The sequence below is a fragment of the Eucalyptus grandis genome, chromosome 6 (genome assembly GCF_016545825.1).
Source record: "Eucalyptus grandis isolate ANBG69807.140 chromosome 6, ASM1654582v1, whole genome shotgun sequence".
NCBI lineage: Eukaryota > Viridiplantae > Streptophyta > Magnoliopsida > Myrtales > Myrtaceae > Eucalyptus > Eucalyptus grandis.
In genome coordinates this window covers 11,705,055-11,776,155 of record NC_052617.1, presented here as the reverse complement: position 1 = coordinate 11,776,155, position 71,101 = coordinate 11,705,055, and the positions used below count along the sequence as shown (strand labels likewise).

Sequence of the window (71,101 nt, the reverse complement as noted above, 5' to 3'; positions counted from 1 at the left end):
TTAGTAGGAATTTTTAAATTACTTACCTTGATTTCACTATTTGAGTCTGTGTCTGTCTCAGAGTTTGAATCTGAGTCCGATTGTGCCATGAGACAAATATTGTCATAATCATCATCACTTTCCTCACATTCGGTATCACTCCAAGTTTCTGCTTTAAGTGCATTTCGATATTTCTCAGCTTTTCCTTTCTTTCTCTTCAGACGGGGATAGTTGGGTCTGATGTGTCCATTTTTCTTGCATTCAAAGCAGACTATATCTTTATTGAATTCATCATCCTCAACTGATTTATTCTGTAGCTTTTGAAAACTTTGTATCTTTGGATTGAATCTTCTTCCCTTTATGTTCAGTTTTCTGAACCTTCTTAATAAGAGCAAGCTCTTCATCATCCATATCGTCTTCAGAATCTGTGACATCAGAATCATCATTAGATTTTAATGCAATGGATTTCTTACGTTTAGGATCTTCATCTCTGTTGATTTGCTCCACTTCATAAGACTGAAGAGTCCCAACCAATTCGTCAACGGAGAGTGACATGATTCTTTGTGTCTCCCTTATTGAGGTCTTTATGTGATTCCAATCCTTAGACAATCAACGCAGTAACTTGTTTACCTTCTTGACCTTGATATTCAAGACCATTTACGATTTTTATAAAACGATTAAACATGTCAGTGATAGATTCTCCTAGTTTCATCTTGAATGCTTCATATTGACCGAACAGAATGTTGATTCTGGTTTCTTTCACTAGATTAGTTCATTCATATGTGATATGTAATATATCCCAAACTTCTTTAGCTGTTTCACAAGAAGATATTCTATTATATTCAATAGGGGATAATGCACAATATAAATAATAAATTGCTTTTGCATCAAGAGCTTGTCTCTTGGTTATCTCTTCTTAAGTTATTTCATTGGACTCAACAACTTCTTTTCCTCTTTCTGAGACTGTTGCAGCTTTAGGAATGATTCCTTTGTCTACCACATCCCATTCCAGAGAATCCTTTGATCTTAGGAATGCATTCATTTTGTTTTTTTTTTTCCATATGCTGTATTCATTTCCATCAAAATAAGGCGGTCTGGTATTGTTTTGCCCTTCAACCAAACCTAGAGCCAACATACTAGCCATGGATCTTTAACTCTAAAGTAAAACACTTCAACTTAAGTGAGTACACATGCTCTGATACCAATTGTGAAAGCTAGTACGAGCACCTAGAGGGGGTGAATAGGTGCAGAAACAAATTTTCTAGAGTGAAGTGAGCAACTCTAATTAGCAATAGATTATGAAAAGGAAATTAGATTCTTGTAAATGAATTGAGTTACAATCAAAGTAAAATAGCGTAGGGAAGAGAATAAGAATACACGATTTATAGTGGTTCGGCTTAATCCAAGCCCACGTCCACTCTTCCGCACTGACAACCCACCGGCTGGATTTCACTATGAATCGAAAGAGTTGTTACAATATAGTTCTTCCTTGATTCCACAGTGTAAAGACTCTGCTACACTTTCTCAAGGTCTCACAAAGATATAAACTCTCTTTTGAATACAAGATTTCGCTCAACAATTGAATTGACTAAGAATAATGAGCTTCAGACTTTGGAATTCTTCTATCGCGCATACACTCGAATAACTGGAACGTCTTCCTTATATACCCCTTCATGCCATCACACCCGTTGGCACTTACCAAAGGAGTTCTTCCAATTTACCCGTTGGACATAATCAATTAGGGAGATTTCGAGTTATTTAAGGAATATGTCGATAGCCCACCAATCCTACTCGCCCATACAATCAGGATCTAGGTTTCTATAAGTAGAACATTCCAAGTATATTTTGCCAATCAACAGATCCAAAATCCCTAAATCAATCTCAATTTGAATAATTGATTCCGACATGCTATATCCATTCAAGAGATCTTCAGTCGATAGAATTAAATCCTTAACAAAATACTCAGTGTCGCGACCAATTTTTTGGGTTTCAACCACCTAGGGTTTGGCTAATGGATTGTTAAGCCTAAACTTAACTCGGGCTCTCCCAAGCCCATACCAATTCGTGACTTAGGTTTGAATTCTTAACATGCAAATTGATTTTATTTAGGAGTCGCCACTAATCAGTTTATGGTAGGTCGATTAGACACCTAAGTAAAATAATGTGAGAATTACTTTACTCCTACGAACCAGAGACTAAGGGTACGGGGACTTGATTACATTAGATTTCTCTAATGCCCTTTCGGTACCATTCTTTTTATTTTCAAAAATGTTTGGCAAGGAGTTTGGATTGATTTAAAACTAATTCCATAACATGTGAGGTGTTCATGCGGGTGCGCAAACCACCAATTTAACACTCAAGTAAAGCAGAAAATAAATTGCGGACTTACCTCAAAGCAACGAAAGCATCTCGCAATGTTAGTTTAGAATTCACATCAGCAGTCCTAAATATGATTTCTAATTAACACGCAATTTTTGTTTTGTTTTCACTTAATTAATGAAAATCATGCAATATGCAATGCATGCCACTAATTTAACATGAATGATATGACATGGCAACATGACTTAGCTATATGATCCAAGCAATATGACATAACTAAGCATGTGATCTATCCCAAGCATGAGATGATTTATTCTAAATAATTTTTTTTTATATTTTCTATGAGATTCGAAATTAAAGAAATGCAACATTTAAATATGCAATCTAAATTAATCTAATGACCTAATTCTAGTGACGGGCAATTTCTAATTAAATGCACCTAACAAAAATCACTAAATGATGTGCATTGTATGAAACTAATTCTATATGACGTGCACATGATTTTTATTTTCTAATAAGCATGCAATCTATTTAGGAGAAATTATCTAAACCTATAATATGCAATCTTAGCATGCAATGACGTGCAAAGAATGCCCTAATTCTACATGACATATGCATATGACATTTTTTATTTTAAAAATGCAATCTATCTTAGAAATTGCAACTAATTTATCCTAAGACAAATTTTATGAAATTTCAAATGATCTAGCTAGATTAAGATTCTATCTAATTTAAACTAAGATATTATCTTAATCTACCATGCAATTTATCTAATATGCGATGACGTGCAAAGAACGTCTTAATTCAACATGATATATGCATGATGATTTTTTGTGTTTTTTATCTTAATTTTGAAATTAAAATTTCCACATGCAATTCAAATAAAACTAACATCCTAAATGAATGTGCTTTTTCTTTTGGTTTTCTTTTCCATGATTCAAAATAAAATTCTTATTTTAAATGTAAAAGATAATAGCCAAACCTAATCTTAATTCAACATTTTTTTGGATTTTCTTATTTAAAACTCAGGATAAGATTGCAATTTTAACCCTAAAACAGCAAATCTAATCCTAACTCAAATATTTTTTTGGATTTTTCTTTTACGAAAATAAGATTGACTCAACTAACTTAACGATAGCAAATCAAACAAGATAAGATTAACATCCAAAATTAGCGAACCATATCTCGCGCATGAGATCGGGTTGGCCAATTTTAAATTAAATCGCGAATCAAATCTCGGGCTTGAGATTGGATTGTCGACTTTATAAGGGATTGCGAGTCGGATTTCGGGCGCGAAAATCGGACTGTCAATCCCTAGCTTGAGGGACTATTTCATATTGGGATATCAATAATACATTAAGGAACAATTCCACTAAAACAGAATATTAAAGAAATAACAATAAAAAAATAAAAGAGAAACTACCTAATCTGATTTTTCTTTTTCTCTTTTTCTTTTTTTTTCTTTCCACACACAGCCGTGAATCTCCAAGGGGAGAGAGTCGTCGGGCCGGCAAGAGGAACTCCGGCGAGGGTGAATCGGCGGTGGGCAAGCGCGCAGAGGTGAATTGGCGGCGGCTTCGCGGACAGGGGCGTCGGATCGCTGGGAGGTCGAGCAAAGGCAGAGCAGCGATGGGTTCGAGGCTGCCGGCGTCGAGCGGACCACCGGGTCTGCGCGCGATCGGTCACGGACCGGCGCGGAGGTGCGAGCTACGGGGACGTTGGGCCATCGGATGGGCGTATGGTGGCTCGGGCTCCAGATCTGGAGCGGTGCTGCGAGCGAGGAATTCGGATCCGAGCGGCGTCGGGAAATCCGGTGACTGCGAGGCAAAAACGGGTCGAGGCCGTGGGTCGTCGTTGGGGCTGAACAGAAGCGGATCGTGGCGCGGGCTCTGCGGGTCGCTCGGCGTCGCGGTTGAGGGAACAGTCGCGAGCGGCGAGCGGCTAGGCGCGGGCGTAGGCGAGACGGGCTGGGCCGGGCACCGGGACGGGCGGGTGACGATGCGGCAGCGCTGGTGCACGGCTACGGCGGAACGGCGGTGGCGGGAGCGAGGCGAACGGAGCGGAGCGGCGTCGGTGGTGCTCGGTGATGGCGAGCGAGAGACCTGCAGGTTGCGGGCTTCGGAGGTGCGGCGGAGGTGGGGCGTCCGGCGGGCTTCTTGGCTGCGGGTGGAAGTTACAGAGGGGCGAGCGGCGAGGGAGACGATGAACAGTGTCTCTCTGCCGCTTGTACTTTTCCCCTCTACTTTTCTTTTCTCTCTCTCACACCGTCTCTCTCACGCCACCTTCCCTCTTTTCCTCTTTTCCTTTGACTTTTCCTTCTTTTTTTCCAACACACCTCCACGGACGGCTTCCCTTTTGGCCTTTTTTCTGAATTTTTTCAAAGAAGCTCTCTCATGTCATCGTACACGGCTGCTTTTATAGGGGGGTAAGAGATAAGCTTTCGATTTCCTCTTCAAATCTATATTTGCGATACATCTTCACCAACCGATCACTATTGATAAAGATTTAGGATTATGATAAATATTTTCTCGAAATCCAAATCTCGCAAAGATAAATCGCAATATCGCAATATTTTTCATAAAATTCATCCCATATTGATAAGGATTCAAGATTAAGATGAGATTTTTTTCTAAATCCAAATCTTTCAAGGCCAAATCGCAATATTTTTTAACCATTTGTCTTATCTAAAAAAGATTCATACCTCGGAAAAATTTTAAAATATTATATTCCCATGAGATAATTTTTAATTATTAAAAACACGGGCTTGGGCCAACTGCTCGCTTCGTGGACCCGATCCATCTAATTCGAATTCATCCGCCACCGGGCCAATAGATAAAATGCAAATAACAAAATAAATGCAAATATAACTAAATGTTATGCAATTAATTAATTATTGATAAAATTAAACCCTAATTTTTTAATTGCGACTAATAATTAAAGGGTCACCAAAATTTAGGTGTCAATAAATTTGCCCCTCTTTGAAGGTGAGCTCGTAGAGGTTGCCTTCAAAGATAATTGAAATCTAAATTTTGATCATGCACATGTAATGGATGATATTTTTGTTGGAACATGAATTCCATTTTTAATGCAACTTATATGATGCATGGAAATGCTAATGCAAATGATAGATGAACCTACCTGAAATAACTTACCTTCAAGGAGGATAGAGTAATTCGAGGTAGTGGGTGTTACTTGTCCAGGACCCGTACCATTCTACGGTCGCCTAGAATAGTAACATGACTTTGTGAAGATGCTGCTTTCCCAGGACTCGTACCATTTTACGGTCGCCCAGTATGGCAGAAATGAGCTGCTTTCTCAGGACCCGTACCATTCTACGGTCGCCCAATATGGCGAAATGTTTTGTAAGGAACGCTTTCCCAGACCCGTACCATTCTACTGGTCGCCCGACAAGTAGAAATGTTTTGTAAAGAAATGCTTTCCCAGGACCCGTACCATTCTACGGTCGCCCGATGCACGGCATAAATTTTTTTGTAAGGAACTGCTTTCCCGGGACCCGTACCATTCTACGGTCGCCTAGTATGACAAGTGTTTGGTTGTGTCTAGGACCCGTACCATTCTACGGTCGCCTAAACGGGGATTTACCTTCCAGGACCCGTACCATTCTACGGTCGCCTGAATAGGGAAATAGGTTTTGTCTAGGACCCGTTCTATTCTACGGTCACCTAGACTGAGGTTTTGCTTGGCTAGGACCCGAACCATTCTTCGGTCGCCCGGCCTTGCAACGAAGTCAGCGACCGGGACCCGAACCGTTCTTCGGTCGCCTTAATCGATTGAATGGAGGAAAATATTTGGGGGACAACTCGGTCGAGTGTCGGTGTTTTCAAAAGGGATTACAGGCTATGACAAAGACGCCAGTCAATATAACTGGACATCGGGCTACAAAAGCACGCCGAGTCAATAAAGAAGGACTCTGGGCTACGAAAGCACGCCAGGTCAATATAAAGGACACCGGGCTACTGAAGCACGCCGAGTCGATAAAGAGGGACTGCGGGCTACGAAAGCACGCCGGGTCAAGAAAGAGACATCGGGCTACGGAAGCACGCCGAGTCAATGAAAATGACTCGGCTACGAAAGCACGCCCGGTCAATATGAAGGACACCGGGCTACAAAAGCACGCCGGGTCTATTAAAGGGACTCGGGCTACAAAAGCACACCAGGTCAAGAACTCCGGCTACGAAGCACGCCGGGTCTATTAAAGGCGACATCGGGCTATGGAAGCACGCCGAGTCGATGAAAATGACTCGGGCTACGAAAGCATGCCAGTCAATATAATTGGACAACTTGACCAAGTCAAGTGTCGATGTACTTGAGAGAGAATACCTGCACAATGACAAGTATTTTAGAGTATGGTAGAGATATACTTACCTGGTGATATCTCTAATTCTTGGGGATATTTAGATATCCTGTGGAGGTCTTTCACCTCCTGATGGAGGTTTCTCATCTTCTAATATCATGAAACATTTTGAAAGGAACTTGAATTACACATCGTCGACATGACTTAGAGCAAAAACGATATGCATTCATCAAAGAGATAGATAATCTAAGCTACTCTAGAATGCACATTGCATAATGACCTTTGCATCACCCAAATTTCCACTTGAGAGAATTATCATTCAAGACAATCTTCACTCATGACATGGATTTCCTGAGAATACCAAATGAGAGACCTTCAGTTAGAAAGGACTTTCACTCACTCTCATTTAGAGGCTATTTTATGAGAATCACTCCATCTCACTTTGTCATCATACTAACGAGGGTCCGAGTTTTCTATAAGCGGTACAACCTTACCAATCGAGAGGTCTTTAACGAGGGACCATAATGAGGGCTCGGTCAATGGCTTAACAAAGGGACTCTTTGAGTCAAGGCTATTGAAAGAACAACTCTTTAATCATCTCCGGGTTTACAAGTCAAGAACCCTGCAAAATGAGAAAGAAATAATCTTGCTCGCACTTTTTCGAGCGATGCATAAAACATGTGAACTCCTATGTTAATTCAAGTGCCCTAATCTGAAGAGACTTTGTAAATGATGTAACATAGGTTAGGTTCATGGGTTGAGAAATGAAAGGATCATCAGGCTCAAAATGTGTGTAAAGGGTGAAAGTTGGTGATCATCTTGGCATTGCCACCAGTTTTCTTTTTCACCATTGGGGATTGCCTTTATGAAGTCCCCCATTGATTGTAGAAACTTGACATTTGAGTTTTTGACTATTGCTCCATTGGGATTCGATACTTGTAGTTGACAGTCACCTATCTTGACTCTCTTTTTTTCATCTATGGGCATTGACTTTGCTTTTACCAAGCACACCACTTTTTATGCCCATAGCTCTCATGCATTTTTTCGCTTTTTTTTATGGGCATTGGCCTTGCTTTTACCAGGCACACTACTTTTTCATGCCCCTTAATTCTATTTTGAATTCAATTCTTGCGCACAATGCATGCGTCAAGCAATTACACTTTGAATGGCACTTGAACTTTCAAAGGTCCTCATCTCGGCTTTTGCCTTGCCCCGGTGTGGGGGATGATCACCAACTGGGTTTAATGTGAAATGAATTCATAGGCTCAAGTGGGCTATGCAAAGGATATAAGTGTATGGGATAGAGAAAGAAATGCTCTTCATCATCCTAAGGCACTTAAATTAACACATGAATTCAATGTAATAGCATGACTTGAAGCTTGATGCAAGTGAGAGCAAGAAAATTTCAATCCATTTTTCTCACCTCATGATGCCATTTGATCTCTTAGTTGCCCCGATATGGGGTGATTCTTGACAGGGGTGATTTGAAAAGAATATCCATAAGTGTATGGGCTCAAAAGGGTTAAGCAACGGATCACTTGTAGTGTTTGGGATAGAGATATGAATTGCCTCTCATCATTTCGGTTGCCGTACCTTTTGCGAGAGAACTCTTTACCTTATGGATATGAACCTTCCTACACTCATCTCACAAGTGTATGAGTATGGGACTGTGTATAGGATAGGGTTTGCCTTTCATCATCCCGACTCATCTCATTTAGTATGCTCAATCAATTCCACATCATTCATTAAATTAGTCCATCTTGATATTCTTTAGTGGAATTGATGGATAAAACATGTAAGAGTCAACATGCAAAACCTTTTTTAAAAAAAAAACTCAACAGCTTTAAGCATGTCAACTTCAAACAGTAATCTATACTGCAAAATGGTTTTAAGCATTCATTCAAGGATTCCTCTACAATGGGAATTGCCTCAGCAGTTTATGTCTTTGGATTGTCCCTATCATTCAAGACTGAAAATCCACTTTTGACCCTGCACAAGAGAATGTGCATCAGGATAATACTGTGCAACATCAAAGTAAATTCAAATTGCACATCCATTTTGGCTCGAGTTGAGACTTTATCCCAGTCGGATCACTACCGAAATTTGTCATGCCCCCAATTTATCATCTGCAAGGAAAAGAATAGAGTGTCAATTCCAGAATTAATTATATTCATGAACACAATGTATCCATGTCATCCAAGACAGATTATCCTCTTTTGATTTGTTCCATTATTTTCTCATGGAAATGAGAAACTTCATTTGGCCTTCGAGAATGACATCTCACACAAATTGTTATGAGATGTGCCACATATCACACTTTGGAATCCATATGATTTTCTTTACTCTTGGGAGATGTCATCAAGATCGGTTAGGAAATGATCATTTGCCCCCACGTCTATTTTTCCTCTCGGATGTATGTTCCCAAATCAATGAGCCCACTATCATTGGAAATTGATAAGTTATTTTCAAACGCATCTTTGTTATGCTCGAGACAAAAAGCAAATGAGTTAGACAAACAAACAGGTTTAATTTGCAACGAGCTTTGGGAAAATGTTTTTTTTTTTTTTTTTTACAATGAAATGCTTTTGTTTTTAAAAAAAAGGTTTTTGGGAGGAAACATGAGAAAGTCCAGCCCTCAGGATTTCTCCGTGGATGATATTTTCTTTCATGGTTGGATATCGTCATTGGGTGGTTTGGTGTACCTCGTCATGTCCTCAAAATTTGAAATAAAATTGTAATTTCATTGAATCGAATCAAATGAATTACATTATTGGAATGAAAATTGTGATTCCTACCCCCTAAAAAGAGAAAACATCGAAAATGATTCCTAGAGAGCAAAAACAATTCCTAAAAAGCAATAAGAATTCCCACGCAGGGGAGATGTAACCGAGCAAGTTACTCTTGCAGGCTAACGTCCATGTCTTCCGAAGGTCCTTCGTCATTGGCTCCTATGAAAAAGTCATCGAATAGACCTGTGATTCCTTCCAAGGCATCATCAGAGTTCTCTATCTTTGGAGACGTCAGATTGTCCATGTCATCCCATCCACTTGGAACCATGTTGCGGGAGTCAAAGTAAAAGCTGGGAGGAGCCGAATACTTCACCAGGTAATCAAACTTGCCACTAGGCTGCCCTAGAGTGTCCATCACTTCCATTTCATCTTGCCCCATCTTAGGAACATTGTCAAGTTTAGTTTTTTCGGCAATGACCAACAGTGGGTCATCCTCCAGGTCAGGCATGTCACCATTGCTCATTTGGGTCTTGCCTGACTGCTTCAGGACTACTGTCTCAGGGAGAACAGGTGCATGAGTCAAATCCGTTCGGAGTGATTGGATTTGAGCTATCACGAATTGCATAGAGGTGAGCAACTGTTGGAGTTGATATTCCATAGCGGAGATACGATCATGCATTTCAATTTGGTCGGCCATTCTAGCTCTCGATCGCGTTATATGTGGCAGATTCGTTATCACCTAATTCAAATGAATGAAAATATATAAGTACGAGGTGCAAATCCATGACAATGATCTATCAAATTTTTCATTTTTTTTTATTTATGAAAAGCTCTTACCGGAGGGAATTTCCTAAAGAGAGCTAGAAAAATAGACATCCTAGTAAAATCAAATTTCCTAGGCATGAATTGAAAACAAATTCTCTAAAGTTTTTTTTATTTTCCAAATGATTTATTGCATGGCAATTTCCTCATTTCATTCTTGAAAGGAATTAAATCAAATGACTATCTTAGATTGTCATGGACAGACAAAAATCATGACAAAATAAATTGCATGGTATAGGGATAGAAAACTTACTTTACCAAGAAAAATCGACGGCAATCACATAGACATGCGCATGGTAAGTGGCTCGATTTCTAATCATAAGGCTTATCAATGTGGAGTCACAAGGATGATCAGACTAGCCACGGGCTTGTGGACTATGTCGGGTCCTCATGACTCTGGCTTGGTCAAAGAGCCGACCCGGGTCGCGAGCATGCGGACCGAGGTGGGTACTCTTGACACCATGAGAGAAACTTCGGGATTGAGATGGGCGACTCGTACCGCGAGAATGCGGTCGGAGTGGTATCCATCTCAACACCATCCTAAATGATCTTGTGCGGCCCAGGTCCGGCGGCAGGTTGTGTGTGCAAAGTGTAGTGATTTATGCAAAGCATGCACATCAATTTAAATCAAACAACACTTCAAAAAAATGAAATAAACCATACATCCCTAACTCCAACCTGCAAGGCAAGGGTTAGCAATCACTTCCCCTTATACCTCCCAATCTGCAAGAACATTTAACACCTTAAATGTTAGGGACGCACCTGGAATCCTCGCTGCCAAACAAAAATATTTTTTCAAAAAGAAATTGGCCTAAGTCCACTAAGAGTTTTAACTCAAAATCCCCAGCGGAGTCGCCAAGTTTGTCGCGACCAATTTTTGGGTTTCAACCACCTAGGGTTTGGCTAATGGATTGTTAAACCTAAACTTAACTCGGGCTCTCCCAAGCCCATACCAATTCGTGACTTAGGTTTGAATTCTTAACATGCAAATTGATTTTATTTAGGAGTCGCCACTAATCAGTTTATGGTAGGTCGATTAGACACCTAAGTAAAATAATGGGATAATTACTTTACTCCTACGAACCAGAGACTAAGGGTACGGGGACTTGATTACATTAGATTTCTCTAATGCCCTTTCGGTACCATTCTTTTTATTTTCAAAAATGTTTGGCAAGGAGTTTGGATTGATTTAAAACTAATTCCATAACATGTGAGGTGTTCATGCGGTGCGCAAACCACCAATTTAACACTCAAGTAAAGCAGAAAATAAATTGCAGGACTTACCTCAAAGCAACGAAAGCATCTGCAATGTTAGTTTAGAATTCACATCAGCAGTCCTAAATATGATTTCTAATTAACACGCAATTTTTGTTTTGTTTTCACTTAATTAATGAAAATCATGCAATATGCAATGCATGCCACTAATTTAACATGAATGATATGACATGGCAACATGACTTAGCTATATGATCCAAGCAATATGACATAACTAAGCATGTGATCTATCCCAAGCATGAGATGATTTATTCTAAATAATTTTTTTTTATATTTTCTATGAGATTCGAAATTAAAGAAATGCAACATTTAAATATGCAATCTAAATTAATCTAATGACCTAATTCTAGTGACGGGCAATTTCTAATTAAATGCACCTAACAAAAATCACTAAATGATGTGCATTGTATGAAACTAATTCTATATGACGTGCACATGATTTTTATTTTCTAATAAGCATGCAATCTATTTAGGAGAAATTATCTAAACCTATAATATGCAATCTTAGCATGCAATGACGTGCAAAGAATGCCCTAATTCTACATGACATATGCATATGACATTTTTTATTTTAAAAATGCAATCTATCTTAGAAATTGCAACTAATTTATCCTAAGACAAATTTTATGAAATTTCAAATGATCTAGCTAGATTAAGATTCTATCTAATTTAAACTAGGGATTAAGTCATATTAAATTCTAATTTAAACTAAGATATTATCTTAATCTACCATGCAATTTATCTAATATGCGATGACGTGCAAAGAACGTCTTGATTCAACATGATATATGCATGATGATTTTTTGTGTTTTTTATCTTAATTTTGAAATTAAAATTTCCACATGCAATTCAAATAAAACTAACATCCTAAATGAATGTGCTTTTTCTTTTGGTTTTCTTTTCCATGATTCAAAATAAAATTCTTATTTTAAATGTAAAAGATAATAGCCAAACCTAATCTTAATTCAACATTTTTTGGATTTTCTTATTTAAAACTCAGGATAAGATTGCAATTTTAACCCTAAGACAGCAAATCTAATCCTAACTCAAATATTTTTTTGGATTTTTCTTTTACGAAAATAAGATTGACTCAACTAACTTAACGATAGCAAATCAAACAAGATAAGATTAACATCCAAAAATTAGCGAACCATATCTCGCGCATGAGATCGGGTTGGCCAATTTTAAATTAAATCGCGAATCAAATCTCGGGCTTGAGATTGGATTGTCGACTTTTATAAGGGATTGCGAGTCGGATTTCGGGCGCGAAAATCGGACTGTCAATCCCTAGCTTGAGGGACTATTTCATATTGGGATATCAATAATACATTAAGGAACAATTCCACTAAAACAGAATATTAAAGAAATAATAATAAAAAAATAAAAGAGAAACTACCTAATCTGATTTTTCTTTTTCTCTTTTTCTTTTTTTTTCTTTCCACACAGCCGTGAATCTCCAAGGGGAGAGAGTCGTCGGGCCGGCAAGAGGAACTCCGGCGAGGGTGAATCGGCGGTGGGCGAGCGCGCGGAGGTGAATTGGCGGCGGCTTCGCGGACAGGGGCGTCGGATCGCTGGGAGGTCGAGCAAAGGCGGAGCGCGATGGGTTCGAGGCTGCGGCGTCGAGCGGACCACCGGTGCAGCGGCGACCGTCACGGACCGGCGCGGAGGTGCGAGCTACGGGGACGTTGGGCCATCGGATGGGCGTATGGTGGCTCGGGCTCCCGGATCGGAGCGGTGCTTTGCGAGCGAGGGAATCGGATCCGAGCGGCGTCGGGAAATCCGGTGACCTGCGAGGCAAAAACGGGTCGAGGCCGTGGGTCGTCGTTGGGGCTGAACGAGCGGATCGTGGCGCGGGCTCTGCGGGTCGCTCGGCGTCGCTTGAGGGAAACAGTTCGCGAGCAGCGGAGCGGCTAGGCGCGGGCTGTAGGCGAGACGGGCTGGGGGCACCGGGGACGGGCGGAGTGACGATGCGGCGCGCCGGTGCACGGCTACCGGCGGAACGGCGGTGGCGGGAGCAGGCGAACGGAGCTTGAGGCGGCGTCGGTGGTGCTCGGTGATGGCGAGCGAGAGACTGCGGGTTGCGGGCTTCGGAGGTGCGGCGGAGGTGGGGCGTCCGGCGGGCTTCTTGGCTGCGGGTGGAAGTTACGAGGGCGGCGGCGAGGGAGACGATGAACAGTGTCTCTCCGCTTGTACTTTTCCCCTCTACTTTTCTTTTCTCTCTCTCTCACCTGTCTCTCTCACGCCACCTTCCCTCTTTTCCTCTTTTCCTTTGACTTTTCCTTCTTTTTTTCCAACACACCTCCACGGACGGCTTCCCTTTTGGCCTTTTTCTGAATTTTTTCAAAGAAGCTCTCTCATGTCATCGTACACGGCTTTTATAGGGGGTAAGAGATAAGCTTTCGATTTCCTCTTCAAATCTATATTTGCGATACATCTTCACCAACCGATCACTATTGATAAAGATTTAGGATTATGATAAATATTTTCTCGAAATCCAAATCTCGCAAAGATAAATCGCAATATCGCAATATTTTTTCATAAAATTCATCCCATATTGATAAGGATTCAAGATTAAGATGAGATTTTTTTCTAAATCCAAATCTTTCAAGGCCAAATCGCAATATTTTTTAACCATTTGTCTTATCTAAAAAAGATTCATACCTCGGAAAAATTTTAAAATATTATATTCCCATGAGATAATTTTTAATTATTAAAAACACGGGCTTGGGCCAACTCGCTCGCTTCGTGGACTGATCCATCTAATTCGAATTCATCCGCCACCGGGCCAATAGATAAAATGCAAATAACAAAATAAATGCAAATATAACTAAATGTTATGCAATTAATTAATTATTGATAAAATTAAACCCTAATTTTTTAATTGCGACTAATAATTAAAAGGGTCACCAAAATTTAGGTGTCAACACTCAGTTCTGGATAAGCCTTATTCAACGGTCTAGAAAACTGTCAAAGAGGATAGACTTTGAATCTTGAGTCTGGCAGTCTGGAAGTCTTCAAACTTTGATGGAAGAGTCTACAAGTCTTCAAACTAGACTGATGGAAACGTTTTGTCAACTTCAAAACACTCAAGGAAGTTTACTCCAACAGAGGACTAGTTAGCGCGAGATGAGGGCTACAACAAAGGATTCTCATTTTTGTAATTCGGTGGGTGAAGAAACTTGGAATACGCCTTTAAAAAAAAAAAATTTGAGCCAATGATTATTCATAGTGAATTGTATCGACTCTCTAACCTTTCATATGAGCAAATCGTTATATTTAGTGCTTCACTTTATCCTTATACGAAACCTGGATAAATACTCTCCCAAGGGAAGCATTTCCACATTTATGAGTAATATAAAGATTTTTTGCCATTTGTAGAGTATCTATTGTTTGGTCCTAATTGAATGAGTCCAACAACACTTTGACGGCATCAATAAAAATTATAAGGTTAATATTATGAAAAACTCTAAATTAATACTCATGTGACAAATTAATCTCAAATTAATTTTTTGATCACTAAAAATCTCAAACTAGCAAATTTATGACAAATTACCTCAAATTAATTTTTTATTACAAAAAATCCAAAACTAATATATTTGTGACACATTTACTCGTTAATTTTCATTAAATTAAAATAGCCGTCATGAGAGAACCTAAGTAAGATGAAAAGAAATTCATCATTGCGGTAATCGTAAGCAATTAGAAGCCAACATTAGCCAACCAAGTGTTTTGGCATAATTGCTTGTCTTTGAAAAGAAGCTGCAATTAGTGGCGATAAACCAATTTTTGGAAACTGAAGCGGTAAGTGTTAAAACTCAATGAACAATTATCATTAATTTATGTTGGGAAGTTCCAAATCTAAATTCGTCAAATGTGAATACCGTAAACAAAAAAAGAAAATATAAATCAACGAAAGGGTCAAAGGTACGTGTGTCGTCTTGTGACCACTATGATGCCCGGCAGAAGGGCCGTCCGTAGATTTTGACGGGTCTCGACTCTTTAAGAGCCAGAACAATTGTCCCCAAAATTTCAATTTTGGTGGGTTTTCAGTTCTGACTGCAGTGACAAATGAAAGAGCAAGGCGGTGATCTCTTTGGGATCTATCTGAGAAGTCCGCAGTTAAAAGTCAGGTGATGTTCAAACCTCAAACAGAATTGTTATACGGCTTGGTCCCTTTACATTCTTAAAGCTAAAGTACTCGCAATTTCACGTTTCACATCGCTACTCATCCAAAGGCCGTCTATGATGCCCCCGTGTTTAATGCCACGATGACATCGATAAACGCAGGGTGAACCTAATCAATTACAGTAGATTACAATCTATGTGGCATAGTTCAAATATGAAAATGCGTATTCAGGTATGTGCTAATAATCAAGCATAAGGCCAAAATAAGCACCAAGAATCTTATGACTAACGTATCCTAGAAGTAAGAAGCGTGATGCGTACGAAGTAGAATTAATCTCCGCCAGTCTTGCTGGACATGTGAGTTGGTCAGTCAACTGAAAAATTTCTATACTGACGGTTTCGTATAAGGTTGCCAGTGGTGATCACATTCCTATTTCTATCTGAATCCTAGATTTTAGCTTGCGGGGCGCAAGCACTTTGTACTTTTTCTTTTAAATCTTACACAGATTTGCGGTTCTGCATGATTTAGTTCAGGCATGGAAACACCTACTTTGTTCATCTGCCTTTACATTATTTGCCTGTCAGTCTTTGGCTTATCGACTGCGGCTGACACATTAAGTTCAGGCCAGTCTATGAAAGATGGAGAGAAACTGGTCTCTACTGGCCAAAGCTTTGAGCTCGGCTTCTTCTCTCCTGGCAACTCCAAGAACAGGTACTTCGGCATGTGGTACAAGATCTCTCCAGAAACAGTTGTTTGGGTTCCCAACAGGGACAAGCCACTTACGAATTCACATGGTTTTCTCACGTTTAGCCATGATGGAGATCTAGTTCTTGTCAACCAATCGAAGATTGTCGTCTGGTCTTCAAATTTGTCCAGGGTTGTGAAAAATCCCGTTGCTCAGCTCTTAGACACTGGAAATCTTGTCCTTAGAGAGAATTCTAGTTTGAATTGTGATGACTATAGATGGCAGCGTTTTGATCATCCGTCAGATACTCTACTAACTGGTATGAAATTAGGATGGGACGTGAAAATTGGTTTCGAAAGGTGTCTGACTTCTTGGAAAAGCAAGGATGACCCTTTCCCCTGGAGATTATACTTTCAGGTTGAACATTAACGGGTTGCCTCGATTTGAATTCGTCAACTTAGGATCTGGCAAGATATATCGGACAGGACCATGGTTTGAAATACAATATAATGGTTTTTCAATTGCATCGAATCCAGTGATCAAGCCGTTGTTCTTCTATGGTGAAAATCAAATGTATCTTCTATATGAAGTCAGTAAAAGCGAATTTATTGTAAGACTACTAACCAACCATACCGGGTGACTCCAGTTCTATGTTGCGAGTACAAGAAGCAATGCCTGGAATATCATGTACTCGATACCCAATGATAAATGTGATGCTTACGGTGCTTGTGGAGCCAACGGTGTATGTAGAATTAACAGAGATCCAATATGTGATTGCTTAAAGGGGTTTGTACCGAAGTCTCCAGAACAATGGGATCTCCTCGATTGGTCTGGTGGATGCATGAGGAGAATACCAATAAATTGTTCCGACCTGCTGGAGTTCTGGTTGAACAACAACATGAGCCTCGAGGAATGTGAGGTCGAGTGCTTAAAGAACTGTTCATGTACAGCTTAGGCTAATTCAGATGTTAGAGGAGTTAGCGGCTGTCTCCTGTGGTTTGGAAGCCTACTTGACGTTAAGGAGTACAAAGAAGATAACTATGGGCAAGCTCTGTACATCCGCCTACCAAAATCTGAACTCGGTACTAATTTTGCCGATCTTGCATTTTTCTCTAGACAATCTATCTTCTAACCAGCTTATTCAGGAACAGCACCTCAAAGTTTGCATTTAATCTTCTCGGTCTCTATCCTAGATTTCGTTCATAATTCTGCAAAGAAGAAAAGGATGGTCATCGCCATACTGATGTCGGCTATTGCTGCTTTGTTTCTCTCGGCCACGGTGTACTGTCATCAAATCCAGAATTGCAGAATAAAGAGAAAGGGTCAGTATAATTGGTTCTACGAATGTACACCTCCACAATATACAAAGAGACATTAAGGCCCCTCTGTGTTTTTAACATGGGTTGCGCCGTACATTTTTATAGTAAGTGGTCTTTCTTAGGTTCAAAAATCAAGGAGGAAGATGTTGATTTGCCACTTTTTGATCTGGCTACCATTGTTAATGCTACGAACAGTTTTTCTGAGGATAGTCTGATTGGAGCTGGTGGATTTGGTCCAGTTTACAAGGTAACAAGCCATGCATATTCCAAGGCAAGGTTAACTGCAGATAGGATGATCATATTTTATTGTTTAGCATGTATACTCTATATGCAATGTGCAGGGCAATCTTTTTACCGGACAAGAAGTAGCAGTGAAGAGACTGTCAAGAGATTCAAGACAAGGTCTTGAAGAGTTCAAGAATGAAACAATTCTCATAGCCAAACTTCAACACCGGAATCTTGTGGGGCTTCTAGGCTGTTGCATGGAGAGGGACGAAAGGATTTTGGTCTATGAGTACATGCAAAACAAGAGCTTGGATTATTTTATCTTTGGTTAGTTCTCTAGACCCTATATTCACAGAGGTTCATGATGCACTGAACTTAATTCCTCCGGTTGACTAAACTTGTCTGCATGTGCAGATCGTGAAAAATGCTTACTGTTAGACTGGGAAAAACGTTTTGACATCACCATTGGGATTGCGAGAGGTCTTCTCTAGCTACACCACAATTCTAGACTTCAAGTAATTCACCGTGATCTCAAAGCTAGCAACATTTTACTGGATGGCAGCCTAAGCCCTAGAATCTCAGATTTTGGGTTGGCAAGAATTTTTGCATGCGATGAGAAAGAAGCAAAGACGAAGAGAATCATCGGAACCTAGTAAGAACTCTTCTTTTCAGTAAATCTCTGGATAGGACTGTATATTTTTCTAAAAGACTAATACTTTGCCATTACAGTGGCTATATGTCCCCTGAGTATGCATTCAATGGAAAATTCTCTGTGAAATCCAATGTCTTTAGCATTGGTGTGCTTTTGTTGGAGATTGTAAGCGGCAAAAGAAACAGAGGATTCTGCCATCCAAATCATCACCATAACCTTCTCGGACACGTAAGAGAAAAGATCCAGAGAATATGTTGTTCTCTCTCCCTCGTGTCTCTCTTTTTGTCTTGCATTTCTGAGCCCGAGTTGCTATTTTTCAGGCATGGTTGCTTTGGATTGAAGACAGAGCCATGGAACTCGTTGATAATGCTTGCGTGATTCAGTGGAACCTCAAGTACAAAGATGTATCCATATCGGGTTGTTATGCGTGCAGAAGTTCCCCAACGATAGACCAGCGATGTCCTCTGTAGTCGCCATGTTAGGAAATGAAAGTGCAAGCTTGCCTCGACCTAAGCAGCCTGGTTTCTTTATGGAAAGAAGTTCAATGGACTTAAGCGCAACCCCAGCACATGAAGAACTCCATTCTGTTAATGGAGTCACGGTGACGATGTTGGATGGTCGGTAGTGTAACTTTGTTAGGAAATGCGAATAGATCTGAGAAATTTCATTACTCATTTATCTCATTCATTGTCCAAGACTTCTTGATTCACGATCAATGTATGCTGGTCCAAAAAACCATTGACCACAGAGGTGCGATCAAATCGGTAGAATTTTTTTTCCCTTCTTCCAAGTGACAATTTAACGTATGATTTATGGGCTTTGGAAGTTTCACATGCATGCTAGGAGTGATATCTTCTTTGGTAGTGGAAATTGCCTGACCCTTTAGCTGGTATGAAAGTTGGATGGAGCTTGAAAACCGGTTTGCGAACGGTACCTGATTTCTTGGGTAAGCATGGATTTTTTTTCCTCTGGAAACTACGCCTATGGTATAAAATAGCTGCTCGGTCCCAAGCCCCCTTCGCCTCCATCGTCGCCTCCGGAGCCTCATTGGCTGCCACGATTCATCAGACTCCTCTCTCTCTAACGCCCCCCCACGCATGCTCGTGCCGGTCTCTTGGGAACCCTGGCGGCATCTACTGTGGCCACACCATATCTCTCAGCCTCGGAAACTTATGGGCCTCGGTCCGATTGCGTCCCTCCAACGAGCTCGTTATCACGCCTCATCCCATCCACGATCTCGTCCACTTTACGTCTCTGGATCATCTGGTGACATTTCGAGTACTGGTGGCTGAAGACATCGTTGGGGTGTTTTTCTTCCTCAATCGAGCTACAAAAATCCTTGGAACATTGCAGTCAGGGAGGAAACTCTGAAATCAGAGATTCGTCTTCATCGAGATCACTGCACCTAGAGTCCCTGTAGCAATTGGATAAAAGAAGATGTCGACTGTGTATGTTAGTGCTGAACACTACGCACGGCCCACTCGACATCAAGCTCTGGCCAGAAGAAGCGCCCAAGGCCATGAGGAACTTCTTTCAGCTCTGCCTTGAATGTTACTACAACGGCACCATCTTTCACCACATCGTCGAGGACTTCCTTGTTCAAGGTGTCAATCCTTTCCTAGTGGCTCCGGCACAGGTCCCCCTTCCCTCCCCCTCTCTCGAAATGTAATATCAGAGATTTTGAGCAATTTGTTCGGTCTGTTAGCATAGAGGGTGTTGTTGATGGTTATTGTTGATGGTGATGGCTGATGTTTTAGTGATGTTCTATTGCATTTGTTCATGTGACTAGAGATTGCATTAGTTCTCGCTTCAATGTAGGATCTGCACAAGTCAATCGTGTATTCTAGGGTGGGGGGAAAAACAAAAGATTGGCTTTTGGCTGGGTTTTGCACAAATATATAAGACATTGTGCTCTAAAGATGGTTCTCTAAAAAGGAAATTATGAATATAGAAATCTGTCATGTACAAATTCTTCAATGTAGGTTAGTTCTGCCGTTTGCTCTATGTTGTCCCCGCTTTTGCTTTCTCTTAGCACTATTGATGTTGTGAGCCAGTGATGAGGTTGCTTATTGTTTTCTTCCTTGTGACAGCATATGGCAAGAGTAAATCTTCTTTTCACACATTTAGTTGTATTTAATCACTGTTTTTAGATAACTAGAGTGTGAAGGCAATCTGAAGGAAGACCATAGCAACTGGTAGGATGAGGTATCTTCGCAATGTCCCTCGCAGGTTCAAGAAACTCTTGCGTTCTGATTTATTTATCATTTGAAATTATGAAGTTTGTAACGTATCTTCAGTTTGGAGTGCACTCGCATTGAAAAGATGGTTAGATCTTTCAATTGGCTAGTGCCGAAGATAGATTTTGTTGTGCGAAGAGGAAATTTCCAACTTGTTTTGTCACTTTGGTCTTTTGGCAACAGGAATATTAAATGAGTGGTGAAGTCATGTAGAATTGAACTGTTGTATGGACAATAATTGAGCTTAATTCACATTGAGTGAAGTCCTTGATCTTAAGATTATGCATGTAGTATTATCATGCTCTTCAACATTGTTTAATTTTTGAATTTGAAGGAATTTGGTTTTCAAATTCATAACCTTGTCTGTACCTCCTGATGGTCAGTTGAGCTACTATGTTGACTATGGGCATTAATGATCGAAGCTAGCTAGATTTGTGTATTTAAGTTGGATGATCTTGTCAATATATTTCTCCTACTTAATTAAATTTTATTGGCTCTTTGCTTATAGTACTAAGGAAGCACAATAAGCTAGTTATGCCTGCTTGCAGCTAAGCATTTCAATGTAAAATACTTTTTCCACTTTGTTCTTATTCAAATGAGGTGTTGCAAGCTCTAGTGTCACATGAACTAATGCAAGCTCTAGTGTCACATGAACTAATGCAACAGAACGGCAATAACACATCAGCCATCACTAGCAACAATAACTATCAACAAAACCAATTGGTTTTGCTTGAAATCCCTGCAATTCCATTTCAATAGAGAAAGAAGGGACGTGTGCTGGGGCGCGTAGGATCGCCACCTTGAACTGCAAGTAGACAGCAAAAATCAGGGTAAAAATGAACAAGGCAGCTTATGCAGACCACGTAATAGAGGAAACTGAAACTTATTGGACACAATCACATACATTACCACAACCATTGCCATACAATCTCATCCAAAAGCTAAGCAACCACCTCATTCGAACAATAACAAAGTGGAAAAGGTATTTTACATTGAAATGCCTAACTGCGAGCAGACAGCAAATTCGACCAGCTTATCGACAAATATATTGACAATATCATCCAACTTAAATACACAAATCTAGCTAGCTTCAACCATTAATGCCCACAGTCAAGACATTAGCTCATCCGACCATCAAGAAGTACATACAAGGTTATGAATTTGAAAACCAAATTCCTTTGAATACAGAAATTAAACGATGTTGAAGAGCATGATAATACTACACATATAATCTTAAGATCAAGGACTTCACTCAAAGTGAATTAAGCTTAATTACTGTTCATACACAAGTTCAATTCTACATGACTTCACCCTCCTTCAATATTTTCGTTTCTGAAAGGCCAAACTGACAAAATAATTGGATATTTCCTCTTCTCACAACAAAATCTATCTTTAACACAAACCAAATGAAAGATCTAACCATCTTTTCAATGCGAGTGCACACCAAACTAAAGATATGTTAAAAACTCCATAGAACACAAACTCAATCCCTAAAAAGCTACTCCACCATCCATTCTTGAGCATTGAATAACCAATCTCAACCCAATTCACAATTCACTCATCTTAATTTTTGCAGGGAGGCGAGCAATTGGCTCAGCCTTGGCAGCCATTTCCGCGAAGCGAAGACGCAGAAACACGAATTGGAGGTTGGAATCGAATGCAGAAGGAGCCTGATTGATCATGTTAACGTTGCTTTCACATTAATCATAAACTCATCAGAGCGCAACTTCCAACCACGTGTCCAAAAATAAAGCATGAGGAAGAGAATCGAATCAAAACCAGATCGCGAAAAAGTAAAAAGCAGCTAGATTCATGACGCAATCACAGTAAAATAGGAGTCCACAACTTCTCAGTGCCATTCCAGAAGAATCAAACAAAAACTCAGATCACACACACATGGAGACAAACCTTCCCCTTCATCGACGGCTCCAATACGTACATGGTCGACATCTTCTTCTATCCAAATTTTACGGGGACTCGGGTGCAGGTGAACTCAGCGAAGTCGAGTCTTTTATTTCGGATAATCCTCCCCGACCGCGATGTTCCAAGGTTTTCCGTAGCTCGGTTAGGGAAAAAGAACACCCAAACCACACCGTCAGCTGCGGGTATCCAAAATGTTCCCAGATGACGAGATCATGATAACGAGCTCGTCGGAGGGACGCAATCGGACGGAGGCCAGAAGTTTTCGAGGCTAAGAGAGATGGTGCGGCCATAGTAAACGTCGCTAGGGTTCCCAAAAGATCGGCGCGATGAGGCTCCGGAGGCAATGGCGGAGGTGAAGCAGGCTCAGGACCCAGCAGCTGCGACTGAGCGGGGCTCTTGGGGAGGCGACGTGCCAAAGGCAGACCCAGGCAGCAGTAGTGACCAAAGGCGGCTTTGGGGAAGGGGAAGGCAAAGGCGGAGGGGCGTGGAAGAGAAAAGGGCGAGAAGGCTTCATCGCTTCTCTTCTCCGAGAAGGCCAAGAAGCTTGAAAATTGAAAAGAGGGGAGAGAGTTTTAAGCGGCAACTCAAATTCAAGCATTAATTACCGAGTCTCCTCAGTTCTTTCTCAAGTCAGCTGACAGAAGAGAGAAAAAAAGAAAGCCTCACATTTTAGACTTCTCTAATTTCCAGCCTTCCAAGTCCGTGGAAAGAAGAGATGAGAGGTTCAAATCTCCACATTCTCAGGAGGCTTGGGGTGAAGACAAATTTATTTCAGGAGTATGTTTCGACTTCCGCGCTCTACAAGGAGGGGGGACAAAAGTCTGAGAGTGAGCATTAGAGTAGGATTAGAGTAGAACTGACTAAAAAAATAAAAAAGTCCGTGAAACACTTGTTGACATTTCAATAGAGCCACCTAGATTGGTGACGTGATAATTGCTAACCATCAAATATTTTCTCGCTTTTGATGGAAAATTCTCAGTAAAATCCGATATTTTTAGCCTTGGTGTAATTTTGCTTGAGAAAGTAAATGGCAAAGGGAACAAGAATTTTGCCATCCTAATCATGAACACAACCTTGTTGGGCATGTAAGTCTTACAGTATGGTTTGTATAAACTCGTCTCTTATGTGATGCTTAATGACATGAATGGATTTGTCCTAGGCATGGCTGCTGTGGAGCGTAGGTAGGTCCTTGGAACTTCTACATGAATCTCTACGTGACTCCTTCATTGCATCCCAAGTAGAGAGATTCGTTCAAGTCGGTTTGGTATGTGTCCAAAAGTGTCCTAAAGATAGACCAACGATGTGTTCAGTCATTCTCATGTTAGTGAATGAGGAAGCAATCTTGCCACGGCCTAAATAGCCAAGGTTCTTTGAGGAGAGAGGTCCATTGAGCACATAAGCATCTTCCAAGGGAAGAATCATACACAAGAAATATTGTTACAATCACCATGCCAGAAGGTCGATAAATTTCCCATCGAGGAAGTTCCCTGCATGTGGAATTCAGAGAAGTTTTCTCGGTAAATGAAGGGAGAAAGGATCAGAAGATGGTCTCCGATCACTACAATCTTCGATGTGGGAAAGTTGCAGTGACCTGCACTTTGATGTTGCTTCATCAGTTTCTAAAATTTTGGAAAACATTACTAAAAACATTCTGAAAAGGTTCTGAAGGCATACATGCAGTTGCCTCTTCCATGAATATGTGATATTTGTGTTCGCAAATTTGTCGCCGCCTTGCAGATGGAGGACTGGTTAACGCGAGACAAGGGCTACAGCAAAGGATTCTCGTTTTCATAATTCAGTGGGTCAAGCAACTTGGTATGGGCCTTTTAAAAAAATAAATTGAGCCAGTGATTATTCGTAGTGAATTATATCAACTCTCTAACCTTTCATATGAGCAAATCGTTATATTTAGTGCTTCACTTTATCCTTATACGATACATAGATAAATACTCTACCAGGGAGGGAAAGTATTTCCACATTTATGAATAATACAAAGATCATTCGCCATTTGCAGAGTAACTATTGTTTGGTCCTAATTGAATGAGTCCAACAACTCTTTGACTGCATCAATAAAAATTATAGGGTTTTTTTTTTTTTTTTGTGACCCAAGGAACCTCCGCTCTGCCACTTCGCGGCGGAGAGTAAACCCCTGGAGCTCGAGGCCCCCACCGCCGGCCCCGTACGCAGGTAAGTCGCGCGTTGAGCATTGAAGCATTATAGGGTTAATATCATGAAAAATCTCAAATTTACAAAATTATCTCATATTAATTTTTTGATCACTAAATCCTTAATTTAGTAAATTTGTGATAGGTTACATCAAATTAATTTCTGACTACAAAAAAGCTCAAAAATGATATATTTGTAACAAATTTACCCTTTATTAATTTTCATTAAATTAAGATAATTGTCAAAGCACTTAGAGAACCTAAGTAAGATGAAAAGAAATTCGACATTGCGATAACCGTCAGCAATTAGAAGCCAACATTAGCAACCCAAGTATTTTGGCATAGTTGCTTGTCTTTGAAAAGAAGCTGCAATTAGTGGCGATAAACCAATTTTTGGAAATTGAAGCGGTTGAGAGCTAAGACCCAATGGATAATTGTCATTAATTTATGTTGGTATGTTCCAAGTCTAAATTCGTCAAATGCGAATGCCAGAAACAGAAAAAGAAACTAAAAATCAACGAAGGGGTCGTAGGTATATGTGTCGTGTTATGACCGCTCTGATGCCGGCAGAAGAAGGGCCTTCCATAGATTTTGACGGGTCTCGACTCTTTAAGAGCCAGAACAATTGTCCCAAAAATTTCAATTTTGGTGGGTTTTCAGTTCTGACTGAAGTGACAAATGAAAGACCAAGGCGGTGATCTCTTTCGAGGTCTATCTAGTAGCTTGATGCGACAAACTGGGAAGTCCGTAGTTAAAAGTCCGGTGATGTTCAAACATCAAATAACAATCTGTTATACGACTTGGGGTGCGTTTGGGAACCACTTTTGGGGAAAGTCTTTAGGAAAATGCAAAGACCTTTGAGTTAAAGTGTTTTCCAAAATGCAAACTGTGTTTGGTAAATTGTATTTTGAAAGCTCTTTGTGAAGTGCTTTGAGCAAAATGGTGTTTGGGAACTTACATTTACAAAGGAGTTTTGTGGTAAAAAAATTGTCAAAAGAAAAATTAAAAAAGAAATTGACCGGCAAGGGCGGTGGTCGTCGGCGACCTCCGGTGACCGCCGGCGACCTCCCGGCGACCTCGGTTCTTGGGCAGCGAGGTCGCGCGACGCCGTCGCGACCTCCGCGACCCGGATCTGGGGCGGCGAGGTCGCGCGACGCCGCCTCGACCTCCGGCGACCCCGGATCTGGGGCGGCGAGGTCGCGCGACGCCGCCTCGACCTCCGGCGACCCCGGATCTGGGGCGGCGAGGTCGCGCGACGCCGCCTCGACCTCCGGCGACCTAGATCCGGGGCGTCGAGGTCGCGGGAGGACCTCGCGACCCAGATCCGGGCGGCGAGGTCGCGCGATCCCGCTGCGACCCGATCCCGGGTGGCGAGGTCGCGCGACCCGGATCCGGTCGCCGCCTCGACCTCCGGCACCGAGATCTGGTCGCGACCACTGACCGGCGACCCGGATGGGTCGCGCGGCCCCGACGAGCTCCGTGCGGAGGTCGCAAGTGCGGCGACGGCGGTCGCCGGCAACGCCGCGACTCACGGAGGTCGCCCGACTCTCCGACGAAGATCGCCTAGGTCGCGGCGTCCTTGTAGCAGTTGTTGGCCCAGAGAAGATGAACAGTGTTACATCCAAGGGCACGCACTGGAAAAACAAAAAATTCTTGAGGACAATTTTGGAAAAGAAAAAAGTGAACAAAGGTCTTCGTGGGCATGCCGAGAAAGCTGAAAGCCCAAGGCGGTCCTCACCGCCTTGGGCTTTCAGCCTTAAAAATGCTTGCTTTGCCATTAAGTCCCTTCCAAAGTGTTTTGCCAAACACTCTTTTTTTCGCCCAAGGGGCTTTGGACTCCCAAGGGGCTTTGGGAAGTGGTTCCCAAACGCACCCTTGGTCCCTTTACATTCTTAAAGCTAAAGTACTCGCAATTTCACATTTCACATCGCTACTCAGCCAAAGGCCGTCTATGATGCCCCCGTGTTTAATGCCACGATGACATCGATAAACGCAGGGTGAACCTAATCAATTACAGCAGATTACAATGTGTGTGGTATAGTTTGAATATGAAAATGCATATTCATGCATGTGCTAATAATCTGTCATGGGCCCTATTGTGTAATATTGTCTGCTTTGGGTCACTCACCCTAGCGCGAACGAACCGCCATCCCAGCAACGGTCTTTTCCATCATAGCTTTAAAATGTGTTACACAAGTTAGACGGCCCGAGCGACGATCTTCGGATGTGCGCAAGGAAGGGGTCCCTCTCTTCTCTTATCCCACATCACCTAGGGAGGGAGGTCTTGATTAGCTTATAAGGCTGGTCCCTCTAACTTTTGTGTAATGCGTTTTAAAGCCATGAGGGAAAAGACCATAACTGGGATGGCAGTTCGTCCACGCTAGGGCGGGTGACCCTAAGTGGACAATATTACACAGTGTGTGGGGCTCCAAAGCCGTGGAAAAAGACCGTGGCTGAGATGGCGGTTCATCCGCGCTAGGGCAATATTACACAGTGTGTGGGCCACAGCCGTGAGAAAAAAGACCGTGGTTGGGATGGCGGTTCCGTCCGCGCCAGGACGAGTGACCCAAAGCGGATAAATATTACATAGTGGGGCCCAGAATGTTACAAAATCAAGCATAAGGCCAAAATAAGAACCAAGAATCTCGGTCAGTGGGGCTCGAGATGTTACATAATCAAGCATAAAGCCAAAGTAAGAACCAAGAATCTTGTGACCCACGTGTCCTAGAAGTAAGAAACGTGATGCGTACGACCTAGAAATAATGTCCGCAGGTCTTGCTGGACATGTGAGTTGATCAGTAGAGTCAACTGAAAATTTCTATCCTGACAGCTTAAGGTATACAGTACTGATCACATTTCTATTTCTATCTGAATGATAGATTTTAGCTTGCAGGGCGCAAGCAGGTGTACTTTTTCTTCTAAATCTTATACAGATTCGCGGAGGCATGGAAACTCCTACTTTGTTCATCTGCCTTTACTTTATCTGCCTGTCAGTCTTTGGCTTATCGACGGCAGCTGACACGTTCAGTTCAGGCCAGTCTATGAAAGATGGAGAGTCATTGGTCTCTTCTGACCAAAGCTTTGAGCTCGGCTTCTTCTCTCCTGGCAACTCCAAGAACAGGTACATCGGCATATGGTACAAGATTAGTCCGGGAAGAGTTGTTTGGGTTGCCAACAGGGAAAATCCCTCACTGATTCACACGGAGTTCTCGCGTTTGGTCATGATGGAGATCTAGTTCTTTTCAACCAATCGAACAGCGTCATCTGGTCTTCAAATTTCTCCAGGGTTCTGAAAAATCCGGTTGCACAGCTCTTAGACACTGGAAATCTTGTTCTCAGAGAGAATTATAGTCTGAATTCTGATGAATATTCGTGGCAGAGCTTTGATCATCCGTCAGATACACAACTACCTGGTATGAAATTAGGATGGGACTTGAAAATTGGTTTAGGAAGACATCTGACTTCTTGGAAAAGCATGGATGATCCTTCCCCCGGAGACTATATTTACAGGTTAAATATACAAGGGTTGCCTCAATTTGAACTCATCAGCTTAGGATCCGGAAAGAAATATCGAACAGGAACGTGGGATGGAATACAATTCAGTGCTGTTCCAATGGTTTTGCATGCACTGACCAAGCTGGTGTTCTTTAATGGTGATGATGAGAAATTTTTTTCATATGAAGCCATAAAAAGCGAATATAGCGCAAGTATATTTACATTAAACCATTCCGGGATTATCCAGTAATTCTTTATTCATGAATGTACACCTCCAGAATATACAAAGAGATCTTCAGGCCCTTTTGTGAGGTTAACAAATGTTTCGGCTAAGATTTTTGTTGTAACTGGTCTTTTTCAGGTAGGAAAATCAAGGAGGAAGATGCTGACTTGCCACTTTTTGATCTGGCTACCATGGTTAACGCTACAGACGGTTTTTCTGAGAATAATCTGATTGGAGCTGGTGGCTTTGGCCCAGTTTACAAGGTAATGGGCCACGCATGTTCCAAGACAAAGCTGACTGCAAGCAGTGTTATCATGTTTCTTTGTTGAACTGTCTACTCTATACGCCATACGCAGGGCAATCTTTCCACAGGACAAGAAGTAGCAGTGAAGAGACTGTCAAGAAACTCAGGACAAGGTCTTGAAGAGTTCAAGAATGAAACAATTCTGATAGCCAAACTTCAACACCGGAATCTTGTGGGGCTTCTGGGTTGTTGCTTGGAGAGGGAGGAAAAGATTTTGGTTTATGAGTACATGCAAAACAAGAGCTTGGATTATTTTATCTTTGGTTAGGCCTCTAGACCTTTATTCAAGCATGTTACTTGATCATGATACTATCTGTGGACCGAATTAATTCTTCTGGTTGACTAAACTTATCTGCATATACAGATCATGAAAGATGCTTATTGTTAGACTGGGAAAACGTTTTGATATTATCATCGGGATTGCTAGAGGTCTTCTGTATCTCCACCATGATTCTAAACTCCAAGTAATTCACCGTGATCTCAAAGCTAGCAACATTTTATTGGATGACAGCCTACGCCCTAGGATCTCTGACTTTGGGTTGGCAAGAATTTTCGCTGGTGATGAGAAAGAAGTAAAGACAAGGAGAATCATCGGAACCTAGTAAGAACTCATCTTTTCAGAAAATCTCTATATAGTACTATATATTATGTGAAAAGGCAAACACCAATCACTTTGTCATTACAGTGGCTATATGTCCCCTGAGTATGCATTCGATGGAAAATTCTCTGTGAAATCCGATATCTTTAGCTTTGGCGTGCTTTTGTTAGAGATTGTAAGTGGCAAATGAAACAGAGGATTCTGCCACCCAAGTCATCAACATAACCTTCTTGGACATGTAAGAGAAAAAAAATCCAGAGCATAGGCTGTTCTCTCTCCCTTATCTCCCTCTTTTCACTTGCAACGCTAAGCCCGCTATGCAATTTTTCAGGCATGGTTGCTTTGGAGTGCAAACAGAGCCACGGAACTCATTGATGGATGCTTGTATGATCTGGTGGAACCTCAAGTACAAAGATGTATCCATATCGGCTTGTTATGTGTGCAGAAGTTCGCCAACGATAGACCAACGATGTGCTCTATTGTTGCCATGTTAGGAAATGAAAGTGCAAGCTTGCCTCGACCTAAACAGCCCGGTTTCTTTATGGAAAGAAGTTCAATGGACTCAAGCGCAATCTCGACACATGAAGAACTCCATTCTATTAATGCAGTCTCAATGACAACGTTGGATGGTCGATAGTGTGCTATTGTGGGGAATCGCAAATGGATCCCAAAACTCTTGGTCTGTTGTTGATTATTTATTTCATCCGATGTCCAAACTTCATGATTTGTGTGAATGGTATATGAATCCGATGTATTCAGGTCCAAAAAACCATTCATGTCCGTTTGCTATGTGTCCAAAAGTTTCGTGGAGATAGGCCAATAATGTCACTAGAGGCATATTCAATAAGGACCTCTAACTCTGATATCATATAAGATTTTGTGGGTTTATCACCAAATGCTCTAAAAACTTAAGATCTAATACTATGTGAGATTTTGTGGGATTACTATCAATATTTTAAAATTTTAAGTTATCAGCGTAATTTATTGTTTAAACATTATAACATCTTGTCCATAGAATATCTTTACAATCATCATGCTAGAAAGTAGACAAACTTCCTATCGAGGATGTTCCCCAAAATCTGCAATTTAAAATTTTAGACCAGCTTTCTCAGCGCATGAAGGTAAAAGGGATCGGAAGATTATGTACACGAAACAATTGCTTCCTCGTAGATTGAGGATTATTTAGCGAGACGAGAGCTCCAATAAAGAATGATAAATTTTTATGATTCAGTGGCTCAATCAACTTGGTGGAGGCCTTTTATTGAAAGTTCATTGCCAATGATTATTCCTAGAGATAAATAATATCGACTCTCGAACCTTTTTATATGAGCAAATTGTAGGATTTACTGTTTACTTTATCTCAAGGATTTCGAAACATTGATTTTTTTTTTTTCCAACAAGAAGTCCAAATCAAAATCTGCAAAATTCTACAAATTCTTAGAGACGAGCAATCTAATTATCACCATCGAACAGCTTATCCTTGGCCGGAGCTTCATCGGCAAAACCAACACAACCAAGGCTAAAGTTTATTATTCTTATAACAAAAACTAAATTGCAAGAGGAAAAAAAAAACCCGGGAAACACTTACCTTACCAATCACATGCAATTCAATAGGCATATTTTGGCATCAGCCAACCGCCGTGATTTTTCCGTCTCTTCTTTCTCTCGGTCGTGCTCTGCTTTTGTTCTACTTTTTTCTTCTTCTCGGTCGGTTATCTCTCTTGTACTCCTTTCATTCTGCCTTTGAAGACTGAAGCTAAACTAAGGCTAAAAGTAGCCTTATGGACTTGAGTGGTTTCTTGGGCATGTGGGCTTGGCCCAACCTTTTACAACACACGTCACCAAAATCGCTCGCTGGGAGCCAAACTCGTGCGGTCACATCTTGCTTTAAATTTGCACAGCCCGAATAATTTTGGGATGAAAAATTTTTTGGGGACCAACTCCATCGTCAGTCTTGGTTGGGGAAGATTTGTTAGTCGTCACCTTGTCCCCGGATTTTATAGGCTGTAATTGAGCCGTGAAGGAGGGGGCATGACTTTCGTGCATTGCATGAATAGACATCATAAGTCGCCCAATAAAGACACCTGCTTAACTTGGTCGTCTACATTTAATGACCATTGCTCTCTTATTTCGTTGGGAGTTGTTGGTGATAGAATCTGCTACAAAACTACAGAATATCCTGTCAGGTGGGCTTCAGCTAGATATTCTTGGTGAGAACCTTTGAGTTTAAAACTTTCCATTGAGAGGGAGGAGCTAGGGAAAAACTACCGGAAGATTTCATGCCATTGGGAAAGGTTCCATATCCCCCCTTCTTTTACTCTGTTTATGTCATGTTTATGCTGCACTTGGTGGTCGCATCCGATACCTTAAGTCCAGGTCAGTCCATCAAAGATGCGGAGAGATTGGTCTCTTCAGGCCAAAGCTTTGAGTTTGGCTTCTTCTCTCCACAAAACTCCAAGTATAGGTACTTGGGGATATGGTACAAATTTAGTCCTGAAAAAGTCGTTTGGGTTGCCAACCGAAACAACCCGCTCACTGATTCAAATGGTGTTCTCACATTTAGCGATGAGAGGAATCTAGTTGTTCTCAACCGATCAAAGAGCATCATCTGGTCTTCGAATTCATCCAGGGTTTTAAGAAACCCGGTTGCTCGGTTGTTTGACTCTGGTAACCTTGTCGTTTCAGAGAATACAAGCTCGCATTCTGGTGCATGCTCATGGCAGAGCTTTGACTATCCAACCGACATCCTTTTAGCTGGTATGCGATTGGGATGGAGCCTCAAAACCGGTTTTGAATGGTCTCTGACTTCTTGGAAAAGCACGGATGATCCTTCCTCTGGAGACTATACCTTCGGAATAAATGTTAATGGATTGCCCCAACTTGAGGTTCGCAAAAGAGGCTCCACAAAAACATTTCGAGCAGGGCCATGGAATGGATTGCGTTTCATGGGAATTCCAGCAATTGAGACTACCCTTTTGAGGCCTCTCTTTGTTTACAATGACACAGATGTCCATTATGAGTTTGATAATTCCGTGGATGATATCATTACCATGCTCACATTGAATCAGTCTGGTCTTCTGCAACTTCTTCTAAGGAACAAAAAGAACTCTAGATGGGATGTCATGGCCTCATTTCCCCGCGATCCATGTGATAACTATGGGCAGTGTGGTGCTAATGGTGTCTGCAAAAGTAACAAAGACCCTAGATGCCAGTGCTTGCAGGGATTTGTGCCCAAATCCCAAGAAGAGTGGCAGTTATTTAATTCAACCAGTGGGTGCATTAGGAAAGCTCAGTTGAATTGCTCTCAAGAACCTGGCTTTCTGAAAATTTCGATGCTGAATCTGCCCGATCTGATAGACTTCTGGTTAAACAAGAACATGAGCCTCGACGAGTGCAAGGTGGAGTGTCTAAAAAACTGTTCTTGTACGGCCTATGCTAATTCAGATGTTAGAGGAGGAGGAAGTGGCTGTCTGATGTGGTTTGGCAATCTCGTTGATTTAAGAGAATTTGAACAAGACAACTATGTACAAAATATCTACATAAAATTATCTGCTTCTGAGTTAGGTAAATATGTACATAGTGATTCAGTTAGCAACCATTATACGCTGCGATGATCTTGCTTTTTTTCAAAGTGTGTACATAGTAAATGCTGGATTAATCATCATCTTGTCCCCAACTATTTAAACGTTTGCTTATCCTTTTGCTGGAATAATTGGTGACATTCATCAGCTTATGAACATATTACCGTCTGAAATTAGTTAACACACTTTTTCTTGGCAATTCTAGATTCCATCCAGAGCCCTGTCAATAAGAAAAAACTGTTGACTGTCACGGTGGCTTCAGTCATTTCTGGATTGCTCATAGCAGGTGTAGCATTGAGTATTAAGTGGAAGAGCAGAATGAAAAGAAGAGGTAAGCTTGTTTGTAATTTAGTCCCCTCTTAACTGTGAAGATTTGCATTGAAATTCTGTTGTCGGACCATAACCAAATTAAATATTGCTTTCATATGATAGATAGAGTTCATCCTTGTAGGCTTACTAAGGCAGAAGGAAGACATTGATTTACCATTATATGATTTTTCTACCATTGCTGTTGCTACTGGACATTTCTCACAGACCAACATGATTGGAGCGGGTGGCTTTGGTTCAGTCTACAAGGTAATGAGCTATGGATTTGCAAGTTTACAGAACACGATAAGCTTATTCAATTGAAAAAATAATGCAGGGAAATCTCTCCATGGGTCAAGAAATAGCGGTGAAGAGGCTGTCGAAAGGTTCAAGACAAGGCCTTGAAGAATTTATGAATGAAGTTCTCCTAATTGCCAAACTTCAGCATAGGAATCTTGTTGGACTTCTTGGCTGTTGCATTGAGGGAGAAGAAAGAATGTTAATATATGAGTATATGCCAAATAAAAGCTTGAATTATTTCATTTTCGGTTCGTCCTCCTCGATCCTTTTCATTTCCATTTCGCTCCACCCCCAAGCTATTAGTCAGTATGTCATTTGTGCCTCTGCCCGGACATACATCCAAATGCAAATCAATAAACTCATTTTCTCTAAAAGTGCCGAGCTTAAATGTTTAAGACTTACATTGGGTCGACTGTATGCAGATGATGATAGAAGCTTCTTGTTAGCATGGAAGAGTCGCTTTGACATAGTTTTAGGAATTGCGAGAGGTCTTCTCTATCTTCATCAAGATTCAAAACTACAAGTCATTCACAGAGATCTCAAAACAAGCAATATACTGTTAGATGCGGACCTCAAACCTAAAATCTCAGACTTTGGCCTTGCAAGAATCTTTGGAGGCAATGAAAGAGAAGCAAGAACAAAAAGAATCGTTGGTACCTAGTAAGTTTCTCATCTTGATTAACGAGCAATGTTCATGAATATTGGGTAGATATAAGTTGCGATATTCTTAATGCAGTGGCTATATGTCCCCGGAATATGCTTTTGACGGAGAATTCTCTGTGAAATCCGACGTTTTTAGTCTTGGTGTAATTTTGCTGGAGATAATAAGTAGCAAAAGGAACAGAGGGTTCTACCATCCTGATCATCAACACAATCTTCTTGGGCATGTAAGTGAGTACGGTTTGGTTTTTCTTTTATATGATATTTAATGACACGAATAGATTTGTCCTAGGCATGGTTGCTGTGGAGCGCAGGCAGGTCCTTGGAGCTTCTACATGAATCTCTTTGCGACTCCTTCATTGCATTCCAAGTTGAGAGATGCATTCATGTTGGTTTGCTATGTGTGCAAAAGTTTCCTGGAGATAGGCCAACAATGTCTTCAGTCGTTTTCATGTTAGCGAATGAGGAAGCAATCTTGCCCCAGCCTAAACAGCCCGGTTTTTTTATGGAGAGAGTTCCATCGACCACAGAGGCATCTTTAATGAGGGAAGAATTGTACACAAGGAATATGGTTACGATCACCATGCCGGAAGGTCGATAAACTTCCCATCGAGAATGTTCCCTACAGTGTGCGATTTAGATTTTTAAAATCAGCTTTCTCGGCACATGAAGGTAAAAAGGATCAGAAAATTGTGTGCACAAATATGTGGCTACCTCGCAGCGAGGACTATTTAGAGTAAGATGAGGGCCGCAATAAAGGATTCTCGTTTTTATGATTCAGTGGCTCAAGCAACTTGGTGAGGGCCTTTTTATTGACGTTCATTGCCAATGATTATTCGTGAAGATAAATCATATCGACTCTATAACCTTTTGAAGGAGCAAGTAATTATATTTATTACTTTGATTTATCATCGTACAATACATCAATATGTAGTATCCCAATGAAGTACTTCTACATATATAACCAATATAAAGTCTCTATTGTTCAGTCTTCATTGAATTTGTCTGACAACACTTTCAGTGCGTTAATCAAAATGATAAGAGTAACAAATTACGTTGTCCTGATGTTGTTATCGAGTTTAGTCAATATTTGAAATTCAATAAACCGATTCTTTAGCATGTGGTAACTTGCTTCAACTCCAGGGTTCCCAAGTTGAAATTGTCATATATATTGTCTCGATAACGGCAGGAAAGAGGTAAGAGAAAAAGAAAGCAGTGTGAAATTTCTAACTAATTTATCACCCAATCTAATGATGAAAAGAATCGATTAATGATTGATATCAAAAACATAATCGTGTTCAAGAGTCCTCCTAATTAAATATGGGCTAGTGATAATTAGATATGAACTAAGCACATTAATGTATGAGAATTATAGTGAGCTAGACTTTAATGTAGCTTCGTCTAGTTCATGAGTTATGGAAAACATTTGCTGAATACAATTTGAAAAGTCTATGAAAGCATTGTGATATATGTGGATTTGAATCTGTCACTTGCTTGCATATTGAGGACCATTTAACACAAGAATATCAAACGAGTTTGCTATTCTTAATGACATGGATCGTCTTTAAAACGATATGCACTATCGAATGATATCACCAATGTTTGTTTAGAGTTAGTATCAAGTCCATCTCCACATTTCTCCTATTATCACTTACTCTCCTCCACTTTTAAAAACACCAATGAACATCTCAAGATTTGCCATTGGAGATCACTTTACATCTTCGCATCTCGCCTTATCTATAATAATGCCATTTCATTTCTGAAAATGTCCCCACCTAGGGCATAAATTTTCTACCACACCCAACCCCAAAACCAAACTCAAAACATAACCCCATGTCTCTAAGCTCAGTTACTGCTTATTGGCTGCCGTCATGGCCACCGCCACAATGGCGTCCGCGATAGTGGTAGACGGTGATGGGTGATAAAAGAGGTGAGGGTTTGTGGGAAATGGAGGCCAGGGTTTGTGAGAGATTCAGAAGATTAAAATCCAAAGAGGGGCAATTTTGTTAATTTAGTAATAAGACATTTTCAGAGGATGGTAAGAGGTATTTTTTAAATAGAGGAGGGTAAGTAGTAAAGGGTGGAAAGTAAGGATTGTTTTTGGTATTTTCTTCCCTTTTATTTCGTCGGGAAAAATTGCTAATAACTAACAACTAAGATAGCTCCGTGAATCTACATCTTCCTTCAAATTACACTTAAATCATTTCAGCTAGACGAGTAGAAAGTTTGAGGACAGACCAACAAATAAATTTCGCGAAGCCAGAGTAGGTAGAGAACCTAAACAAAATGAAAAGAAATTCATCATTGCGGTAATCGTCAGCAATTAGAAGCCTACAATAGTCAACCAACTGAAGCAGTTGGTAGCTGAAATTCAATGAACAATTGTCATTTGATTACTTATGAGGGGTTCCAAGTCTCAATTTGTCAAACATAAATAGTTGATGGACCAAAAACAAGAAAAAAAAAAAAAAGAAAAAAAAAAAAAAAATAACAATAGGGTCAAATGCATGTATCGTATTATGACCGCTATGATGCCCCGTAGAAGGGCCCCATGGTGGCTCTTGAGAAGTTTCTCGCGTTTCCGTACATTTTGACTGGACAAATCCACAGTATTTACAAATAAACAATTTAAATACAACGTAGAACTCAGACCACAAGTCACCGACCGAAACAAGAACGTCCTGCAGCTTTGCAATGGTCTAGTACCTCGGTCAACTTGGATAAATGGCTCTCAACAACGAAAATCAAACACGCAAAAGGCCTCTGACGACAGAAACCCGAGACCCAAAATACGGGCGCCCTTTCGTTAGATAAGTGGAGAGATTCTAATTTAAATAGAAAAGTGGACTTCTGGAGGGTTCTTCCACTTAATAGATTCGGTTCAAAAAATCAATCTATATGATCCAATGAATCGGTTTCGTACACAAATTGAAGGTCGACACATATTTTAACTTGTTTTCCTACTATGCTTGTGTACATTTTTAATGCTAAAATACTTACAATTTCACATCACAACTAGGTCTACGATGCCACGTGGCTAATGCCAGAATCACATTGTTAGTCAATGTAATCAATTACAATCAATCACGATGCGTGGTGCCGTGTAGTTCAAATAGGAATGTGTGTTCATGTAGGAGTTTTATCATGGCAATAAATGCTTAGCTCAGATTTATGCAACAAGTATGTTCTAAACATCACTTTTTCTCTTTTCAAAAGTAACATGTTACGTCATGTTGTGCATTTCCAGCAAATTGAGCCGTCGACCTCAATCATTTTTAAATATGAATTTATAAATTCATAAAATAGATAAGACCACTCTTATGATAATCCACACAATTAAGCAAATCGAGCTCATGAACTCAAAATCCTATAAATTAAATAAGAAGTAATATCCAAATTCAAGCAATTAAGACTGATCTGGATGACGCTATTTCAGAGCCAAAGTGCTCACTACGAGTTGACAAAAGATCTCAAGAATAACCAATCACGATGAATAACCACTAATGTGAAGAACAACCACTTGGGCGACAAATAGCCACTCATGCGATAAACTTTCTTGTATTAAATCTCTCTATTGAACTCTAAATTATCGACAAAAAAAAAAAAAAAAAAAAACTCTAAATTAGAGTGTGTAAACCCTTTGCAAGTTAAAAGATTCTAAACTTTGTTGACTCAAAAGACAAACGAAAACGTGAAACCGTCAATCAAAATAAAAATTTGGAAGTCGATTGTAATGCATATGACATTTTAAAAATTCATTCCAATCAAATTGTATTTCAAAATCAACTTTTATAAAATCTTACAACTGCACAACATCTTATATTATTATTCCCAATAAAGTTGCAGCTTAAACTTTAAGTTGAATCCAGAAACTTAAAATTCACATGAGCCGAATTTATGAGTTGATTTAGAAAATTTTCTGATTAGATGAGCAAAGAGTAAGAATACGATACGAAACGGCGTTAGTTTGACTTGTCGAGCTTTCCGAGGCAAGGGTGCAAGAACCGTTTTCTTATTTTCTCTCTCTCTCTTCCTTCTCCTTTTCTTTCTATTTCCCCTTCCTTTTTCTTCTCTCCCGGCCGCTCTCTCTGCGTGCGCTCCTTTCTCCCTCTCGCGTGACTTTTCTCCTTCTTTGACCAGTCAACCTTTTCCTTTAACTTTTTCTTGCTTTCCTTTTTTGACTCGGTCAATGCCCAAATATTACAGCATGATTAGACATCAGACGTTTCCTATTCACCAACTCTGGACAACTCTGGACAACTCTGGACAAAGGGTACGCCTATGACTCTTGATTGCCCATCCCACAGGGAGTTGCTGGTGCATCAGCTCTATTAAAATTGCAGAATATTCTGCAAGGTACACTTTCAGCTAGATCTTCATGGCAAGCGTCTTTTGATTTTTAAAACTGGCACCTACAAGGTGGATCAACGGAAATATGGCAGAGGGCTTCATAGATATTGGAAAGCTTTCATTTTCGCTCCTTTTTCACTCTCTGTGTGTCATTTTTATATCGCTGCTGAACTTTTCGATCACATGCCCAAAAAAAGAAAAAAAAAAAAAACAAGGAAACACTTACCAATCACATGCCATAGGCATATTCCTTCTTTCATTCTGCCATTGAAGGCTGAAGCAAAACTAATAGGCCGAATATAACCTTATGGGCTTAAGTGATTTCTTGGGCTTGTGGGCTTGGTCCAGCCATTTACAGCACACGTCACAAAATCACTTGCTAGTTGCCAAACTCGTGTTGTCACATCTTTGCTTTAAATTTGCACAGCCCAAATAATTTTGGGCTGTAAAATAGTTGATGGACCAAAAACAAGCAAAAAAACAACCAAAGGGTCAAATGCATGTAACGTCGTATGACCGCTATGATGCTCAGCAGAAGGCCCCGTCGTGACTTTTGAGAAGCTTCTCACGTTTCCATACATTTTGACCGGACAAATTGCCCCAAAATTTTCCATTCTGTGGGCTTTCAGTTCAGACTCAAGTGACAAGTGGAAGCCTGAGGTGGGGATCTCTTCGACGCCAGAGCAAGGGACCATCGTGGTGGATGGCCACTGGGGTGGTGGTGGGGTGCCACCCATGAGAAATGCTGAGGACAGTAAGTTTGGCCCGAAGAGGGGTTGTCTTGGTGCGTGAAAATTATTAAGTTAATTTTTAAAATTTTATATCCAATCTGGGTTCATTCCACCTTGACACCGGATTTCTTGTCCAGCATTTTATTTGGATATATCTGAGTTTATCCGGTCTGAAAAACGTCATTGAATATCGGATATAATAATTTATTATCTAAACAAGACTTAAATTCGGACCATCAAACACAGCTTAAATGTTTGTGGTGAGACATCATCCAGAAACTACAACAAAATGACGTGCAAGTCCTTGGTTGTGCTTATAATTTTGAATGCCTATGAATTTATGGGATTAGACCAATCACTAAATTGCTCTCTCATTGTTGCTGAACTTGTGTTGTCACATCTTCCTTGGATTAGCACAGCCTGAATAATTTTGGGCTTCAAAATAGGCCTAGGTACCAACTCCTCCATTATTTCTGTTTGTGCAAATTTTTTCAGTGATTGTCACCCAAAATCTTTAAATAGGGCTGCATATTATGTTAGAAAACTAATACATTGTCATTAATGGCTATATGTCCCCTGAGTATGCCTTCGAGAAAATTCCCTATGAAATCCGATGTCTTTAGCTTTGGTGTGCTTTTTGTTAGAGATTTTAAGCAGCAAAAGAAACAGAGGATTTTGCCACCCAAATCATCACCATAACCTTCTTGGACATGTAAGAGAAGAGATCCAGAGCATATGTTGTTCTCTCTCCCTTATCTCTCTTTTCAGCTTGCATTACTAAGCCTGAGATGCAATTTTTTTCTGGCATGGTTGCTTTGGAGTGAAGACAGAGCCATGGGTGCCTGTATGATTTGGTGGAACCTCGAGTACGGAGATGTATCCATGTCGGCTTGTTATGCGTGCAGAAGTTCCCCAACGACAGACCAGCGACGTCCTCTGTAGTGGCCATGTTAGGCAATGAAAGTGGAAGCTTGCCTCAACCTACACAGCCTGGATTCTTCATGGAAAGAGGTTCAATAGACTTTAGCGCAACCATGAGGCATGAAGAACTCCATACTGTCAATGCAGTCACAGTGATGACGTTGGATGGTCGATAGTGCGTTTTTGTGAGGAATTGCGAATAGATCTGAGAAATGTCGTTGATCATTTATTTCATTCATTGTCCAAGACTTCTTGGTTTGTGCGCTTGGTATAAAGTCGAATGTATGCAGGTCCAGAAAACGATTGACCACAAAGGAGGGATCAGATTGGTAGAATTTTCCTTTTCTGCCTTCTGCAAGTGACAGTTTTAAAGTGTGATTTATGTTCTTTGGAAGTTTCATATGCATTTCGGGAATAATATCTTCTTTGGTCGTTTACATTTCGTGACCCTTTTAGCTGGTACGAAAGTAGGATGGAGATATATATATATATATGTATATATATTTGGTCGGTAAGTAGGAGGGTAGGATGGAGATTGAGAACTGGTTTTTGAACGATATCTGACTTCTTGGGGAAGCATGAGTGATCCTTCCTCTGTAGACGATACCTATGGTACAAATATTAACGGGTGGCTCCAATTTTAAGGACTCCAGAAAAGAACTTCATGCGAGTGTGAAGAGAAACAAAATCACTAACGACAACCTAAGGGAAATTGGTTCTTGATAAGGATATACAGTGAAAATAATTATGACCAGGCAGCCTAAGACATTTTTTTTTTTAATAGTACTTATTAATCAAAAAAGTGAGTTTGATCCGAACTTTTTGCTACATTTCTGGGATGTGGCTCTACAGTGGACAACAAAACTACAATTTTCTCCTTGACCTGAAAGAAATGGAGGAAAGTTATGTGCACCCAACATTGGTGGGGACTTTGTTGAGATAACTGCAGGTCTTGTGAAGTTGACGCTCTTGACTTGTATTTGCGCTAACTCGGTTTCTTGTGCTTTTATTAAGGTCTAGAACAGAACACGCGTGTTGAATTTGCAAAAGACAAAACTAAGAAATTGACATTAAAATGGCAAAATTAGAAACAGAAAAACGCGTTTAAATAATGCCTTAAAAATACGAGCTATTTGCGTTTAGCTGAGTTATGTACAGATCCGGTCGCCTCTACCTAATTGCAATTTTCATTTCCATTCTTACTCTTACTTTCGAAAATCTTCAGAGGGGAGGCAGTACAGCTATCCCCGAAAGTACAATCCTGTATGTTTTCGTTGATTACCTGCTGTGTATGGAACGATCGGCATCCTCTTAAGGATTAAGTGGTTGCTCAAAAGTCCAAAACATATGGACGTTAGAAAATAAAATCCTAATTATTAAATATCACTGCTAATCCGCAACCCGAACACCAAATCTGTCACACTTTGAAACCAACAAGAAATGGCGATGATACCACAGTTTCAAAACAACCAACCATCTATTATCAAAATATATTAGCAGGTTGGTTACAACATCACAACTTCTATAATTTATCAAATATATATATATTTGCTAAACCCAACAACTATCAACAGACATACATACAAACTCCAACTCCCAAAAATTCTCGTCAATATTGCTCTCATGCTATAAGGCGCTAGTCAAGAAACCGAAAAAACATGAAAGACGAGTGGAATGAGCAACCATGGCCTAATGAATAGTATGATTCTTTTAAGTAGATCGATTATTCACTATGCACGTTTACAAAACCAAAGCACAACTCATTTAACCCAAATTCACAATATAGTATATGTGCAAGATCAAAAATCAGTTGTTTTCCCTTCGACAAAGCATTATACAAATAAGAATACCGATTTAATCTACCATTACAATTCAAACATTAATGATTAAGTCCATTGATCAATCTTTATCAAATCACATGTCCATGGTCCACTTCATTGACCAATCTCATGTTCATATATCTAAAGATAATCATGTATAACGCCCTTATGGCAAAGGCGATCAAAATTTTCTCTTGGCTAGGTTTCCACTAACATTATCAGTGGTTGGCTCATAAGAATATCTTAAAACTAGTATGCATACCTATAAACCCCTTAATGGACTCATGGAGATGTAGAGTATCGACACAAACCCACTACAACATTCTTCAAAATCCACAAAGTGAATTTATAAATAATATCACGATTCAATTTCACAAATAAAAACATATAATTTTTCGCAACTTAGTTCATCAAATATAATATATCTCACATGACACATCTCATACCATTTCGAAACCCATTTTATAAACCAGTAAACTTTTGAAACGCTTTTCATAAAGCGTTTTTCAAACCATTCACAAATAACCAAAAAGTAGTAATTACTTAGTCTAGATTTATACAAATGACACGCTTTTAATAGTTTCTAATATTTTTAATCCATATTGCTTTCTAAATATGAGTATACAAGCACAAAGTAGAGCAGCTCTACTCATCTACGAATAAGCTAAATTAAGTTTAAATGCTAACTAAATGATAGGAGAATTACAAAAAAAAAAAAAAAAGAGTCTTAAACTTATTGCAATTATGTTAATTCAATCTTAAACTCTCTCTCTCTCCTTCTTTTTTTTTTTTTCAATTCAGTCCTAAATTTTTTTTATTTGTACCGGTTCAATCCATCCAACTAATTTTGGCCAAGGCACGGTTGGATGCTACCGATGCTGATGTGACATTTTAAGATAATATTTTAATATTTTAGAATTTTTTAAATATATATTTTTTATTTTCCTTATTTATTTTTTTTTTTTTGTCTTTCCCTTCCCCTTCTCCGACCCTTAGTGCTATATCTAGCCACGTGAGGATGCCGGTGAGGGCTGTGATGCCCTTGTCCACTACTATCGAGGGCATCTTGGCCCTTGCTTGTGGTTGGCAAGGGTCGCCGGTGACCTTAGTGAGGGTGTCATAGCCCTCGCCCGTGGTCAGCGAGGGTTGATCGATGACCCTCGCTAATGCTAAAGGTAGGGGAAGGTGAAGGGGAAAAAAATAAAGAAAAAAAAAATTCTTAATTTTTTTTAAATATTAAAATATTATCTTAAAAATGCCATGTTAGTGCCGATAGTGGCACGTTAGTGCCGATAGTGGCATGTCAATGCCGGTCGACCAAAATTGGCCAAATGGACTGAATTGACATAAATACAAAAAGTTTAGGATTAATTTGACCAAAAAAAAGTTTATGACTGAATTGACACAATTGCAATAGGTTTAGAACTTTTTTGATAATTTCCCCACAAAATGACTCTTACGCGTCAACAAATTGCTTGCCCACATCAATTATTCAAAGTTATCCGTAGAATGAAGCTCGTGTGCGAAAGTCTAAAATTTAGGTTCGATCAAACCGTTACTTCAAATTAGCTCCTGTCAAACCTCATAGCTCATTAACCCCATAATCCATAATTTCCATGTAATTCCACAACTTGACTACTCTAAATTGGACTCAAATTTCACATAATTTCGAATTTGTACCCTAAATTTCGAAAATTTTCCAATTAGATAAATAAATGGCTGGCAAATGCAACATGGGGAGGTCTCTGGTGTGTAGGCATAAATTTCCCTCTTTTCCTTTCCCTTTCTCTTCTTCCCATTTCCTCTCCGCCGCCATCCTCTCTTTTTCTTCTTCCCCTTTTATCGCTTCGTCAATGTCTTTTTGCTTTAAATAAAGTCGTCTTTTTTTTTTTTTTTTTCTATTAGCCAATTGATTTGACCAAGTCAACAAACCAAAATATTATAGAACCAGTCCAAGGAGGTGTTCTTGTCCGGCAGTGTTGCGCTCACCCGTGTCTTCACGTTGCTCATGTACAATGAGTAGTCCTAGGCTAGGACCCGAACTAATCGAGCTCTCTCACCAACTCGAAGAGCCAGTCCAAAAAGTTGTCCATTTTTTAAAGGCAACATTTTAAGAAAAATTACTAAAAATTGGAGTTTAAATTGGGTAGAGTCTGCATGGGATTATGATCGAGACGATTATGAGTCGTTTACATAGCATTGCATAAAAATAGATCAATTTAAATCTTATTACTTTGGACCAACCGAACCGACCTGGTTGATGGGCTAGCCATGAGGAGTGGGCATGACCTTCTCCCATTGCATGAATAGACATCATAAGTCTCCCAATAAAAACACTAGCCAAACTTGGGCGTCTACATTTCATGACCTTTGCTTACTTATTTCATTGGGAGTTTCCAGTGACAGAATCTGCTACAGAATCACTGAATACAGGTAGGCTTCAGCTGGATTTTCTTGGTGAGAGCCTTTGAGTCGAAAACTTTTCATTGAGAGGGAGGAGCTAGGGAAAAACTGACAGAAGACTTCATGGCATTGGAAAAGGTTCCATATTCCCCCTTCTTTTACTCTGTTTCTGTCATGTTTATGCTGAACTTGGTGATCGCATCCGATACCTTAAGTCCAGGTCAGTCCATTAAAGATGGAGAGAGATTGGTCTCTTCAGGCCAAAGCTTTCAGCTTGGGTTCTTCACTCCAGAAAACTCCAAGTACAGGTACTTGGGGATATGGTACAAATTTAGTCCTGAAAAGTCGTTTGGGTTGCCAACCGAAACAACCCACTCACTGATTTAAATGGTGTTCTCACATTTAGCGATGAGAGGAATCTTGTTGTTCTCAACCGATCAAAGAGCATCATCTGGTCTTCGAATTCATCCAGGGTTTTAAGAAACCCAGTTGCACAGTTGTTGGACTCTGGTAACCTGGTCGTTTCAGACAATACGAGCTCTCACTCTGGTGAATGGTCATGGCAGAGCTTTGACTATCCAACCGACACTCTTTTAGCTGGTATGCGAATGGGATGGAACCTCAAATCTGGTTTCGAATGGCGTCTGACTTCTTGGAAAAGCACGGATGATCCTTCCTGTGGAGAATATACCTTTGGAATAAATGTTAATGGGTTGCCCCAATATGAAATGCTCAAACGAGGCTCCACAAAAACATTGCGGACAGGGCCATTCAATGGATTCGGTTTCCCAGGAGATCCATGGACTAAGAGCACCCTTTTCAAGCCGTGGTTTGTTTACAATGAAACATATGTATATTTTGAGTTTGAATCTTCAAGGTATGATGTCTTCACCATACTCACATTGAATCAGTCTGGTCTTGCTCAACGTCTTCTGAGGAAGAGAGAGAGCTCTACATGGCAGGTCATGACCTCATCTCCCCATGATCCATGTAATCAATATGGCCGGTGTGGTGCTAATGCTTTTTGCAAAAGGAACGAAGAACCTAGATGCCAGTGCTTGCAGGGATTCGTGCCCAAATCCCCAGAAGAGTGGCAGTTTTTTAATTCAACCAGCGGGTGCATTAGGAAAGCTCAGTTAAATTGCTCTCAAAAACAGGGCTTTCTGAAACTTTCGATGCTGACTCTGCCCGACCTGATAGACTTCTGGGTAAACAAGAACATGAGCCTTGAGGAGTGCAAGGTGGAGTGTCTAAAGAACTGTTCTTGTACAGCTTATGCTAATTCAGATGCGCGAGGAGGAGGAAGTGGCTGTCTGATGTGGTTCAGCAATCTCATTGATATAAGAGAATTTGGACAAGATGTACAAAATATCTTCATTAAATTATCTGCTTCTGAGTTAGGTAAATATGTACAAAGTGATTCAGTTAGCAACCACTTTTCTAAGCTGCAATGATCTTGCTTTTAAAAAAGTGTGTACATGGTGAATGCTGGATTAATCATGATCTTGTACCCAACTATTTACTTGTTTGCTTATTTTTTTGCTGGACTATTTGTGATCACATCCATCAGCTTCTGAACATATCATCGTCCAAAATTAGTTAACACGCTTTTCTTGGCAATTCTAGATTCCATCCAGAGCCCTATCAATAAGAAAATACTGTTGACAGTGACGGTGGCTTCAGTCATTTCTGGACTACTCATAGCAGGTATAGCATTGAGCATTATGTGGAAGAGCAGAATGAAAAGAAGAGGTAAGCTCGTTTGTAATTTAGTCCCCTTTTAACCGTGAATATTTGCGTTGAAATTCTGTTGTCGGACCGTGACCAAATTAATATTACTTTCACATGATAAATAGAGTTCGTCATTGTAGGCTTACAAATTCAGAAGGAAGACATTGATTTACCATTATATGATTTTTCTACCAATGTTGTTGCTACTGGACATTTCTCACAGACCAACAGGATTGGAGCGGGTGGCTTTGGTTCAGTCTACAAGGTAATGAGCTATGGATTTGCAAGTTTACAGAACACGATAAGCTTATTTACTTGAAAAAATAATGCAGGGAAATCTTTCCATGGGTCAATAAATAGCGGTGAAGAGGCTGTCCAAAGGTTCAAGCCAAGGCCTTGAAGAATTTATGAATGAAGTACTCCTAATTGCCAAACTTCAGCATAGGAATCTTGTTGGACTTCTTGGCTGTTGCATTGAGGGAGAAGAAAGAATGTTAATATATGAGTATATGCCAAATAAAAGCTTGGATTACTTCATTTTCGGTTCGACCTCCTTGATCCTTTTCATTTCCTTTTCGCTCCACTCCCATTCTATTAGTCAGTAATCATTTATGCCTTTGCCTGGACATACAACCAAATGCAAATCAATAAACTCATTATATTAGTTAGTAACCAAATGTTTAAAACTTATGTTGGGTTGACTGTATGCAGATGATGACAGAAGCTTCTTGTTAGCGTGGAAAAGTCGCTTCGACATAGTTTTAGGAATTGCGAGAGGACTTCTTTATCTTCATCAAGATTCAAAACTGCAAGTCATTCACAGAGATCTCAAAACAAGTAATATTTTGTTAGATGCGGACCTCAATCCTAAAATCTCAGACTTTGGCCTTGCAAGAATCATTGGAGGCAATGAAAGAGAAGCAAGAACAAGAAGAATCATTGGTACCTAGTAAGTTTCTTATCTTGATTAACAAGCACTGTCCATGAACATTGTCCTTGAACACTGGGTAGATTTAAGTCTTGATATTCTTAATGCAGTGGCTACATGTCTCCAGAATATGCTTTTGATGGAAAATTCTCTGTGAAATTCGATGTTTTTAGCCTTGGTGTAGTTTTGCTAGAGATAGTAAGTGGCAAAAAGAACAGAGGGTTCTGCCATCCTGATCATCAACACAACCTTCTTGGGCATGTAAGTAAGTACAGTATGGTTGTCCAAACTCATGTCTTTTAGGTGATGTTTAATGACATAACTGGATTTGTCCCAGGCATGGTTGCTATGGAGTGGAGGCAGGTCCTTGGAGCTTCTACATGAATCTCTATGTGACTCCTTCATTGCATCCCAAGTAGAGAGATGCGTTCATGTTGGTTTGCTATGTGTCCAAAAGCTTCCTGGAGATAGACCAACAATGTCTTCAGTCGTTTTCATGTTAGCGAATGAGGAAGCAATCTTGCCACAGCCTAAACAGCCCGGTTTCTTTATGGAGAGAGATCCATCGAGCACAGAGGCATCTTTAAAAAAGGGAAGAATTGTACACAAGGAATATCGTTACGATCACCATGCCGGAAGGTAGATAAACTTCCCATTGAGGATGTTCCCTGCAGTGTGCAATTTAGAATTTTAGATCAGTTTTCTCAGTGCAAGAAAGTAAATTGGATCCGAAGATTGTGTACACAAATCTGTAGCTAACTCGCAAGAAAGCGAGATGAGGGCGGCAATAAAGGATTCTCGTTTTTATGATTCAGTGGCTCAAGCAACATGGTGAAGGCCTTTTTATTGATCATTGCCAATGATTATTCATGGAGATAAATCATATAAACTCTATGACCTTTTGAAGGAGCAAGTAATTATATTTACTGCTTCAATTTATTCTTATGTGATACATCGATACGTAGTATCCCAATTAATTATTTACACATTTATAAACAATATAAAGTATCTATTGTTTGGTCTTAATTAAATGAGTCCAACAACACTTTCAGTGCATTAATCAAAATGATAAGAATAGCAAATTCTATTGTCCTGATGTTGTTATCTAGTTTTGTCAATTTCAAAATTCAATAAACTGATTCTTTAGCATGTGGCCTAGCATTAACTTGCCCGGACTTTGGAGTTCCCAAGTTGAAATTGTCAAATATATCGTCTCATGACAGCAAGAAAGGGAAAGAAAAAAAAGAAAGCAATGTGGAATTTCAGACAAATTTATCACCCAATCAAACCATGAAGAGAATTAGTTAATGGTTGATATCTAATACATAATTATGTTCAAGAGTCTTCCTAATTAAATTTGGGCTAGTGATAATTAGATGTGAACTAAGGAACTTAAATGTGTGAGAATCACAGTGAGCTAGACCTTAATGTTGCTTCATTAGGTTTTTGAGTTACATAAAGCATTTGCTAAAAATAATTTGAAAAGTTTGTGAAAGCATTGTGATAGGTGTAAATATATTATTTGATTGCTTGCATATTGAGGACTATTTAGCATGAGAGTATCAAATGAGTTTCCTATTTTTAATGACATAGATCATCTTTAAAATGATATGATATGCACTGTGAAAAGATATCACTAATGTTTGTTTAGATTTAATATCAAATCCATCTCCACATTTGTCCTATTTTCTCTTACCCCTCTCTCCTTTAAAAACACCAAACAACATCTCAAGGTTTGCCATTGGAGATCACTTTACATCCATATTTACGATAATGCCATTTCATTTCTGAAAATGCCCCCACCCAAGTCATAAATTTTCCACCACACGTAAACCCGAAACCAAACTGAAAAAATAACCACATAATTCTAAGCTTAATTACTGCTCATTGGCTGCCGTCATGGCCACAGCCACAATGGTGGCGGCGGTAGTGGCAGATGGTGATGGGTGATAAAAGAGGCGAGGGTTTGTGGGTGATGGGGAAGGTTGGTGAGAGATTTGGAGGATTATATTTCAAAGAGGGGCAATTTTGTCATTTTAGCTGGTAAGTGGTATTTTTTTTTTTTTAATAGAGGAGGGTAAGTAGTAATGGCTGGAAAGTAAGGATGGTTTTTGGTATTTTCCTTTTCTTTTATTTCGTTGAGAAAAATTATGAACAACTAACGATTAAGGTAGCTCCATGAATCTACATCTTCCTTAAAATTACATTCAAATCATTTCAAACCAAATAAATTTCTTTAAGCCAGAGTACTTAGAGAACCTAAACAAAATGAAAAGAATTCATCATCGCAATAATAGTCAGCAATAAGCAGCCCCCGGTAGTCAACCAAGTGCTTTGGCATAGTTGCTTATCTTCCAAAAGAAGCTGCGGGATAAGTGGCAATAAAACGATTTTCTAAAGCTGAAGCAATTGAAAGCTGAAATTCAATGAACAATTGTCATTTGATTATTTATGGGAGGTTCTAACCCTAAATTTGTCAAATGTAAATAGTTGATGAACCAAAACAAGCAAAACAAAAAAACAAAAAACAAAAAAACAACAACAACAAAAGGGTCAAATGTATGTATCGTCTTATGACCGCTATGATGCTCAGCAGAAGGGCCCCGTGGTGACTTTTGAGAAGTTTCTACGTTTCCATACATTTTGACCGGACAAATTGTCCCAAAATTTTCCATTCCGTGGGCTTTCAGTTCAAACTCAAGTGACAAGTGAAAGCCTGAGGTGGGGATCTCTTTGGCGCCAGAGTGAGGGACCATCACGGTGGATGGCAGCTGGAGTGGTGGTGGGGTGCCACCGGTAAGAAACGCCAAGGATAGTGAGTTTGACCCAAGGTGTGGTTCTCTTCGTGCATGAAAATTGTTAAGTTCATTTTTAAAATTATATATCCAATTTGGTTCATTCCACCTCTTATGCCGGATTTCTTATCTGGCTTTTTATTATGATGTATTTGGATTTATCTGATCTGGACAATGTTACCAAACACTGGATATAATAATGTATTATCTTATCTAGACTTAAATCCATACCACCAAATACAGCTTAAATGTTTGTGGTGAGACTTCATTCGGAAACTGCAAGAAAATGATATGCAAGTCCTTGGTTGTGCTTATAATTTTGAATGCCTCTGAATTTATGGGATTAGACCGATCACTAAATCGCTCCCTTGTTGCCAAGCTTGTGTTTTCACATCTTCCTTAGATTAACACAGCCCGAATAATTTTGGGCTTCAAATTTTTTCAGTTCACCCTGTCTTTGTCCTGTGGGCTGTAATTGAGCCGTGAGGAGAAAGGTATGACTTTATTACTTCGCATGAATAGACATCATGAGTCTCCTAGTCAACCACACTTGACAGCTTAACTTGGTCGTCTGGATCTCCCGATGGTATGATATCGTCTACCACTGGGAATATCTAGTGATAGACTCTGCAACAAATGTAAGGAGTACCCTGTCGGGTAGGCTTCAGCCAGATCTTCTTGGTGAGAATCTTTGAGTTTGCAACTTGTCATTAAGAGGGAAGAGCCAGGGAAAGAATAAACAGAAGGCTTTATGGCATTCGAAAAGCTTCCTTATTACCCCTTCTTTTACTCTATTTTTGTCATGTTTGTGCTGAACTTGTCGATCACATCTGATACCTTAAGTTTAGGTCGGTCCATTAAAGATGGAGAGAAGTTGGTGTCTTCTGACCAAAGCTTTGAGCTTGGTTTTTTTCTCTCCTGGCAACTCCAAGAACAGGTACTTCGGCATGTGGTACAAGATCTCTCCAGAAACAGCTGTTTGGGTTGCCAATAGGGACAAGCCACTTAAGGATTCACATGGTTTTCTCACGTTTAGCCATGATGGAGATCTAGTTCTTGTCAACCAAGCGAAGAGTGTCGTCTGGTCTTCAAATTTGTCCAGGGTTGTGAAAAATCCCGTTGCTCAGCCCTTAGACACTGGAAATCTTGTCCTTAGAGAATTCTAGTTTCAATTCTGATGACTATAGATGGCAGAGTTTTGATCATCCGTCAGACACTCTACTACCTGATATGAAATTAGGATGGGACGTGAAAATTCGTTTCGAAAGGTGTCTGACTTCTTGGAAAAGCAAGGATGACCCTTCCCCTGGAGATTATACTTTCAGGTTGAACATTAACGAATTGCCTTAATTTGAACTCGTCAGCTTAGGATCTAGCAAGATATATCGGACAAGACCACATTTTGGAATACAATATAATGGTTCTTCAATGGCATCGAATGTATCTTCTATATGAAGTCAGTAAAAGCGAATTTATCGTAAGACTACTAATTAACCATTCCGGGTGGCTCCAGCTCTATGTCGCAAGTACAAGAAGCAATGCCTGGAATATCATGTACTCGATAACCAATGATAAATGTGATGCTTACGGTGCTTGTGGAGCCAACGGTACATGTAGAATTAACAGAGATCCAATATGTGATTGCTTAAAGGGGTTTGTACCGAAGTCTCCAGAACAATGGGATCTCCTCAATTGGTCTGATGGATGCACGAGGAGAATACAAAATAAATTGTTCAAAAGAAGAAGGGTTCCTCAAACTTGCAAACGTGAAAATTCCTGACCAGCTGGAGTTCTGGTTGAACAACAACATGAGCCTCGAGGAATGTGAGGCCGAGTGCTTAAAGAACTGTTCATGTACAGCTTATGCTAATTTAGATGTTAGAGGAGTTAGCGGCTGTCTCTTGTGGTTTGGAAGCCTACTTGACGTTAAGGAGTACAAAGAAGATAACTATGGGCAAGCTCTGTACATCCACCTACCAAAATCTGAACGTGGTACTAATTTTGCTGATCGTGCATTTTTCTCTAGACAATCTATCTTCTAACCAACTTATTCAGGAACAGCACCTCAAAGTTTGCATTTAATCTTCTCAGTCTCTATCCTATATTTCGTTCATAATTTTGCGAAGAAGAAAAGGATGGTCATTGCCATACTGATGTCGGCTATTGCTACTTTGTTTCTCTTGGTCACGGCGTACTGTCATCAAATCCAGAATCGCAGAATAAAGAGCAAAGGTCAGTATAACTAGTTCTACGAATGTACACCTCCACAATATACAAAGAGACATTAAGGCCCCTTCGTGTTTTTAACACGGATTGCACCATACATTTTTATAGTAAGTGGTCTTTCTTAGGTTGGAAAATCAAGGAGGAAGATGTTGATTTCCCACTATTTGATCTGGCTACCTTTGTTAATGCTATGAACGGTTTTTCTGAGGATAGTCTGATTGGAGCTGGTGGATTTGGTCCAGTTTACAAGGTAACAAGCCATGCATATTCCAAGGCGAGGTTAACTGCAAATAGGATGATCATATTTTATTGTTTAGCATGTATACTCTATATGCAATATGCAGGGCAATCTTTTTACCGGACAAGAAGTAGCAGTGAAGAGACTGTCAAGAGATTCAAGACAAGGTCTCGAAGAGTTCAAGAATGAAACAATTCTCATAGCCAAACTTCAACACCGGAATCTTATGGGGCTTCTAGGCTGTTGCATGGAGAGGGACGAAAGGATTTTGGTCTATGAGTCCATGCAAAACAAGAGCTTGGATTATTTTATCTTTGGTTAGTTCTCTAGACCCTATATTCACAGAGGTTCATGATGCATTGAACTTAATTCCTCTGGTTGACTAAACTTATCTGCATGTGCAGATCGTGAAAAATGCTTACTGTTAGACTGGGAAAAACTTTTTGACATCACCATTGGGATTGTGAGAGGTCTTCTCTATCTACACCACGATTCTAGACTTCAAGTAATTCACTGTGATCTCAAAGCTAGCAACATTTTATTGGATGGCAACCTAAGCCCTAGAATCTCGGATTTTGGGTTAGCAAGAATTTTTGCATGCGATGAGAAAGAAGCAAAGACGAAGAGAATCATCAGAACCTAGTAAGAACTCATCTTTTCAGCAAATCTCTGGATAGGACCATATATTTTGCTAAAAGGCTAATACATTGCCATTACAGTGACTATATGTCCCCTGAGTATGCATTTGATGGAAAATTCTCTGTGAAATCCGATGTCTTCAGATTTGGTGTGCTTTTGTTGGAGATTGTAAGCGGCAGAAGAAACAAAGGATTCTGCCACCCAAATCATCACCATAACCTTCTCGGACACGTAAGAGAAAAGATCCAGAGCATATGTTGTTCTCTCTCCCTCATGTCTCTCTTTTCGTCTTGCATTTCTGAGCCCGAGATGCTATTTTTCAGGCATGGTTGCTTTGGATTGAAGACAAAGCCATGGAACTCGTTGATGAATGCTTGCTTGATTCAGTGGAACCTCAAGTACAAAGATGTATACATATCGGCTTGTTATGTGTGCATAAGTTCCCCAACGATAGACCAGCGATGTCCTCTGTAGTCACCATGTTAGGAAATGAAAGTGCAAGCTTGCCTCGACCTAAGCAGCCTGGTTTCTTTATGGAAAGAAGTTCAATGGACTTAAGCGCAACCCCAGCACATGAAGAACTCCATTCTATTAATGCAGTCTCGATGACAACGTTGGATGGTCGGTAGTGTAACTTTGTGAGGAAATCCAAATAGATCTGAGAAATGTCATTAATCGTTTATCTCAATTATTTTCCAAGACTTCTTAATTCACGATCAATGTATGCTGGTCCAAAAAACCATTGACCACAGAGGTGTGATCAAATCGGCAGAATTTTTTTTCCCTTCTTCCAAGTGACAGTTTAACATATGATTTTTGTGCTTTGGAAGTTTCACATGCATGCTAGGAATGATATCTTCTTTGGTCGTGGAAATTGCCTGGCCCTTTAGCTGGTATGAAAGTTGGATGGAGCTTGAAAACCGGTTTTCGAACGGTAACCGATGTCTTGGGTAAGCATGGATGATCCTTCCTCTGGAAACTATGCCTATGGTATAAAATATTAATGGGCGGGCCCAATTTGAAGTGTTCAACTAAAACTTCATGTTGTGAAGGAAAACAAAATCCATTTCACAAAATTATTAATGGCAACCTAGGGAAAATTAGTTCTTGAATAAGGATCTACAGTGAAAATAATTTGAATGAGTCACATTTTTCTATCATTAACTAATTGTTAATTAAAAAGAAAAGTTTGTTCAGAACTTTTCTTTACATTTTCCTAAAAAAGAGAATTTGCATAGCAAAGAAAAATTGTGTTTATGATAACACGTGCGCATGGCACGAGTTACTTATCTAGTACTTTATATTTGGATCTTGATTTACATCGTTAATGAAATTAACAGAATATCTCATGAATCTGATTTTGATCTGATTGAGATGGGAAATAAGTAGGAGGCTGTGATTAACAACATATCCCAGGGGTGTAAGAAATCAACAGAATTTTGTCCCAAAGATAGATGAGGAGTATCTGTTAGAACTTTTGGTAGCGAGATGAGAATTCCGGGGTCTAGCTCTACAGCGAATGTCAAAACTATGATTTTTCTCTTTGACTTGACCGGAATGGTGGAGCAATGTAATGTGGACCCTATATATGTACAGTGCCCTCTTTATTCAAACGTTGGTGGGGGAATTTCTTGTGATAACTGTAGGTCTTGTGAAGTTGACCCTCTTGAGTTTTGTGTACGCTGCTCGGCTTCTTCTGCTTTTTAGTAAGGTCTAGAGCAATGAGCACGCATGTTGAATTTGCATGCCGGCATCCTCTTCTATATGCTATGAATTCCACGTAGAATTTAACTCCATTGGAATGTGTAAAACATTGTCGCCGCAATTAACAAACGATTTCAATCTAGGAAAAGTTCAGTTTATATCAGCAGATCATTGTGTGTTGGTACTTCATACATAGACTTGTTACAATCCGATGATTTTTCTAAGAATGTGCACCATGTCAAATTGAGTCAACGTTGGTTTCTAGTTCCTTCTATGACTAACAGTATTTTCATGCTTCTTACTTGAGGAATGCAAAAAAGAAAGGGCTTTACTAATATAACAATCTTTAGGTCATTGTGAGAATAACATTTAGTTGTGAATCACAAATTCTTAAAAGAGTGGGTCTCATAATAACTTCTAATTATTTTTTATTTGATTTTTTATGATCCACAATAGACTTTCTTTTAACAGTAGATTGAAGGCTGTCACGCAATATTTTCTCAAATAGAAAATGCATGAAAAGTAGAAGTTTCAATTTTGAGGGGAGCTGCGAGTCTACACCACTTTCCTTAAATTGGACTTTCCAGAGGCGTCTTCTGTCCCCGCTCTAGTCTTCGCAGCCTGGCTTCTCCCATCTCCATCTTAATTCTCCTTCTTCCCTTTTCCTCTCCGCCGCCATCCCTCTCTTTTTCTTCTTCCCCTTTTATCTCTTCGTCAATGTCTTTTTGCTTTAAATAAAGTCGTCTTCTTTTTCTTTTTTTTATTAGCCACTTGATTTGACCAAGTCAACAAACCAAAATATTATAGAACTAGTCCAAGGAGGTGTTCTTGTTCGGCAGTGTTGCGCTCACCCGTGTCTTCACGTTGCTCATGTACAATGAGTAGTCCTAGGCTAGGACCCAAACTAATCGAGTTCTCTCACCAACTCGAAGTGCTAGTCCATAAAGTTGCCCATCTTTCAAAGGCAACATTTTAAGAAAAATTGCTAAAAATTGGAGTTTAGGTTGGGTAGAGTTTTCATGATATTAGGATTGAGACGATTATGAGTCATTTACATAGTATTGCATAAAAATAGAACAATTTAAATCTTACTACTTTGGACCAACCGAACCGACCTGGTTGATGGGCTAGCCGTGAGGAGTGGGCATGACCTTCTCCCATTGCATGAATAGACATCATAAGTCTCCCAATAAAAACACTTGTCAAACTTGGGCGCCTACATTTCATGACCTTTGCTTACTTATTTCATTGGGAGTTTCCAGTGATAGAATCTGCTACAGAACCACAAAATATCTTGTCAGGTGGGCTTCAGCTGGACTTTCTTGGTGAGAACCTTTGAGTCGAAAACTTTTCATTGAGACGGAGGAGCTAGGGAAAAACTGACAGAAGACTTCATGGCATTGGAAAAGGTTCCATATTCCCCCTTCTTTTACTCTGTTTATGTCATGTTTATGCTGAACTTGGTGATCGCATCCGATACCTTAAATCCAGGTCAGTCCATTAAAGATGGAGAGAGATTGGTCTCTTCAGGCCAAAGCTTTGAGCTTGGGTTCTTCACTCCAGAAAAATCCAAGTACAGGTACTTGGGGATATGGTACAAATTTAGTCCTGAAAAAGTCGTTTGGGTTGCCAACCGAAACAACCCGCTCACTGATTCAAATGGTGTTCTTACATTTAGCGATGAGGGGAATCTATTTGTTCTCAACCGATCAAAGAGCATCATCTGGTCTTCAAATTCATTCAGGGTTTTAAGAAACCCAGTCGCACAGTTGTTGGATTCTGGTAACCTTGTCGTTTCAGAGAATACAACTTCACATTCTGGTGAATGTTCATGGGAGAGCTTTGACTATCCAACTGACACCATTTTAGCTGGTATGCGATTGGGATGGAGCCCCAAAACCGGTTTCGAATGGCGTCTGACCTCTTGGAAAAGCAAGGATGATCCTTCCTCTGGAGACTATACCTACGGAATAAATGTTAATGGGTTGCCCCAATATGAAATGCTCAAAAGAGGCTCCACAAAAACATATCGATTGGGGCCATTTAATGGATTCCGCTTCATGGGAACTCCAGCGATTGAGAGTACCCTTTTCAATGCGTCGTTTGTTTACAATGAGACAGACGTATATTCTGAGTTTGAATCTTCAAGGGATGATATCATCACCATAATCACGTTGAATCAGTCTGGTTTTATTCAACGTCTTCTAAGGAAGAAAGAGAGCTCTACATGGGATGTCATGACCTCAAAACCCAGGGATCCATGTGATAACTATGGGCAGTGTGGTGCTAATAGTGTCTGCAAAAGTAACAAAGACCCTAGATGCCAGTGCTTGCAGGGATTCGTGCCTAAATCCCAAGAAGAGTGGCAGTTATTTAATTCAACCAGTGGGTGCATTAGGAAAGCTCAGTTGAATTGCTCTCAAGAACCGGGCTTGCTTAAACTTTCGATGCTAAATCTGCCTGATTTGATCGACTTCAGGGTAAACAAGAATATGAGCCTTGAGGAGTGCAAGGTGGAGTGTCTAAAGAAGTGTTCTTGCACAGCTTATGCTAATTGAGATGTTAGAGTAGGAGGAAGTGGCTGTTTGATGTGGTTTGGCGATCTCATTGATGTAAGAGAATTTGAACAAGACAACTATGTACAAAATATCTACATAAAATTATCTGCGTCTGAGTTAGGTAAATATGTACGTAGTGATTTAGTTAGCAACCACTTTTATACGCTACGATGATCTTGCTTTTTTTAAAAGTATGTACATAGTAAATGCTGGATTAACCATGATCTTGTACCCAACTATTTACTCGTTTGCTTATCCTTTTGCTGGAATAATTTTGGTTACATCCATCAGCTTATGAACATATTGCCGTCTGAAATTAGTTAACACACTTTTTCTTGGCAATTCTAGATTCCATCCAGAGCCCTGTCAATAAGAAAATGCTGTTGACTGTTACGGTGGCTTCAGTCATTTCTGGATTGCTCATAGCAGGTGTAGCATTGAGTATTATGTGGAAGAGCAGAATGAAAAGAAGAGGTAAGCTCGTTTGTAATTTAGTCTCCTTTTAACTGTGAAGATTTGCATTGAAATTCTGTTGTCGGACCATAACCAAATTAAATATTACTTTCATATGATAGAAAGAGTTCGTCCTTGTAGGCTTACAAAGGCAGAAGGAAGACATTGATTTACCATTATATGATTTTTCTACCATTGCTGTTGCTACTGGACATTTCTCACAGACCAACATGATTGGAGCGGGTGGCTTTGGTTCAGTCTACAAGGTAATGAGCTATGGATTTGCAAGTTTACAGAACACGATAAGCTTATTCAATTGAAAAAATAATGCAGGGAAATCTCTCAATGGGTCAAGAAATAGCGGTGAAGAGGCTATCGAAAGGTTCAAGACAAGGCCTTGAAGAATTTATGAATGAAGTTCTCCTAATTGCCAAACTTCAGCATAGGAATCTTGTCGGACTTCTTGGCTGTTGCATTGAGGGAGAAGAAAGAATGTTAATATATGAGTATATGCCAAATAAAAGCTTGGATTATTTCATTTTCGGTTCGTCCTACTTGATCCTTCTCATTTCCATTTCGCTCCACCCCCCAGCTATTAGTCAGTATGTCATTTGTGCCTCTGCCTTACATCCAAATGCAAATCAATAAACTCATTTTCTTTAGAGTGTCGAGCTTAGGTGTTTAAGACTTACATTGGGTCAATTGTATGCAGATGATGACATAAGCTTCTTGTTAGCATGGAAGAGTCGCTTTGACATAGTTTTAGGAATTGCGAGAGGTCTTCTCTATCTTCATCAAGATTCAAAACTACAAATCATTCACAGAGATCTCAAAACAAGCAATATTTTGTTAGATGCGGACCTCAATCCTAAAATCTCAGACTTTGGCCTTGCAAGAATCTTTGTAGGCAACGAAAGAGAAGCGAGAACAAAAAGAATCGTTGGTACCTAGTAAGTTTCTCATCTTGATTAAAAAGCAATGTTCATAAATATTGGGTAGATTTAAGTCGTGATATTCTTAATGCAGTGGCTATATGTCCCAGAATATGCTTTTGATGGAAAATTCTCTGTAAAATCCGACGTTTTTTGTCTTGGTGTGATTTTGCTGGAGATAGTAAGTAGCAAAAGGAACAGAGGGTTCTGCCATTCTGATCATGAACACAATCTTCTTGGGCATGTAAGTAATTACAATATGGTTGTCCAGACTCTTTTCTTTTATATGATATTTAATGACATGAATAGATTTGTCCTAGGCATGGTTGCTGTGGAGCGCAGGCAGGTCCTTGGAGCTCCTACATGAATCTCTGTGCGACTCCTTCATTGCATTCCAAGTTGAGAGATGCATTCATGTCGGTTTGCTATGTGTGCAAAAGTTCCCTGGAGATAGGCCAACAATGTCTTCAGTCGTTTTCATGTTAGCGAATGAGGAAGCAATCTTGCCCCAGCCTAAACATCCCGGTTTCTTTATGGAGAGACTTCCATCGAGCACAGAGGCATCTTTAATAAGGGAAGACTTGTACACAAGGAATATGGTTACGATCACCATGCCGGAAGGTCGATAAATTTCCCATCGAGGATGTTCCCTGCAATGTGGAATTTAGAATTTTAGGTCAGCTTTCTCGGCGCATGAAGGTAAAAAGCATTAGAAGATTGTGTACACAAATCTGTGGCTGCATTGGAGCGAGGACAATTAAAAGCGAGATGAGGGCTACAATAAAGGATTCTCGTTTTTATGATTCAGTGGCTCAAGCAACTTGGTGATGGCCTTTTTATTGAAGTTCATTGCCAATGATTATTCATGGAGATAAATCATATCGACTCTCTAACCTTTTGAAGGAGAAAGTAATTATATTTATTGCTTCACTTTATCCTTATACGATACATCAATATGTACTATCCCAATGAAGTACTTCCACATTTATAAACAATATAAAGTATCTATCGTTTGGTCTTAATTGAATTAGCCTTTGGTCTTAATTGAATTAGCCTGACAACACTTTCAGTGCATTAATCAAAATGATAAGAGTAACAAATTCTATTGTCTTGATGTTATTATCTAGTTTAGTCAATATCTGAAATTCAATAAACTGATTATTTAGGATGTGGGCTGGCAATAACTCGCCCGGAACTCTGGAGTTCGCAAGTTGAAATTGTCAAATATATTTTCTCATGACAACAAGAAAGGGGAAAGAAGAAAAGAAAGCAATGTGGGTTTTCGAACAAATTTATCACCCAATCTAACGATGAAAAGAATCAGTAATGATTGATATCTAATACATAATTGTGTTCAAGAGTCTTCCTAATTATGTATGGGCTAGTAATAATTAGATGTGAACTAAGCACTTCAATGTGTGAGAATTACAATGAGCTAGACCTTGATGTTGCTTTGTCAGGTTCTTGAGTTATAGAAAGCATTTGCTAGAAACAATCTGAAAAGTTTGTGAAAGCATTGTGATGTGTGTGGATATGAATATGTTGCTTACTTGCATATTAAGAACCATTTAGCATGAGAGTATCAAATGAGTTTCCTATTCTTAATGACGTAGATCATTTTTAAAATGACATACACTATCGAATGATATCACTAATGTTTGTTTAGAGTTAATGTCAAATCAATATCCACATTTCTCCAATTATTTCTTAGCTTTCTCTACTTTTAAGAACACCAATTAACATCTCGAGGTTTGCCGTTGGAGATCACTTTACATCCATATTTACAATAATGCCATTTCGTTTCCGAAAATGTCACCACCCAAGTCATAAATTTTCTACCACACCCCAACCCAAAACAAAACTGAAAACATAACCACATAACTCTAAGCTTATTTACTGCTCATTGGCCGCTGTCATGGCCACCGCCACAATGGCGGTGGCGGTAGCGGCAGACGGTGATGGTTGATAAAAGAGATGAGGGTTTGTGGGTGAACGCCCCCACTACTACTAATATTTTTTTTATTTTTAATCCATTAAAAAAAAAAAAGAATATTCCATCTTCAGCTTGAGTTGGGTTAAAAGCACGGAATGTATTTGCACCATCACCATCTTCAATTAAAGTATTTTCTACGGTAGCACCATGAACAACTTGAGCAAAAAATTTCGAAATCAAATGGAAACTCTAAATAAAGAATCCATTACGTTACAACAAACGAAGTATTCTCCAATTGAGATGAAACTTGGTCCCTGATGGACTAAGGTTTGTGAGAGATTTGGAGGATTATATTCCAAAGAGGGACAACTTTGTCATTTTAGCAATGCAATATTTTCTGAGGATCGTAAGTGGTACTTTTTAAATAGAGGAGGATAAGTAGTAATGGCCGGAAAGATAATGGCTTTTTGGTATTTTCCTTTTCTTTTATTTCGTTGAGAAAAATTATGAACAACTAACGACTAAGGTAGCTCCATGAATCTACATCTTCCTTAAATTTACATTCAAATCATTTCAACCGGATAAGCAGAAAATTTGGAGTACAGACCAACAAAACTCTAAGCCAGAGTACTTAGAGAACCTAAACAAAATGAAAAGAAATTCATCATCGCAATAATCGTCAGCAATAAGCAGCCCACAGTAGTCAACCAAATGCTTTGGCATAGTTGCTTGTCTTGGAAAAGAAGCCGCGGGATTATTGGCAATAAACCGATTTTCCAAAAGTGAAGCAGTTGGAAGCTGAAATTGAATGAACAATTGTCATTTGATTACTTATTGGAGGTTCCAACCCTAAGTTTGTCAAACGTAAATAGTTTATGGACCAAAAACAAGCAAAAAAACAACAAAAGGGTCAAATGCATGTAACGTCGTATGACCGCTATGATGCTCAGCAGAAGGGCCCCGTCATGACTTTTGAGAAGCTTCTCACGTTTCCATACATTTTGACCGGACAATTTGCCCCAAAATTTTCCCTTCGGGCTTTCAGTTCAGACTCAAGTGACAAGTGAAAGCCTGAGGTGGGGATCTCTTCGACGCCAGAGCAAGGAACCATCATGGTGGATGGCCACCGGGGTGGTGGTGGCGTGCCGCCCATGAGAAATGCTGAGGACAGTAAGTTTGGCCCGAAAAGGGTTCTCTTGGTGTGTGAAAATTATTAAGTTAATTTTTAAAAATTTTATATCAAATCTGGGTTCATTCCACCCCTACACCGGATTTCTTGTCCAGCATTTTATTTGGATATATCTAGATTTATCCGGTCTAAAGAACGTCACCGAGCATCGGATATAATAATTTATTATCTAAATAGGACTTAAATTCGGACCATCAAACACAACTTAAATGTTTGTGGTGAGATGTCATCCAGAAACTGCAACAAAATCACGTGCAAGTCCTTGGTTGTGCTTGTAATTTTAAATGCCTCTGAATTTATGGGATTAGACCAATCACCAAATCGCTCCCTCGTTGCCGAACTGGTGTTGTCACATCTTCCTTGGATTAGCACAGCCCGAATAATTTTGGGGTTCAAAATAGGCCCAGGTACCAACCTCACCATTATTTCTGTTTGTGCAAAATTTTTCAGTTGTCATCCTGTCTACGTCCTGTAGGCTGTAATTGAGCTGTGAGGAGAGAGGGGTATGACTTTATTGCTTTGCATGAATAGACATCTGAAGTCTCCTAGTCAACCACACTCTTGGTCGTCTAGATCCCCCGATGGTATGACATCGTATCCCACTGGGAATAGCTAGTGATAGACTCTGCAATAAAGGTGAGGAGTACCCTGTCGGGTAGGCTTCAGCTAGATCTTCTTGGTGAGAACTTTTGAGTTTACAACTTGTCATTGAGAGGGAAAAGTCAGGGAAAGAATAAACAGAAGGCTTTATGGCATTCGAAAAGCTTCCTTATTACTCCTTCTACTCTATTTTTGTCATGTTTGTGCTGAACTTGTCGATTGCATCTGATACCTTAAGTTCAGTTAGGTCCATTAAAGATGGAGAGAAGTTGGTGTCTTCTGACCAAAGCTTTGAGCTTAGTTTTTTCTCTCCTGGCAACTCCAAGAACAGGTACTTCAGCATGTGGTACAAGATCTCTCCAGAAACAGTTGTTTGGGTTGCCAATAGGGACAAGCCACTTACGGATTCACATGGTTTTCTCACGTTTAGCCATGATGGAGATCTAGTTCTTGTCGACCAATAGAAGAGTGTCTCTGGTCTTCAAATTTGTCCAGGGTTGTGAAAAATCCCGTTGCTCGGCCCTTAGACACTGGAAATCTTGTCCTTAGAGAGAATTCTAGTTTGAATTCTGATGACTATAGATGGCAGAGTTTTGATCATCCGTCAGACACTGTACTACCTGGTATGAAATTAGGATGGGACGTGAAAATTGGTTTCGAAAGGTGTCTTAACTTCTTGGAAAAGCAAAGATGACCCTTCCCCTGGAGATTATACTTTCAGGTTGAACATTAACAGGTTGCCTCGATTTGAACTCGTCAGTTTAGGATCTGGCAAGATATATTAGACAGGACCATGGTATGAAATACAATATAATGGTTCTTCAATGGCATCGAATCCAGTGATCAAGCTGTTGTTCTTCCATGGTGAAAATCAAATGTATCTTCTATATGAAGTCAGTAAAAGCAAATTTATCGTAAGACTACTAACCAACCATTCTGGGTGGCTCCAGCTCTATGTTGCGAGTACAAGAAGCAATGCCTGGAATATCATGTACTCGATACCCAATGATAAATGTGATGCTTATGGTGCTTGTGGAGCCAACGGTATATGTAGAATTAATAGAGATCTAATATGTGATTGCTTAAAGGGGTTTGTACCGAAGTCTCCAGAACAATGGGATCTCCTCAATTGGTCTGGTGGATGCACGAGGAGAATACCAATAAATTCTTCAAAAGAAGAAGGGTTCCTCAAATTTGCAAACGTGAAAATTCCTGACCTGCTGGAGTTCTGGTTGAACAACAACATGAGCCTCGAGGAATGTGAGGCCGAGTGCTTAAAGAACTGTTCATGTACAGCTTATGCTAATTTAGATGTTAGAGGAGTTAGCGGCTGTCTCTTGTGGTTTGGAAGCCTACTTGACGTTAAGGAGTACAAAGAAGATAACTATGGGCAAGCTCTGTACATCCGCCTACCAAAATCTGAACTCGGTACTAATTTTGCCGATCTTGCATTTTTCTCTAGACATTCTATCTTCTAACCAGCTTATTCAGGAACAGCACCTCAAAGTTTGCATTTAATCTTCTCGGTCTCTATTCTAGATTTCGTTCATAATTCTGCCAAGAAGAAAAGGATGGTCATCACCATACTGATGTAGGCTATTGCTGTTTTGTTTCTCTCGGCCACGGTGTACTGTCATCAAGTCCAGAATCGCAGAATAAAGAGCAAAGGTCGGTATAATTGGTTCTACGAATGTACACCTCCACAATATACAAAGAGACATTAAGGCCCCTTTGTGTTTTTAACATGGGTTGCACCATACATTTTTATAGTAACTGGTCTTTCTTAGGTTGGAAAATCAAGGAGGAAGATGTTGATTTGCCACTTTTTGATCTGGCTACCATTGTTAATGCTACGAACGGTTTTTCTGAGGATAGTCTGATTGGAGCTGGTGGATTTGGTCCAGTTTACAAGGTAACAAGCTATGCATATTCCAAGGCGAGGTTAACTGCAGATGGGATGATCATATTTTATTGTTTAGCATGTATACTCTATATGCAATATGCAGGGCAATCTTTTTACCGGACAAGAAGTAGCAGTGAAGAGACTGTCAAGAGATTCGAGACAAGGTCTTGAAGGGTTCAAGAATGAAACAATTCTCACAGCCAAACTTCAATACCGGAATCTTGTGGGGCTTCTAGGCTGTTGCATGGAGAGGGCAAAAGGATTTTGGTCTATGAGTACATGCAAAACAAGAGCTTGGATTATTTTATCTTTGGTTAGTTCTCTAGACCCTATATTCACAGATGTTCATGATGCACTGAACTTAATTCCTCTAGTTGACTAAACTTATCTGCATGTGCAGACCGTGAAAAATGCTTACTGTTAGACTAGGAAAATGTTTTGACATCGCCATTGGGATTGCAAGAAGTCTTCTCTATCTACACCATGATTGTAGACTTCAAGTAATTCACCGTGATCTCAAAGCTAGCAACATTTTACTGGATGGCATTCTAAGCCCTAGAATCTCAGATTTTGGGTCAGCAAGAATTTTTGCATGCGATGAGAAAGAAGCAAAGACGAAGAGAATCATCGGAAACTAGTAAGAGCTCATCTTTTCAGCAAATCTCTAGATAGGACTGTATATTTTGCTAAAAGACTAATACATTGCCATTACAGTGGCTATATGTCCCATGAGTATGCATTCGATGGAAAATTCTCTGTGAAATCCGATGTCTTTAGCTTTGATGTGCTTTTGTTGGAGATTGTAAGCAGCAAAAGAAACAGAGGATTCTACCATCCAAATCATCACCATAACCTTCTCGGACATGTAAGAGAAAAGATCCAAAGAATATGTTGTTCTCTCTCCCTCGTGTCTCTCTTTTTGTCTTGCATTTCTGAGCCCGAGATGCTATTTTTCAGGCATGGTTGCTTTGGGTTGAAGACATAGCCATGGAACTCCTTGATGAATGCTGGCGTGATTCAGTGGAACCTCAAGTACAAAGATGTATACATATCGGCTTGTTATGTGTGCAGAAGTTCCCCAACGATAGACCAGTGATGTCCTCTGTAGTCGCCATGTTAGGAAATGAAAGTGCAAGCTTGGCTTGACCTAAGCAGCCTGTGTCACGCCCCAAACCCCGGGACACGTGAACAATCCACCATGGTCATGTAAATGCGACATTCCCAGGTAGTGTCGTCGACCCCATTCAATTAATATGCGCATGCGGAACGTACTAAGAAACCCCTGACAAAACTTACGGGAGAGGATAGTAGGAAAGTCAATTAAAAAAAAACATACCAACATACTTTCATATATAATCATTCTAGAGTTTACATACACCAATAGGATCAGAGACTATATGCACCAAAAATGGGTCAGAGTTCATGTGCATCAAAAAGGGTCAGTCTACACAACATGGATCGGTCCACCAAAAAGAGAAACAGCCCTATGATTACTAGTCGGACTCGTTCATCGATCCCACATCTTCCACATCTGACTGCACTGGGTCCGGGGACGATGGGTTGTCCACCCTACCATCAGGAAGGTTAGCTACACCTTCACCCAAAATAGTATCCACCACAGCAAGTGGAATATCAAAACTATCGAGTGGACCAATCCTAAAGCCATTAGCCCCAAAACGGAACCATGCCTTAAATCTATGTGATACCTTGACATCCTTAGTCTCCTGAATCCAGACGGTGGTCCTGATCAGCTCGTAGACCCATTGGCTCCTAGGGTCAGGAAAACTGTGCACCTGCTCGACAATGTGCACTGGGATGCCATTCTTTTCCGAAGGTCCTGCCATCTGCAGCCTTGTAATATTTTTCCCACAATGGGGTGAGACATTGTTTCAGCAAGTTCACCCCTCCTAAACTGCTATTAGAAAGAAAATACGCGCAAGAGTGGTCTAGCTACACAGCACAGAAGACCTACCTCGTCTTATTTCCTCTCTGCATGTTAGTACAATTCATATCACTCAATCACATGTAGTAATAAGAACTTAAACCATTGGAACACAATCAATTTCACAAAATTCGCAATCACAGCAAGTGTTCCAATTATTATTTACTACCACACAAGAGAATAGCCTATCGCAGTTCGGCTATCTATTGACATATACCCAAGTATCGCCTCTCCACCTTGGAGCATGACTTCATCAGTACGTTGACGATGTTCCCGAAGGAGCATGGGCCCAGAATCAACTGCGACCAACATCCGTTGTATGTGGCATCCCATATAGGGGCAGATCCAGCTCAATAGCTTAAGACAATTCCTCTTAATTATCATACAACAATTCATACTCAACCCAAGGTACTTTGCATATCACTTGAACACTCCAATTACAATATTAATCCTTAAAAATCAAATTTCGGTGCCAAACCCGACACTTGGGATTTTCTAACTAAAATTCATATTTTTCACAATAAACACTCAATTTGCATTATCCACTCATCAAATTTAAATTCTAATTACATAGTGGCAATTGGCGTGAAATTCGAGCAATTGAGGTCAAAATAATTTTTTTTTTTTTCGAATTTTTTTAAATAATAATATTTTAATAATTTTTGGAATATGATATATTATTAAATAATCCAATAATTTCGAAACATTTATTTAAATTAGAAATGAATTCCTTTAAGTCACATCAAGGCTTATATTAAAATAAACCTACTTAACTTTAAACTAAACACACTTTAACTTAATTAAACACCTTAATCTAATCCACAACTAAATAAACTAATCTAACCACCTAATCTCAATCAACCTAAGCTAAACACACTTAAAGCATCATTAACCCTCTAATCAAAGGTTTAGTGAGATAAACTCACTCAAATGACGAGCCGAGCGGACCAAAACGACGGGGACGCCGAGGGGAACGACTTTCCTCAAGGTGGGCTGAGTTTTCGAGGTCAGGAAGCCGTCCAAAACGGGCCACAATTGGGCTACTAAACCCACTCGGCAAGCTACGATTGAAGTCGGATGGAGGTGGCTCGGCGGTAGTTTGAGTAGAGGAATGGTGGAGGAGGACTGGCGGTAGCTCGAGTGGCGACTGGCGACAGCTCCGACGACATGCGGTGGTGTTGAGCAATTGTGGGACGGCGAACAATGAGCTGGAACGGGTGGACGAAGGCAGCAAGCAGGCGAGTTGACCAGCGGAGCGGGGCGCTGGCCTCCTCGAGCGGACGGACGATGACCGCGACTACTCTGGCAACGGCGACGACGGCGGCTGCGACGAATGAGCGGAAAGGGGCGTCGGGCTGGCTGTCGCACGGTGCAACTCCTTCTCCCTTCTCCAAGTTCAAATGAAGAAGATGATGGAGACAAGGGGGAAGTGATATCCCACCTTTCCAAGAGCCAATCCTAGCCACCCTTGCCCCCACACCATGACATCACTTGTGATGTCACAATCCACTAACTCCAACCTCCCACAACCTTATTTCAATAGGTTCAATTTCATTTTCTGCCAGGGCATGAAATCTTGTACAACAATTCCTTCAATTCCAATCAATTATCTTCCAATTGAGTCCAATTAAAGTCCATAAATTAATCCAATGTTCCTAATAAGATTTGTAACACACCATGACTTCCAATTTTAGAATTCGATCTTAATTTCACGGTTAATTTCACTTTGGCATAATATTAGCGCGTCCTGATCTATTGGATAGCTTTTAGGGATTTTCATGCATTTGACCTGTGGTTGATCAATTCAAGCCACAATGTACATCTTTGATACATTGGCGACTTTCGGTTGTCGGGGTAATCTCAAGGTTTCAAATACGAACACAGGGTACCCAATCAACAGAAAAGTTGGTCCAGTGTCGATCGACAAAATTGTGCGATCTGGTGGAATCACCCACACTCGATCACATGCCTCTGTCGAGTCAACCTATCTCTGGTCTCTAATCGATTTTTATTTGTGCCGTAATGACCCTTGCAGATTAGTTCGGTCGAAAGGTTGTTTTCTAGCCAAATTCTCGAGTCTAATGCATTAGAATCTCTTAACGGCTTCACCCAATAGACTAGTTTTCGCATGAGTGGCCGACTCAAGGAAAGAAATTATATGCATCCTTGTAGGCTTACAGAGTCAGAAGGAAGACATTGATTTACCGTTATATGATTTTTCGACCATTGCCATTGCTACTGGACATTTCTCACTGACCAACATGATTGGAGCGGGTGGCTTTGGTTCAGTCTACAAGGTAATGAGCTATGGATTTGCAAGTTTACAGAACACGATAAGCTTATTTACTTGAAAATATAATGCAGGGAAATCTTTCCCTGGGTCAAGAAATAGCGGTGAAGAGGCTGTCGAAAGGTTCAAGACAAGGCCTTGAAGAATTTATGAATGAAGTACTCCTAATTGCCAAACTTCAGCATAGGAATCTTGTCGGACTTCTTGGCTGTTGCATTGAGGGAGAAGAAAGAATGTTACTATATGAGTATATGCCAAATAAAAGCTTGGATTATTTCATTTTCGGTTCGACCTCCTTGATCCTTTTCATTTCCTTTTCGCTCCACCCCCATTCTATTAGTCAGCATGTCATTTGTGCCTCTGCCTAGACATACAACCAAATGCAAATCAATAAACTCATTTCCTTTAGAGTGCCGAGCTTAAATTTTTAAGACTTACATTAGGTTTGACTGTATGCAGATGATGACATAAGCTTCTTGTTAGCATGGAAAAGTCGCTTCGACATAGTTTTAGGAATCACGACAGGACTGCTTTATCTTCATCAAGATTCAAAACTGCAAGTCATTCACAAAGATCTCAAAACAAGTAATATTTTGTTAGATGTGGACCTCAATCCTAAAATCTCAGACTTTGGCCTTGCAAGAATCTTTGGAGGCAATGAAAGAGAAGCCAGAATGAGAAGAATCACTGGTACCTAGTAAGTTTCTTATCTTGATTAACGAGCACTATCCATGAACACCGGGTAGATTTAAGTCTCAATATTCTTAATGCAGTGGCTACATGTCTCCAGAATATGCTTTTGATGGAAAATTCTCTGTGAAATCCGATGTTTTTAGCCTTGGTGTAGTTTTACTAGAGATAGTAAGTGGCAAAAGGAACAGAGGGTTCTGCCATCCTGATCATCAACACAACCTTCTTGGGCATGTAAGTACAGTATGGTTGTCCAAACTCATGTCTTTTAGGTGATGCTTAATGACATAAATGGATTTGTCCCAAGCATGGTTGTTGTGGAGCGCAGGCAGGTCCTTGGAGCTTCTATATGAATCTCTATGCGACTCCTTCATTGCATCCCCAGTAGAGAGATGCATTCATGTTGGTTTGCTATGTGTCCAAAAGCTTCCTGGAGATAGGCCGACAATGTCTTCAGTCGTTTTCGTGTTAGCCAACGAGGAAGCAATCTTGCCAAAGCCTAAACAGCCCGGTTTCTATATGGAGAGAGTTCCATTGAGCACAGAGCTATCTTCAATAAGGGAAGACTTATACACAAGGAATATCATTACGATCACCATGCCAGAAGGTTGATGAACTTCCCATCGAGGATGTTCCCTGCAGTGTTGAATTTAGAATTTTAGATCAACTTTCTCGGTGCATGATGGTAAAAAGGTTCAGAAGATTGTGTACACAAATCTTTGGCTACCTCGCAGCAAGGACTGTTTAGAACTAGACGAGGGCTACAATAAAAGATTCTCGTTTTAAGATTCAAAGGCTCAAGCAACTTGGGAAGGCCTTTTTATTGAAATTCATTACTAATGATTATTTGTGGAGATAACTTATATCGACTCTCTAATCTTTTGTAGGAACGAGTAATTATATTTATTCCTTCACTTTCTCCTTGGACGTTACATCAATATGTACCATCCGAATGAAGCACTTCCGCATTTATAAACAATATAAAGTATCTATTATTCGGTCTTAATTGAATGAGTCCGACAACACTTTCAGTGCACTAATCAAAATAATAAGAGTTAAAAAATTCTATTGCCCTGATGTTGTTATATGGTTTATCCAATATTTGAAATTCAATAGACTGATTCATTAGCATGTGGGCTAGCATTAACTTCCCTGGACTCCCGGAGTTCCCAAGTATTTTTGTCAAATATATTGTCTCATGCAAAGAAAGGGGAAAGAAGAAAAGAAAGCAATGTGGAATATCAGACTAATTTATCACCCAATCTAACGATGAAAAAAATCGGTTAATTAGATGTGAACTAAGCACTTCAATGTGTGATAATTACAGTGAGCTAGATCTTAATGTTGCTTCATCAGGTTCTCAAGTTATAGAAAACATTTGCTAAAAACAATCTGAAATGTCTGTGCAAGCATTGTGATATGTGTGGATATGAATCTGTTGATTGATTGCATATTGAGGACCATTTAGCATGAGAGTATCAAATGAGTTTCTTATTTTCAATGACATGGATTGCCATTAAAACGATATACACTATCAAATTATATCACCAATATTTGTTTAGAGTTAGTATCAAATCCATCTTCACATTTCTTCTATTATCACTTACCCTCCTCTACTTTTAAAAAACACCACTTAACATCTCGAGGTTTGCCATTGGAGATCACTTTACATCTTTCGCATCTTCCCTTATTTACAATAATGCCATTTCGTTTCTTGAAATGTCCCCACCCAAGTCATAATTTTTCTACCACACCCAAACCCAAAACCAAACTCAAAACCAAACCACATAACTCTAAGCTCAATTACTACTCATTGGCTGCCGCCCTGGCCACCGCCACAATGGTGGCAGCGGTAGCAGCAGACGATGATGGGTGAAAAAGAGACGA

At 40.0% G+C, this 71,101-nt stretch overlaps 6 protein-coding genes, 2 long non-coding RNA genes and 2 pseudogenes across 8 annotated transcripts in view; all 10 read left to right on the top strand.

Annotated features, from left to right (window-relative positions):
* Positions 1-13,495: 13,495 nt before the first annotated feature.
* Positions 13,496-17,205, top strand: LOC120294314 (G-type lectin S-receptor-like serine/threonine-protein kinase At4g27290). Its single transcript, XM_039314346.1, has 3 exons — positions 13,496-13,628; positions 16,150-16,667; positions 16,897-17,205. The coding sequence occupies exons 1-3, from the start codon at positions 13,496-13,498 to the stop codon at positions 17,203-17,205; spliced, it is 960 nt and encodes a 319-aa protein (XP_039170280.1).
* On the top strand, positions 16,769-19,226 carry LOC104451391 (annotated as a pseudogene).
* Positions 19,227-29,310: 10,084 nt separating this feature from the next.
* Positions 29,311-29,918, top strand: LOC108954024. The gene is made up of 3 exons (XR_005551888.1): positions 29,311-29,394; positions 29,479-29,629; positions 29,723-29,918. It is a non-coding gene; the product is annotated as an uncharacterized LOC108954024 (long non-coding RNA).
* A 1,625-nt stretch (positions 29,919-31,543) lies between these two features.
* On the top strand, positions 31,544-35,115 carry LOC104451390 (G-type lectin S-receptor-like serine/threonine-protein kinase At4g27290). The gene is made up of 7 exons (XM_039314345.1): positions 31,544-32,955; positions 33,178-33,303; positions 33,424-33,548; positions 33,616-33,826; positions 34,001-34,238; positions 34,315-34,465; positions 34,531-35,115. Exons 1-7 carry the CDS (start codon positions 31,671-31,673, stop codon positions 34,837-34,839), a joined length of 2,445 nt encoding a protein of 814 aa, XP_039170279.1. The 5' UTR covers positions 31,544-31,670; the 3' UTR covers positions 34,840-35,115.
* A 9,471-nt stretch (positions 35,116-44,586) lies between these two features.
* On the top strand, positions 44,587-47,769 carry LOC120294313 (annotated as a pseudogene).
* Positions 47,770-53,133: 5,364 nt separating this feature from the next.
* LOC120294660 lies at positions 53,134-53,804 on the top strand. The gene is made up of 2 exons (XR_005551887.1): positions 53,134-53,251; positions 53,344-53,804. It is a non-coding gene; the product is annotated as an uncharacterized LOC120294660 (long non-coding RNA).
* A 2,314-nt stretch (positions 53,805-56,118) lies between these two features.
* LOC104431881 (G-type lectin S-receptor-like serine/threonine-protein kinase At4g27290) lies at positions 56,119-57,282 on the top strand. The gene has a single exon (XM_039314343.1). It carries the CDS (start codon positions 56,119-56,121, stop codon positions 57,280-57,282), a length of 1,164 nt encoding a protein of 387 aa, XP_039170277.1.
* LOC104451392 (G-type lectin S-receptor-like serine/threonine-protein kinase SD1-1) lies at positions 57,180-58,686 on the top strand. Its single transcript, XM_039315009.1, has 5 exons — positions 57,180-57,403; positions 57,631-57,756; positions 57,877-58,001; positions 58,069-58,279; positions 58,448-58,686. Exons 1-5 carry the CDS (start codon positions 57,313-57,315, stop codon positions 58,684-58,686), a joined length of 792 nt encoding a protein of 263 aa, XP_039170943.1. The 5' UTR covers positions 57,180-57,312.
* An 8,751-nt stretch (positions 58,687-67,437) lies between these two features.
* On the top strand, positions 67,438-69,826 carry LOC104451388 (G-type lectin S-receptor-like serine/threonine-protein kinase SD1-1). Its single transcript, XM_039314342.1, has 6 exons — positions 67,438-67,603; positions 68,407-68,531; positions 68,599-68,809; positions 68,984-69,221; positions 69,298-69,452; positions 69,522-69,826. Exons 1-6 carry the CDS (start codon positions 67,438-67,440, stop codon positions 69,824-69,826), a joined length of 1,200 nt encoding a protein of 399 aa, XP_039170276.1.
* A 1,256-nt stretch (positions 69,827-71,082) lies between these two features.
* LOC104451488 (G-type lectin S-receptor-like serine/threonine-protein kinase SD1-1) overlaps positions 71,083-71,101 on the top strand; it is a 4,452-nt gene continuing 4,433 nt past the window's right edge. Inside the window, exon 1 of the mRNA XM_039314341.1 lies at positions 71,083-71,101. This exon is cut by the window's right edge and continues 81 nt beyond it. Coding sequence (XP_039170275.1) covers positions 71,083-71,101 — 19 coding nt within the window.

Bases quoted from the DNA above. Each gene is read 5' to 3' on its own strand.
- LOC120294314 (XM_039314346.1), top strand. From the start codon at position 13,496: ATGGCGAGCGAGAGACTGCGGGTTGCGGGCTTCGGAGGTGCGGCGGAG. The intron at 13,629-16,149 runs GTACTTTTCCCC...TTTGCCTGTCAG, and splicing joins TGAACAGTGTCTCTCCGCTT to TCTTTGGCTTATCGACTGCG. The intron at 16,668-16,896 runs GTTGAACATTAA...GGGTGACTCCAG, and splicing joins CCTGGAGATTATACTTTCAG to TTCTATGTTGCGAGTACAAG.
- LOC104451388 (XM_039314342.1), top strand. From the start codon at position 67,438: ATGAGCTGGAACGGGTGGACGAAGGCAGCAAGCAGGCGAGTTGACCAG. The intron at 68,810-68,983 runs GTTCGACCTCCT...GACTGTATGCAG, and splicing joins CTTGGATTATTTCATTTTCG to ATGATGACATAAGCTTCTTG. The intron at 69,222-69,297 runs GTAAGTTTCTTA...TTCTTAATGCAG, and splicing joins AGAAGAATCACTGGTACCTA to TGGCTACATGTCTCCAGAAT.
- LOC104431881 (XM_039314343.1), top strand. From the start codon at position 56,119: ATGGCATTGGAAAAGGTTCCATATTCCCCCTTCTTTTACTCTGTTTAT.
- LOC104451392 (XM_039315009.1), top strand. From the start codon at position 57,313: ATGTGGTTTGGCGATCTCATTGATGTAAGAGAATTTGAACAAGACAAC. The intron at 58,002-58,068 runs GTAATGAGCTAT...AAAATAATGCAG, and splicing joins GCTTTGGTTCAGTCTACAAG to GGAAATCTCTCAATGGGTCA. The intron at 58,280-58,447 runs GTTCGTCCTACT...AATTGTATGCAG, and splicing joins CTTGGATTATTTCATTTTCG to ATGATGACATAAGCTTCTTG.
- LOC104451390 (XM_039314345.1), top strand. From the start codon at position 31,671: ATGCCATTGGGAAAGGTTCCATATCCCCCCTTCTTTTACTCTGTTTAT. The intron at 33,827-34,000 runs GTTCGTCCTCCT...GACTGTATGCAG, and splicing joins CTTGAATTATTTCATTTTCG to ATGATGATAGAAGCTTCTTG. The intron at 34,466-34,530 runs GTAAGTGAGTAC...GATTTGTCCTAG, and splicing joins AACACAATCTTCTTGGGCAT to GCATGGTTGCTGTGGAGCGC.